The 72,089-nt window shown below is 40.9% G+C and overlaps 2 protein-coding genes across 2 annotated transcripts; both read left to right on the top strand.

Annotated features, from left to right (window-relative positions):
• Positions 1 to 35,229: 35,229 nt before the first annotated feature.
• On the top strand, positions 35,230 to 53,896 carry LOC148069309 (NACHT, LRR and PYD domains-containing protein 12-like). Its single transcript, XM_087803271.1, has 13 exons — positions 35,230 to 36,386; positions 36,448 to 36,621; positions 36,762 to 36,935; positions 37,608 to 37,781; positions 38,000 to 38,173; positions 38,254 to 38,427; positions 48,653 to 48,826; positions 49,414 to 49,587; positions 49,664 to 49,837; positions 50,381 to 50,427; positions 50,799 to 51,343; positions 52,796 to 52,865; positions 53,856 to 53,896. The coding sequence occupies exons 1-13, from the start codon at positions 35,311 to 35,313 to the stop codon at positions 53,894 to 53,896; spliced, it is 3,171 nt and encodes a 1,056-aa protein (XP_087659397.1). The 5' UTR covers positions 35,230 to 35,310.
• On the top strand, positions 41,258 to 48,308 carry LOC148069310 (protein NLRC3-like). The gene is made up of 8 exons (XM_087803233.1): positions 41,258 to 41,273; positions 41,705 to 41,918; positions 45,011 to 45,124; positions 45,201 to 45,264; positions 46,543 to 46,750; positions 46,880 to 47,205; positions 47,308 to 48,173; positions 48,233 to 48,308. Exons 1-8 carry the CDS (start codon positions 41,258 to 41,260, stop codon positions 48,306 to 48,308), a joined length of 1,884 nt encoding a protein of 627 aa, XP_087659359.1.
• Positions 53,897 to 72,089: the final 18,193 nt, after the last annotated feature.

Raw genomic sequence — 72,089 nt, 5'->3', positions numbered from 1 at the left:
TGGCAAAAAGCTGCTCATGATGCATAAATCACTTTCTCTGGGAAAAAATATTGCGACTGCTACTCAAACAATGTATTTGGGTCAGACGCAGCTTGCAGTTCTGGGGGAATCAGAGAAACACCATCCAGAGGCAGAAACGTTGAGCTTTGGTGACACATCAAATGCATATTTGAAAAGGTTAAACTTGTATTTATTTCAAATTAAATCACATATTTAAGAAAGAGGTGGGTTACAAGCAGCTACTTTTATTTGGGAAAATAAGGGTTACGTTACTGAACCACGGTTATGAAGGGATTCCACCTTGGAGAGTCTTCCTGTTTAGCCAGACTCCAGTCAGGGACTAGCATTAGCACTAGTGGAAGTCCTTTATGGGAGAATATATCATTAGTAAGGGATTGTTCGGGTAGATAATATCTGTAATACAGGATTATTGTTGTAATATTTGTAATAGCTATTTTCATCTGGCTTTACTAATAAATACGACTGGGTTTCATCAGCATAACAGTAAAACTGTGGTTTCTGATCAAATTTGAATTGAAACCATATAGATTGTCAATAGGATCAGGCCAAGAACAGAATTTTGCGGAACACCATGGCTAACCTTGCGTCAACAGGAGGTAATTAGCATATTTAAGTAAGTAAGTAATATTTATAGAGCGCTTTCTTAGACCAGGGTCACAAGCGCTTAAACAATCAATTCAATACCCAATAAAATATAAGCTTAAAAGGTCAATAAACTACCAAGACCAACACAGGAGTCTCAGAGAATAAAGGAAAAGCCTGCACGAATAATAGTGTTTTAAGATGTTTCTTGAAGGAGTCAGTAGATCATCAAACACAGAGAGAGGAAGATCCTTCCAAAGCTTAGGAGCAAAAGCCTGGAAGTATTTCTCTCCTCTGGTCCTGAACCACAGACCTCAGAGCCCGAGCTGGGGCTTTAAGGATCGGAGAAATGTGAGTTCTTCTACTAGAGCGGGTAATTTCTCTCTGACAGATAAAACTAAAACCCCCTTAAAACAGTTCCACTTATACATATTTGATTCTCTGGTCTCTGTGAGACCATACACTTAAAAAAGATGGGTGTTAACGTAATTGCCATCATGGGTCTAAATTAAGGAAACAATATTCAGATCTCATGAACCAAAACAAATGAAAACAAACCCACTGGACCATGAGTTCATCTTGTTTATGGTAAGCCAACATCATCCCAGTTGTCAACTCGTGACTAAAACAAGTATTTAGTTCTTCTTACAAAAACACATTTTTTGTTTTTATTGCTCATTATTGTCACTTTTTCTTCAAGAACCACTCCAGAAGTTATGGGGGTAGTGTCACTGTGTTAAACTTGTTCTCTCCTGTAACCAGAAAAACAACAACACACACTTCATTCATCTTTTAAAGTTATCACTTGATACAAAAAAAACTTTTTCGTCGAATTCTTAGCAAAGTTTACAAAACAAAAAACAAGAATAAAAATGCAAAAAAGTGACAAAACAATCCAATATTCAATTTAACTTAGCATTTTACCTTTAGAAAAGTCAACATGTCTTTTTTCTCAGGAAAGATTCCCCCTCTAGGCAGATGGTGTCTCAGCTGTGGAAACAAAATGTTCTGATTGTGCGGATGATGTACGAACACAAACATACCTGGTGGCTAAGTTTGATAACATCACACTGGCTCGCCGTTTGCCTTACATCAGGTTCAGAGTTCATGAAGAAGCGATAAACAGTAAACTTTATATTAGCTCTTTTAACTAGCCGACAAAATGAATGAAAAAAGTGTTTAACCGATTGATGCATGTATAAGGTTGAATTAAAATGAAGTACATTTACCTGTAGAAATACAGAAATAGCGCCATAGTTGGTGCTCTTAAAGAATGGGGAGTCAAGTGGTGGAAACTTTTAAAATGAGGCTCTTTAGTAACGTTCACAGGAGGACATGAAGGTTTTTGGCCGACCCCTCGTTTAGTCAACCCCTGAGAAACGTTCTGCTCTTAAATCGATTCCGTTCACGTTCAGGTGCATCAACAAATTACTCATGTTGCCAGTTTTAGCAACGCCCTGGTCCTCTGTGGCATTTTAAACCGTCTTGGAATTATAACACAGAAACTGAACATGGAGCAGATCTATAAATCATTCAATGATGCATGGCGAACGGCGCGGCCATCCTGTTAGCTCACGGTGCTAACGCTGTCTGGAGCCATATACGTGCCGAATACGCGAGCCCTTAGATGTACATAATCAGGGTGCGAAAACGCATTGATGCCTCCCGCTTTCTGATTGGTCTGGTCAGAGGAAATAAGAGGACGAGTATGACGGGTCATCATAACTAAAGAAAAAATCTCATTTTGCTATCATGGCAGTACACTCGCTCGTGGTTTACTTTCAACATCATATAAATGTCAGCTACCAGTGGTTCAAAACTCGAGCCACCACCAGGCCTAAAGGAAAGTATGACAAGCCCCAGAGTATAAAGCTTTCTGTCAATCAACTGGTCTATTTTCAGATGCATTAAGTGAAACAACAAACAAGTCAATTTTTTTTCCACCTTTACAGTAAACAGCAACTCGTGTGTCTTTTTGAGCGTGATTGTGGATTTCTATGCCCTCTGGTATTCGGCACGTATATAACTCCATACACCCCACTGGTATATAGATCAGTGCATGTGACCTGCACATCAACTTGCTCATGTTGATGTGTAGATTATAGCTTTAATCATCTTGGGGCTGCAACATTTGCTGCTGTCTGGTCTTGGCCTTTTAAAGTTTTTAAATTGTGAAAGGCTGTAGGCTTTATAGGCAGTTGATACGGAGACAAGACTAAGACTAATGGCTGTTGATACTAAAAAAAAAGGACCATCATTCCTCACCCCTGGTGCTCCCTCCTGCTTCTAATAGCCTACTTGTTATGTTTTCCCTTTTATATTGGTTTTATTTTGTTCCCTAACTTCCTGATTTCGTCCCCAGTAAAGTAATGGCACACAGCAGGACCTCACAAGTAATCAAGACCCCTACTTCAACCACCAGTTCAGACCCGTTTAAAGCCAGATTAAAGGTTTTTCTTGCACTTTTCCTGATTTTCTCATTCCCTCCTGCGGACTTTTCCTGTTGGACCCTTTTGCATTTTTTGCGTCTATGCCCCTGAGTGTTTTAGTTTGTTCATTATAATTGAGTGTTTTGACCTTATTTTTATTTTCTGTTTCCACGTTCCCTGTTGTTTCCCTTTTTATTCTTCAGTGGACGTTTATGGTTTTTGGACTTTTGGTCATTTGGAGATTTTGACCGACTAGTACCATCCTACCTCTAACACCATTACCAAGCATACAATGACGGCTGTGTAACATTTCTTTTGCTGTTGTAGAAAGAGAATGACAGATAACTAATGTTAAAATAAATGATGACCTATCCTGGCTAATTCCTAATGTCAGAGCCTAACAAGACGAGCCAAAAATCCACAGACGGCCTATGTCAACGACTATACAATTTATGGGTCCCGTCCTAATTAGATTTCTCGTGCCTGATGCCAAACGCACGTGGACCAGGCAGCTGGACTGAGAGATAGTCAGAGCCTGACAGATGTATTGGCTTTGAGTAGGTGTTTTGATATGATGAACGGGCTCTGACAGCAGAATTACACCCAGTGACTCACTAATACCGTCTACCTCCCCCTCGAGGTGGGTGATGTTGTTTCAGCTATCCATGATTTCAAGAGTCATGCTTGGTGAGCGGGAATGGAAGTCCTTGCTTAAGACCAAACCCTGCAGAACTGAGGGAGGGCGCCCTACATTTTTTTTTAGTTACCATTTTGCTGATGGATGGATGGATGGAGGGGGGGGGGGTAGTGGGGCAGGCCAGTCTGCCACTCAGTTAGCACATAAATGATTTTCCATTCCCCTGATCCCTTCAGCTCCACAGAGAACGTCATATTGAAAAGTGGAATCCTCTCCACTCGCTGGATTTAGTTCTTCATTGTGTGTTTGATCCAGAAGAAGAAAAAAAAAGGCGTCTGAGTGTGTGTCCTCAATCCCAGCCTCGCCAGGACAATGTCCCTCTCTCTGACACTTTGTGTGGAGCTTACAACTGGCTTTAAGGAAAAGACCTCCCCGGCCGACGAGGAAGACAACGACTCTTTGTCTGCCCGGACTCCCTCAGCCTTCACATATTGTTTTCTGTGTTGCAGAGAATGGGCTCTGCTGTGCTGCTGGCTCTCTGACCGAGCGTGTGTTGACTGCACAGCCACCACGCAGAACTATCTCCAAACGAGCGAGGTGTCTGGACTCATTCGGATGATTTCTGAACGTGCTTTATTTTCTTAGACTATTTAAGGAAACTGAAATTTAGTCTAGAGTGGGGTGACGCTTCGATTCATGGAACTGATCCTTGGTGTGTGAAGCTCAGAAATGGCTTTCTTGTTATGCACGATCTGTAATGGGTCCACCTCTGCTCCAGGGCCAAGAACAAGTGTGCATTAAGTGCATTTATATCACACCGTTCGCACAGGCTTTTAAAACTTCCATCTGCATGCATTTAATAGACGAGACGACTGCATTGAAAAGCCTCATCCTGTGAGATGTTGTACTTTCTCTTCATCTCAAAATGTCTCCACACGATTTGATCACCTTGTAAGCAGTTGCTTTAAACTTTGATCTTCAAATTTTCCTCTCAGCTTTCAACACTTTGATGGATATCATCAGATGAATATAATAGTCTGGTCCCATGAGGTCGCTCTTTTATGCAGCCTTCTGAAGCTCTTGTTCACGTCGATGATCCACTTTCTTACTCAGCTTCTGCATTCTGGCCTCTTCAAAGGCGTCGGTTAAACTCGTTGGGTTTGTGAGAGTGGATCTGAAGATACAGAAAGAGGTCAGAGGTTTCTCATCCGTTATATGTTTGAACTGAGATGTTATCAAATTCTTTTAATACATTTTTATTCGAAATGTGATGAATAGAAAGTTGTTTGTTCATTCCTTGCTATTTGATGTAATAATTAACTATATCAGAAGTAAGAAGAAAATCCACGATAATCCAAGTTCAGGCTAAAGTTTTCTTTTTGACTTTTTGGATTGTTTATGCAAAAAGCTCAGTTTTATTCAGTTTTCTTTAGAACGCAGTTTAGGACAAATATGGCAATATGATAACTGATGAGGAAGGGAATCGGAAGAGATGGATTTCGAAGGTGTCATGAACAGAGATATTCCTGAAAATCCAGTGTAAAGGGAAAACGAAGAGTTCCCAGAATTTTAAACCATAAATACAAGCAATGTGAGCAATAAAGAAATTAAACATGCAATTAAAAAGCTGATAAATGGATTTAAGTGAACCATGTTTTTTTTGTTGTAAAAAAAATGCAAATTGTTATTTTATTTGGGCATGTGTCGTTTGTCTGCAGTTTTTTCCTCTTGCATATTTTATATCGGTTAATGTGACGCTAAATTGAAGTGAAGGTAAGAAGACATGTGAGATGTTAAACATTTAGTTGAATAAAAGTGTAATGAAAATGTGTTTATTTTATTGTCTTTATTGCGAGCCTGGTTCATGCAACGGATAATAAAGACTTTGAACCATAATCATCCGCCATCAGTCATTCAAGAAGTTTGAATAATCATAATTAACAGATTGAAGACTGGGATTGATGACAAACTTGATGAAATCCAAGATTTTAGGAAGTGAAAAGCACAACAGAACAGATCTTTACACTGAGAAATATTATTGAGCAAACCATAGAATGTCAATCTTCTTTATACATAAACTTAATTGCCTTTGTTTCGATACACCGTGACAGTTTATGGGAGATCATGAGGCAATATGGCATTCCAAATAAAATTATCATTATGATCAAATTACTATACACTGTGTATGTGCAGTACTAGATGATGGAAAAGAATCAAATCGGTTCCAAGTGAAGACAGGGGTGAAACAAGGACGTGTTATGTTTGACTTCCTATTCCTTCTGGTGATTGACTGGGTTACGAAGGAAACAACAAAAGATGACAACACAGGGATCAGATGGCAGATGATGTCTCAGCTTGAAGATCTTGACTTTTCAAACAAACAGCCTGACAAGCCGTGCAAAACAAATAGGGCTTAAAATCAACAGTAAGAAGATACAGATCATGAGAATGAACAGTAGAAGAGGTTATACTGTAAAACTTGTATGTAAGGAGGTTGGTGGAGGGAGAGAGATGAATAGCAGGCAAAGCAAGGCCATAGTCGCTTTCACAAAGTTAAATAATGTGTGGCGTTTCAAATAATATGAACGTAAGACAAAAATAAAATGATACAAATCATTGGTAAGACCTTTATTACTTTATGAATGCAAAACGTGGAAGAAAAACAAGAGTGATGAAAATAGACTTGAATGCTTAAACAAAACACTTTTGGCCAAACATCATCTTAAGACGTGTTTAACTATCCATCTATCCATCTTGATGAATGAACTCATGCCGAAATTGCAAGAATAAGCCTTGAAGTCATACGGATAAGATGGAATTGGATAGGACATGTCTTGAGAAAGCCGAGAAGTCACCATTGTATGATTGCCCTGACATGGCAACCAGATGGGAAAAGGAAATTTAGAAGGGCCTTCCAACTTTCCTTAAAATGACCTGGAGGGAGAACAGTCTAAAGAGAAAGAAATAACGGTGGCTGGAAGACTTGGAATGAGGCCCGGGGAATGTTGCAAAACAGGCAGAAATGGCAGACGAGCGTTACGTCCTTGGTAAGAGGATAGGTAAAGTAAGGTCATGTGTTTTATTCAATTTTTTTGTATGTATTTTTCAGCCGCCCACTTCTGCGGTTTCATGTTTCTACTTTCATTTTTATCAAGTTTTTATCATTTTTATCTTTCTGTATCTTTATAATGGAAATCAAAAAGATAGCACTGGCAAATTAACCCGTTGATGTCAAACATAACACCCAGATTATCTAATAAAATCCATGTTTCTATGAATGGTGCGATATTCTACTGTGCGAGTCAAATTTGTTTAAAATTTAACCAATCATTACAGTACATATAATAAAAACAATCACTGCACCTTTAACTTTAGGTGATTCCTTGTCAACCCTCCTAAACCCAGATAACACCACAATTGAGTAGACCACAAAATATACAACACCAATTTAATTTAGTTCATCAAACATTGTTTGGTAAATGATTGATGATTTTGGTAGATTTCTTGTCAAAAAGTTAAACAATTACTTCTTATCATCAAGGCAAACTTGGTGCAGCTGCCAGCTGTGAGCGGTTGATAATCAACATGATTTAAGAATTTTTAGGTTGTTGTTTCGCCTGCTTTTGTTCGTGCACATGTCATGGTCAACCCACCTTAACTCTGTTTCTGACTGCTTGAGTCAAAAAATGCTAACTTTGGTTGCACTTAACTTATGTCCAGCTTTCATTATTTGTTGACTTTGGACTTGCATAGTCAGCTCTTAAAAACCTTAGTCCCATCTTCATTTTATTCATTTATTTTTTGCTCATTCTTTATTTTTTTTATTATTCAAACAACAATTTAACAAAGATTATTCGGCCAGGGAAACAACAAGTACAAGGGGTATTGATAAAATAAATGTATAGACAGATACAGTGTATATACTTTAAAAATGCATTAAATAAGGCTCTTTCTAAAAACAAAAAAAAGATAACTTGAGCGTCTGGTCCATTTCGTGAGCTCTTTGTTATTTAAAAATGTAGAAACCAAAAATTGTCAACTGAAGTGTTCACACTTTTTTATAAATAATTAATAATGAATCTACACTTTTTTCGGTCAGTTTATTAACAAGAACACATAATGAAGAACTTTACATGATTCATCTAAATATTCATGTGTTCAATTTAAAATCAAAATGATGTACTTAATACTATATTGGTTTTTATACCTTATCTTGTATGAAATTATCATTTATGTCTATCACTCATTTCATGCAATAAAGATGCATCATTCATTTGAAAATATGTATGTAAATAAATGTGATTACACAAAAGGTAAAACGGCATTTTTTTGTACAATTGTATAAAACAATATGTATATTTGGACCCTTCTGCAAGTACCAGAAGTGTTCCCGGGGAGATGGAGGATATCAACGACTGAAGGAATAATCCGACCTGACCTCATCAGCACGGCATGTCCTCAACACACTGATTTCCATCATTGTCTAATTAAACGCCTTCTTTTCTGCTGCTCGACAAGACCGAATAGTTAAACCGGTTCCCTTGTATAAGTGAAATACTTCAGCGACAGTAATGATGTTGCACTTGTACGAGTGCGCTGCCAAAATTAATCCCTGCTCTCGTAGGACCACAAATGCAGAGTCAGATTAAGGCCGGTCAAGTTTTGAGCAGATGGGGTGGTGTAAATTGACTCAGCTCTGTTACAATAAAGTCTGCGGCAGTAAGTAGCTCATGGGAGTACATCCAATTTGCCGTAACTTGTGGGATATTGCCGCGTGCACTTGAGAGGAAGCCGTTTTCTGGGCAACAAATAATGGAACATTACTTATTTTGATTAATGCGGCATGGATTATAGTTCACCGCGCCAGTACGATCTGCGCTTCGGAAAAACGGGAACAGTTTGCCGCACATGTGTGACTTATGCAATTCGATGAACGAGCCAAATCTAAACATCAGCAGTATGTCCGGTGAAGGGTAATTAATCATGCCGTCATTTAGATCCATGTCGGCGGATGCATATTGATAAGGTGCGTACAAAAATAAAATGTTTTCAAGATTGAGCTGCACAGACTCTAAGAAGCAGAAGAAAAGCTACAAAACATCAGGGCTCAGCAGAACTTTCAAATAGGGATTTGATAACTACGTGTCTAAACATCAGGGTCATAGAGTGCAGATCCATTTTTTCCCATATCTCTGCCTCTCCACTCCGGGATATCTTTCTCAGTCGGTCCATCTACTTTTCTTCAATACAATAATACTCGTAACTAAAATAGCAAAGCAATGTAGGCTCCTGTGATGTATAGCCCTCAAAACATTCACGTCATTATTGAGTAGAGCTTGAGGAATTGAGAATTATCTTGAGGGGTCGGTCTGGTAGTGATGAAGCTTCATGAAGCAGTGTCATGTCATTTAGAGGTCAGTAGGTGGCGCCATCAGTTTAAAAATGATGCGATGTGTCATTAGAACAGTTGTTCAAAACAAAGTAAAATAATGCAGAAACCGCCATCTAGTGGACTCTGAAAATAATGACACTGTTTCATGAAGCTTCATCAGACCATCACTAGTTCTCGCCCCGGCTGCTACCTTGTTGCATGGTCTGCTCTCTGTCCTGCTGGCCCATCTTTGCATGGTAGTCTGTGGCAGGTGGGTTGGGGGTCTGGTGGCTGGAGGGACTGCAGGCCATGGGCTGACGTAGATGCTCTGTCATCTGAGTGGACCCTGGTGCCTGAAGTTCTCAGCGTCTTGCTGGTCTTCTGGCCTCGCCTTTTGGGGTTTGCTTGCTTGGGCCTCGAGGTTTGGGGTTTTGGCTTATCTGCCTGCCTTTTCCTGGAGGCTATGTCGGTTGCTGGGGCCTTCGCGACTGGGTCCTGCCATGCTTGGTTTTCGTCCCTTTGCTGTGGTCCGCAAGGTCAAGCTTCTCAGTGTCGCTGAGTCTAGGATTTTGGCCGCAACCCGACCCTTGGAGGTTCTCTCTTGCCCTTAGTGCAGATGGTTTCCGGGTCGGTATGCCAATACATACTCACTATTACAGACGTATGCAGAACTTACCCTTTTGAGTCCTCTTCACTGTGTGTTCATAGGCATTTGCAAATTGCCTGATCATTTAGGAAGGAGCCTCCTCCTTTCCAGGACCTCACCTCATGCTTTGAGACTCGAAGAGACTATATGTCACCGGCTATATAAATAAAGTTGTTGAATCCAAGCACTTGCACGAATGGATCGTTGATTTCCCAGATCGTGGTCTACACTATATTTTTGTCCCAATCTAGTTGCCGTAAAAACATGGAGGATCCAAATACATCACTGCGCATGCGTTCCCGGATTCTTGCAGATTTCCCAGATTGTGTACTAAAAGGATGCTGCTAAAGCTAACTTATAGATGCTCGGGTAAATGCCATAAAGATATACCAAACTAACCTAAGTAGTAAATGAATCATCTTTAACTTGAGATCCTTGTTTGGGTGTTTGATGATAAAACGAGCCCAGTTCAAGAAAGCTGGTGCAGTAAAAGAAAATCATTATAATAGGTAAGACCAAAAGGTTTCTTAACTGCTGAAATCTACTTTAGAAGATACGGAAGGGAAAATCTATTGTAATAAAGATAAAATGGCTGGGGAGAGGAATGCTAACAGTTTGGTAATGATCTACAAACGAAAACATGGTCCATCCAGATCCTCTCCTCATGCTTCCATTTGTCAACCCCTAGGTTCTCTTTGCCACTCAGTCCATTTCTTTTTCAAAAAAGTAAAGAATAAAACAAACACTACTCTTGCTCTCACAGTTTAGAGAAGGCTGAAGACAAATAATGCTGTGTTTATTTTTGTGGGGAGTCTTTTTTTTTATCTCTGCCTTTTCCTAAAAACAAAACAATAAAATGTTGAATAATAACAACTGGATCAACAAAAAACCATTCCACGAATAATATATTTGTGGAACTGCGTTTAAATGACAATCCACAAATAATGATTTTGTGGAAAGGCTTGCGGAGACGAGAGGTCACTACAAACGACACCAGCTTCATGTGGATTTCGGTGCTAACATTGCTTGGGCTGCTGCAGACGCATGACCGTGTAGCACCGTGTTGTGGTAGAAATCCCTCTTCCCTCTGCGGGATGAACGTCCTTCTCTAGCTAATCAGATGGCGGGCTGATAGTTAGCCGCGGACACTCTGTCAACAAGAGCAGGTAATGTCTTTCAAGACAAACTGCTGTGATTGTTGTGCTCGTAGTTGCAATCGGAGCCTCATGGATGAAATTAAATTATGGCATGTATTCGACAAGAACTTGACTTCTCTGATGATATTCTATAAGCTTTATCAACATTATTATAACATTGCAAAAAAAATGTTGTCAATATTTCCTCCATTTCCGGCCTTAATTTTCACATTGTAATATCAGATGAGATTTGTCCATGCCAGAGATTTTCGCTAAAGTTGTTATTTACAAGATTCATTGAAGTTAAATCCCACCTTAAGACCTCTGCTGGCTTCTCACCCGAGACAGGAGTTTCTCTTTGTGATGGTAGTTGCCAATGGTGGCAATTATCCTTCCTACATAATGGACGTTGGAGACGTAAAAATTCACGACGCCGTGTTTGTGACTGCGTGTAAATGTGTTTATTCCTCGATTCTTGCTATAATATCCACAACAGACTCATTTCGAATGTTAATCCTAATCCCCATGTTCAGGTTCATGTTTAATTTTCTGGCTAACTACCCACAGGATGAAGATAAATATGTTTAAGGATTCAATAAACTTTGTTTGCTTTCAACTCACAATAAAGGATTTTCAAACCTTGTGACTTAATCTGGCTTGTTGTAATGTCATTTCATCTGTTTGAGCATCACAACTGCTTAAATTGTTACAATGAAGAGATAAAATTAGCACCTCACCATGGTGGCGTTATGAAAACCTGTCGAATAAAAGTTAACACATGCTTTTGTGATGGGTTTTCTTTTATCTTTGAATTCTGAAATTAGACACAGGTATCTACTCTTACTATACCTATATACCATGTCAAATGTCAAATATGCAAAGCCCCTGTGAAATATGGCTTTTAGTTTGGGACATTTTTTAATGGATTCCAGTGTGTTATCTCAAACCAGTTTGAGGATTTTAAACATCCAAGACGTTGTTATTTTCTAGAAATGATCAGTCGTACTGTACACGCCTTGAGGCACTGACCAGTTCAAAGAGTTCCATTAAGGATTTGCCGTCAGACCAGCAGAGTTCAGATTGGATCTAACTCTTCTCAACCCTTGCATGCCAGTAATGAGCGAGTGAATAAACTCATGGTACATGTTAGTTAAACAAGATATCAGATACTCGGACCTCATGTACAAAAAAGATCGTGGAACTTCTACTAAATATTGTCGGACACTCGAATCCAGAAAATGGTGCACGTACAAAAATATAAAATAATATTCACACAAATAAAAGCACTTTTCCTTTGTATCCCAATCAACGTAGAATTAATCACAACCTTGTTTGTGTCTTTCCACGCCCCTCATTTACATATTTAAATCATATTTAAATGAACCAGAACTCTGGATTAACAGTTTATATTCATTAATTTAAACATTTCTGACATGGATCACATACTTACATTTAAATAAGTGCAGACGGGCTTCCGTGTAATTGTTTATATTTAACACACAGGGTTATTAAACGCAAATACTTCATTTTCAGAGACGATCAGGAGCTCATATTTCCTTTAAATTTTTTCTGAATTCTGTGAAATATCAGATTAAAATATTCAGTATAGAAACAATGAATGTTGTATTAATAAATACAGATCATCAGTTTGGTGACTGAGAACATATTTATACCTTTTTATGAATTATTTATTATCCAATCGTGTAACTACAAAAACTTGTGTGGGTGTTAATTTTTGATCAATATTGATCGTTAATATAACTCTGATGTGAACATCACAATGTGACTAGTGAGGCTGACATCGTAAATAAGGACGTACGCCACCTACAAAACGTGTCGAGAAGTCCGACCTTTTGAACACTCATTTCCTTATTGATAAATATGAACTTTGACATGGAAAAGTATGGTTTTTTTTGCGCGTACGACCCCTTAGTACATGAGGCCCCTGGTTCCTGGTGAAAACTTGTTGCAACCATGAAGTCTCCAAATTTAGCATAGTTCTAAGATTCAGTACGCAAAGTACATCATCTTTGTAGGATGTGAGATGTTGATGGTAAATTATGCTGGATGTTACGCCAACGTAAAGGTGCTTGTACGTCCCACAAAAAGAGACGCTACAATATTGGAGCCCGAGATGAGGAAGCGTTATTGTGTTTCTAGTTACACATTACAGGTGACACCTGTAGCATCAAACACCCAAATCCCAGAATTTAGAGTGACAAATGCAGGAGGAAAATTAAGCTGTAACAAGAATGAAATAGGAAACATTTAAAATATCTAATGGTTTTTTTGCTTCCCTTCTTTCAAACTCCCACTTTAGATAAAGAGCTACTTTTATGCCTCTTAATTGCCATTTTGACTTTCCAATAACTTAAGACCTGTGTCCTGCGTATTGACCTTATTTTTTAATGTGACTTATCCGACAAAAAGGTCTTACCATAAACCAACCAAATGTACCTTTAAACATTTGTAATGAAAAGGTTAATTGCACTGTAGAAAAATACCTTTTTTTTCATTTTACTGCATGTTACATTTCATTTTGTTCAACGATGAAACATGAACAGAATTGTGGAGAACGTGTTCTGTTTGAAGACCGCTTAAAGGAAAAGGTTAGCTCTTTGTTTTGAATTTGACATTTAGCCAAAATTAAAAGAATAGATTTGTCCTTCAGACGTTGAAGCATTATTTTTTTAAATTAGCCTTTGAATAAAGTGTCATCAGGAGCAGCTCTGGCTTGTCAGAAACTGTATTTATAACAGATTCCTTTCATGGACTGTCTTGGAGTTTGAAGGGATTTCATGTATTAATAGTTGCTGCTTTATTTTTAAGTGTGTCTTTTTATAAGCTTTTCACCCCTCGAGCTGCTGATCAATGATGCCATCAGCTGCTCAACATCTCTCTGCTTCCACATCTGGAGAATTCACTAGAAGTTTCAGAACCATCTTTTTTGCATGTTTTTTCGGCCATTAATGGAAGCAAGAATGATGAATATTAAAATAAGATGTTTAATTTCAAACGTAAACACATCATGTTTACGTCGCCAGATGTGTCCCGGCCTCTCGCTCTTTGTTTCCGCGGTCAATATCTTCATTATCGCACTAAAGATAGGACGTCCCTCCTGGGGGGTGTGGAGGTCAGGATCAATGAGTTCTATATTATTCAGATTACATTAGGAAGTCTTGGCAAGTTCAAACCGCCACCACAACAAGGATGCCATGAATATGTATCTTTATTTATAAGGGAGATGCATATGAATGCAATTAGCATTTCTGGTAATTTGGGTTGACCTCATTTCATCAGCGCGGTAACAGAGGTTGATTTTTCAAGAGTATCCGTCCGCAAAAGGCGGCGGCGCCATGGAATATAAATGAAGGCTCGGAGAGCGAGAAGTTGTTGAAGCCTCGAAATGGAGATGATGAAGTGCACGTCTCTCTTCTCTTTTTCTTTGAGCACCACCCATCAGGGGTTGCCACATCACGTTCTCCAGCCTAACCTTTGCTGAGACCGAAAGGAAGACGGACGTTTTGCTCTCTAGCACAGCTTCCTTCTATAACACTGTCTCTTCTTCTTCAACATGTCCCCATTGAGGACCTGAGGACCTTCATCTAGGGATGTTTTGATGAAGCTTCATGAAGCAGTGTCATTACTTTCAGAGTCCACTAGATAGCAGTATCTGCAATATTTACCTTTGTTTTGAACAACTGTTCTAATGAAACATCACATACGTTTTAATGATGGCGCCACCTACTGAGCTCCAAACAACATGCTTCATGAAGCTTCATCAGACCATCACTACCTTCATCTCTGACTCTTATAACTGTCTGATTGTCAGGAGACTGGGCCGGCAGCCGGGGTCGTCTCTAGCTTAGAACTGTTTTCTTTTAAGTATATTGTTACGTGGATTATTTTCTGTTCTTAAAGCACCAATACTTGAACTTTGACATCTTTTTTTTGCGTAATAATTGGTTTCATTTTGTATAATCTGTACTTTTTTAGTAGTTTTTTTTTGGAGTAACTTAGATAAAACAAGAAACTGGTTCAAGAAACTTTCCTATTTCGTCAATGGTGAATGAAGAACTATTCAGAAACTAGAAAAATTATTTTGTGAACAACATATAGGGCCTTTCCCAAACATCTGGCGTTGTACAAAAAAGTAATCTCTTGCTCAGGCTTCACTAAATTTCAAAGTCAAGGTTCTTTATTTGCCATTTGTGCTCAAGCATAGACAGTTTAGACACATTGGAAATCTCTCACTTTGTAGTCAAACATTCAAAAATGTTAAAATACACATACAGTGGGGCAAAAAAGTATTTAGTCAGCCACCAATTGTGCAAGTTCTCCCACTTAAAATAATGACAGAGGTCTGTAATTTTCATCATAGGTACACTTCAACTGTGAGAGACAGAATGTGAAAAAATCCAGGAATTCACATTGTAGGATTTTTAAAGAATTTATTAATTTATTATTTATTATTAATTATTAATTAATTAATTAATTTTTGTAAATTATGGTGGAAAATATGTATTTGGTCAATAACAAAAATTCAACTCAATACTTTGTAATATAACCTTTGTTGGCAATAACAGAGGTCAAACGATTACTATAGGTCTTTACCAGGTTTGCACACACAGTAGCTGGTATTTTGGCCCATTCCTCCATGCAGATCTTCTCGAGAGCAGTGATGTTTTGGGGCTGTCGCCGAGCAACACGGACTTTCAACTCCCTCCACAGATTTTCTATGGGGTTGAGGTCTGGAGACTGGCTAGGCCACTCCAGGACTTTCAAATGCTTCTTACGGAGCCACTCCTTCGTTGCCCGCGCGGTGTGTTTGGGATCATTGTCATGCTGGAAGACCCAGCCACGTTTCATCTTCAAAGCTCTCACTGATGGAAGGAGGTTTTGGCTCAAAATCTCACGATACATGGCCCCATTCATTCTTTCCTTAACACGGATCTGTCGTCCTTTCCCCTTAGCAGAAAAACAGCCCCAAAGCATGATGTTTCCACCCCCATGCTTCACAGTAGGTATGGTGTTCTTGGGATGCAACTCAGTATTCTTCATCCTCCAAACACGACGAGTTGAGTTTATACCAAAAAGTTCTACTTTGGTTTCATCTGACCACATGACATTCTCCCAATCCTCTGCTGTAGCATCCATGTGCCCTCTGGCAAACTTCAGACGGGCCTGGACATGCACTGGCTTAAGCAGGGGGACACGTCTGGCACTGCAGGATTTGATTCCCTGTCATTGTAGTGTTACTGATGGTAACCTTTGTTACTTTGGTCCCAGCTCTCTGCAGGTCATTCACCAGGTCCCCCTCTGTGTGGGATTTTTGCTCACCGTTCTCATGATCATTTTGACCCCACGGGATGAGATCTTGCCTGGAGCCCCAGATCGAGGGAGATTATCAGTGGTCTTGTATGTCTTCCATTTTCTGATAATTGCTCCCACAGTTGATTTTTTTCACACAAAGCTGCTTGCCTATTGTAGATTCACTCTTCCCAGTCTGGGGCAGGTCTACAATTCTTTTCCTGGTGTCCTTCGACAGCTCTTTGGTCTTGGCCATAGTGGAGTTTGGAGTCTGACTGTTTGAGGCTGTGGACAGGTGTCTTTTATACAGATAACGACTTCAAACAGGTGCCATTAATACAGGTAAGGAGTGGAGGACAGAAGAACTTCTTAAAGAAGAAGTTACAGGTATGTGAGAGCCAGAGATCTTCCTTGTTTGAAGTGACCAAATACTCATTTTCCACCATAATTTACAAATAAATTCTTTAAAAATCATACAATGTGGATTGACCTCTGTCATCATTTTAAGTGGGAGAACTTGCACAATTGGTGGCTGACTAAATACTTTTTTGCCCCACTGTATGTACAGCTTATATATGAAATAAATAGAGAGAGAGAGAGAGAGAGAGAGAGAAAGTATTGCACTGGGGGTTAAAGTGAGCTAGTGATTGTTCAGCAGAGTTCTAAGGGTTCGCCAACATTCTTACAGTTGCTGGGAAAAAAACTGTTGAACATAAAATCGAGGGCCACGGAAGATAATCTCACAGGCTGTGAAATGGTCCATGGGCCACACAGTTGAAACTTCTCATATCAACTCTCGAGTCTATACTTTTAAACCTTTCACTCTAATTGTTCCTCCCGCGTCCGTTATTTACACCTGTCCACCCCACCGGCTGCACTCTCTTCTTCGTCTCTGCCCCCTTACTTTACGACTCCTGGTGTTCCCACACTTGTATATTTTCCCTCCTCCTACTGACTTTCAATCTTCGGCGTGTACTCCACCTCTTCTGCTCCTCCTCACAATTTTGCAAAGTGAAGTGATTGTTATTCATAAACACTCGACTTTAATAATGTCTTCACGCCTTGTCACGGTAGCAGCGGGGTTGTGTGTGTGTTTTTTTATTTTTATTACTTGACTTTCGCACAAGGTGATTTTTCTGACTTGTTCATTATGATTCAGCAGCGTGCGACCTTGACGGCATTCTTTACTGTCATTAGTCTTTAATGTGTTGCTGCCCGGAGAGGAAAGTTGTTGACAGGAAAGCTGTTCAAGAATTGTTTATTCTGTATGTCCTTTCATTCCATGTGTGGAAGTCAAAACATCAGTGTCGGTGCACATCATTAGATTTTTATTTTACTTTATTTTACATTTTTGAAAATCTATTTAAAGGCCAACATTGTTATATTATAAAGGAAATATATACAGTATATATATATATTTTTAATTGTATATATTGTCAGTATATTTCAGTTCAAAGCTTACTTTTAAATGATGAATGGATGCATAAGACTATTGAAGCTAATGACAGATAATGCTGCTGAATAAACCCAGTCGAAGGAATATGTGTGATACGTGAGGTGTTCTCAGACTGTCAAGAGGGGGAAGAAGAAGCTGATCCTGGCAGGGATTTTCTAGAGGTACATGAAATATTTCAGCACAATTTGAAAAACTGGATTTCATCTGTTGAAGCGGTGTTGGACAGAAAAGCTCTCTGAAATAGAATGTCGAGTCATTCGTGCCTTTGGTGTCAAACTGAGGGAGAAGAATATAAAAGTCTGTGAAATCTCATTTTCCCAACAGGATATCAGAGGGACGTGAACTACTTCTCTGCTCATATTCCACACAACAAAGGACTGAGAGCGGAAGTCTCTTTAACAGTTGAATATACAAGTCAAGTCAAGTCAAGTTCTTTTATTGTCAAATATGCATGTATTGAGACATACAGCATGAATGAAACTGTGGTCCTCTCTGACCCACGATGCAAAACATTAAAGACATTAAACACTTAAAACCGTTAAAGACTAAACAGTTAAAGACTTAAACAGACATTAATTAAGACAATCAAGAAAATAAATAAAAATAAATAACCAACAAAATGAAATAAATAATCAACAACTTAAATAATCAACTAAAAGACAGAATATATACATAAACAAAAAGAAGTACTGTAAACACAATGATAGGGATCTGGAAACATGTTTGTAGTCAACAAGATTCAGTGACACAATTTTATAACTTTGGTGTTTTAACTCAAACTTGAATTCTTCTCTTCAGTAAAGCAAAGAGTGTTTTAAGAAAGCAGAGGTCATTTCTATTCACCATTTCACTGCAGGGATTGAGGGATCCTGTGTTGGTTTGACCTCCCAACTCCTGAAAATCCCTGCAACAAAGTTTTTCCACTTTAACTCTACATCTGCTGTGCGTTACATACAAATGAACTGATTGACTTTTCCTCCAATTCCTCCAATTATTCAAAAGCATCTGTCATGTTTTGGTGCTTTCCTGTTTTATTTTGTAGTCGGTTTCCTGTTTTGGTTCGTGTCTTTGTTTTTGTCTTGACAGACGCTGGCAGGTGCGCGGCTGGGGGTGATTGAATGGCGGGTTCTTCCCACAGAAAAGGAGCGTCGCGGACCTGAAGAACTCGCCAGAGAATTGAGTTTCCAGACTAGGTTGGCATTGGTAGATTCTCTTTGCTCATGTTCCCTATGAACTTTTTCCTGAAGACCCCTGACGTTGTCAGCGCCTTGTTTTGCTCACGTGAGTCTTTTTCCTCTTTTGTTTTAGTTCCGGATCTGAGATCCCGATCTCCAGCCGAGTCCTGCCTTCGTCCCGAGTTCCTGATTTGTTTTTTGTATCGGTCCCTTCCGACCGCTTGGAATATTAAAAGACTTTTGCTTGAACATTTGCTCCGAGGATATTTGTCCACTTCCGCTTCTGGGTCTCCTGCCGAGTTCCACCCGTGACAGAATTCTCTGGCCTCCAAATGGACCCAGCGGAAGTGAAGGAGCTCCGCCGAGCCCTCGGTTCTCAAGGAACCAGACTTTGTTCGCTCGAGGAGATGACACGGGAGAGTCACGCAGCCCTGGTCCAGCTGTCAGCCGCCGTGGGTGAGTTGACTCTCCGTGTGGCCCCTCCCGCACCTGTTGCAGCCGCTGCAGCCGCTGTACGCACGCCGACTGTCTCTGCTCCTGCTCAACCTGAGAGACTGCCGGTTCTACGCGAACCCACGATACCCACGCCGGGATATTATAGTGGAGAAGTGGGTGGTTGTTCACGTTTTTTGCTCCAAGTTCAGTTAGTTTTTAGCCAGCAGCCCTCCTCGTTTTCTGCGGGTCGCACTCAGATCGCTTATCTAATAAACCTCCTCCGGGGTAGAGCAGCGGACTGGGCTACTTCCCTGTGGGAGTCTAACTCCCCGGCTCTAGCTAATTTTGATTGTTTCTCTGACGAGATGCGCCGGGTTTTTGACCTACCACATCGCTCTCCCGCGGTGTCCTCTCGCAAACTACTCAGGTTACGACAGGGCGAGGAGTCTGTGGGGCATTACTCGGTAGATTTCTGAATTTTAGCTGCTGAGAGTGGTTGGAATGAACCCGCACTGATCACCGCGTTTACCCAGGGGTTAGGTAGCGCAGTCAGGGATCAACTCTCCACACGGGAGGAACCAGAGGGGTTGGAGGCTCTTATCAGCCTAGCCATCAGGATTGATAATAGGTTGAGGGAGCGCCGCAGGGAACGTGGCAGGGACGTTTTCTCTCCTTCTTTTCCTCTTTTTGACCAACCAGCTCCTCTGTTGACTCCTGAGACTCCTACGCCGCCACCCGATAAGCCGATGCAGCTGGGTCGGACACGTTTGTCTCCGGAACAGCGCTCCCACAGGCTCACGAAGGGACTGTGTCTGTACTGCGGCGAGCCTGGTCATCGACTACGTGTCTGCCCCAATCGGCCTAAGGTTAGTGCTCGGGTGGGACACACTCGTTCGTCGCATGACCCGACTCACCGGATCACCCTACCTGGTCTTTTGACGGTTGACTTGACTTCGACGGCAGAAACTGTACTAATCGACTCTGGCGCTGACGACAATTTTATTGACCGAGACTTCGCCCTTTCCCTCAACCTTCCCCTGGTTAAACTAGACGTTCCCCGCCCGGTCTGCGCCATAGATGGCCGACCACTACTCGACGTTACTCACCAGACTACTCCCCTTTCCCTCACGATTTCGGGTAACCACTCTGAGTTAATTTGTTTTCTTCTGATTTCTTCTCCCTCTTCTCCTATTGTTCTCGGTCTCCCCTGGCTTCGTATCCATAACCCTCACTTTGATTGGGTGAACTCCACGGTACTTGGTTGGAGCCCGCATTGTCATTCACAGTGTCTCCGTTCTGCACCTACTTCCTCTCGTCCTCCACTTCCCATCTCTCCCCCTCCTGACCTTTCCTCCGTTCCTCCGGAGTATCACAGTTTGTGGTGAGGTTTTTAGCAAAGAGAGGGCGCTATCCCTACCACCGCACCGTCCCTATGACTGCGCCATCGACCTACTTCCTGGTTCTCCTCTTCCCTGTAGTCGACTGTATAAGGTTTCTCGCCCGGAGCGCCAGGCCCTCGACACTTGTATCGGGGAGTCACTGACCGCCGGTTTAATTCGCCCCTCTTCTTCGCCTCTTGGTGCAGGGTTCTTTTTTGTTAGTAAGGACGACAAGTCCCTGAGACCTTGTATAGACTACCGGGGATTAAACAGCATAACCGTTAAGAATCGGTATCCCCTCCCACTCATAGACCCGTCGTTTGATCCTCTGAACAAGGCCATGATATTCACTAAACTGGACCTTAGAAGTGCTTATCACTTGGTCCGTGTTAGAGAGGGAGATGAGTGGAAGACGGCTTTTAAGACCCCCTTAGGTCACTTCGAGTACCTGGTCATGCCGTTTTGCCTGACCAATGCGCCAGCGGTGTTCCAGAGACTTATCAATGAGGTCTTAGGGGACTTTTTGAGTGATTTTGTGTACGTTTATCTTGACGACATTCTGATCTTTTCCAGTTCTCCTGAGGAACACGTCAGCCACGTCCGCCGCGTACTCCAACGATTATTAGAGAACAGACTGTTTGTCAAGGCAGAGAAGTGCGAGTTCGGAGTCCCCACAGTGAGTTTTTTGGGTTTTATTCTAGGGCAGGGTCAGCTGCGGCCAGATCCCATGAAGGTGGAGGCAGTTGCTCAATGGCCGGTGCCTGTTAGCCGAAAGGAATTGCAGCGATTCTTGGGTTTCGCTAATTTTTATCGCAGGTTCATCCGGGGTTATAGCCAGGTTGCCGCTCCATTAACCCAGCTTACCTCCACCAAGAGTGCTGTCACCTGGTCCTCCAAGGCGGACGACTCCTTCAACCGGCTGCGCTCGCTGTTCTCCTCCGCGCCTATCCTACGACACCCCGACCCAGCCCGTCAGTTCATCGTGGAGGTGGACGCTTCGGACACCGGCATAGGGGCAGTGCTGTCCCAGAGGTGCGCCAGGGACAATAAGGTGCATCCCTGTGCTTTCTATTCCCGGAAGCTGTCCCCAGCGGAGCAGAATTATGACATTGGCAACCGGGAGCTCCTGGCGGTGGTGGCGGCACTTCAGGAGTGGAGGCATTGGCTGGAAGGCTCAGAGGTACCCTTTCTGGTTTTAACGGATCATCGGAACTTACTCTACCTACAGGAGGCCAGGCGCCTGAACTCCCGCCAGGCCCGTTGGGCCCTGTTTTTGGGTCGTTTCGACTTTTCCCTGACGTACCGCCCGGGAGGTAAGAATGTTAAGCCTGATGCCTTATCCCGTCAGTTTGCTCCTTCCCAGGAGGGTCTGGCAGAGGAGACCATCCTTCCAAAGCGGTGTTTTATCAGGGCGGCCAGCTGGGATACAGAGAGGGTTGTTCAGGAGGCCCAGGAGAGTGACCCAGGACCTAGCTCTGGACCGCCTGATAGACTGTTTGTTCCGCAGCCAGCTCGTGCCCAGGTTCTTCAGTGGGGGCACACCCACAAGGTAGCGTGTCACCCGGGCGTTTCAAGGACACTCTCTTTTCTCAGGCAGAGATTCTGGTTGCCGGAGATGGCACGCGACGTCCTGGAGTTTGTGGCTGCATGTACCACGTGTGCTCGCGGGAAGTCCTCCCGTCGCCCCCCCACTGGACTCCTTCGACCCTTACCTGTGCCGAGTCGCCCCTGGTCGCACATCTCTGTGGATTTCGTCACCAGTCTCCCTCCTTCCATGGGCAGGACAATTATCCTGACAGTAGTGGACCGCTTTTCCAAGATGGTTCACTTTATCCCCCTGATAAAGTTACCGTCAGCCTTGGAGACAGCGGACCTGCTGGTCCTACATGTTTTTCGACTCCATGGTATCCCGGTAGACATTGTCTCGGATCGGGGACCCCAGTTCTCCTCGCAGGTATGGAGAGCTTTCTGTAGATCCCTGGGGGCTAAGGCTAGCCTTTCGTCGGGGTACCATCCGCAGAGCAACGGCCAGACGGAACGGGCCAACCAGGACCTGGAATAAGCTCTACGCTGCGTGTCGGCTTGTCACCCGGCCTCCTGGTGTCAGCACATCCCCTGGGTGGAGTATTCTCACAACTCCCTAACTTCATCTGCCACTGGGAGGTCACCATTCATGGCAGCGTATGGTTATCAACCACCTCTCTTCCCCTCTCAGGAGAGGGAGGCAGCGGTTCCCTCAGTTCGGGCCCACCTACGACGTTGTCGATCTGTCTGGTACCAGACCAGGGCGGCCTTATCCCGCACCGCTACAAGAAATCAACGCCTCGCTGACAAGCACCGTGTGCCAGCCCCGAGGTACTCACCTGGCCAGAAGGTTTGGCTATCCACCCGGGACCTTCCCCTTCCAGTGGAATCACGCAAGCTGGCTCCTAGGTTCGTGGGGCCGTTCGAGATCGAAAGGATCATTAATCCCACTGCCATGCGCCTCAAGCTCCCTCCGTCGCTCAAGGTCCATCCCACCTTCCACGTCTCTCTCCTGAAGCCCGTCTCAACCAGTCCTCTCAGTGCGCCAGCCGAGCCTCCACCTCCTCCGCTCATCATTGACAATCACCCTGCGTACAAGGTCAACAAGATCCTGGAGGTTCGCCGCAGAGGTCGGGGCTTCCAGTACCTAGTGGACTGGGAGAGCTACGGTCCAGAGGAGCGCTCCTGGATCTCCCGCTCACTCATCCTGGACCTCTCCCTCCTCCGAGACTTTTACCGGGAGCACCCGGAAAGACCTGGTAGAACGCCTGGAGGCGCTACCTAGAGGGGGGGGTACTGTCATGTTTTGGTGCTTTCCTGTTTTATTTTGTAGTCGGTTTCCTGTTTTGGTTCGTGTCTTTGTTTTTGTCTTGACAGACGCTGGCAGGTGCGCGGCTGGGGGTGATTGAATGGCGGGTTCTTCCCACAGAAAAGGAGCGTCGCGGACCTGAAGAACTCGCCAGAGAATTGAGTTTCCAGACTAGGTTGGCATTGGTAGATTCTCTTTGCTCGTGTTCCCTATGAACTTTTTCCTGAAGACCCCTGACGTTGTCAGCGCCTTGTTTCGCTCACGTGAGTCTTTTTCCTCTTTTGTTTTAGTTCCAGATCGGAGATCCCGATCTCCAGCCGCGTCCTGCCTTCGTCCCGAGTTCCTGATTTGTTTTTTGTTTCGGTCCCTTCCGACCGCTTGGAATATTAAAAGACTTTTGCTTGAACATTTGCTCCGAGGATATTTGTCCACTTCCGCTTCTGGGTCTCCTGCCGAGTTCCACCCGTGACAGCATCTTGGTTATAAAACGTTACCAGATTGTCATGTCTAGCAGCCAATGAGATGGTTTCATCTTGGACTCCTGGAATTTACTTTTTTACATGGAAGTCTTTGAATTATTGACTAAGCTTTGTTAAATCACATTTATTTTTTAAGTACTCTGCACATTTGACTAGTTGTTTTCAGACTCTTTTCTGCTTCTTGTTTTTTTTTCTCCAGGTCTTGAACATTACAGAGAAAAACAATGTTTTTATCCATTTAAAAAAATGAAATCTTTCAATATAAAATTCTTGTCTGGAAATACCAACAAATTTAGAAACCCTAACGGTTAAAACTCTTGGGAATATTTTCACAGTGTTGTCCTCTCTTTTGAGGCCATGCCAGAGATTCCTCCCCGGAATCAAGAATTTATCATTTCAAATATTCTCTTGCCCTTTTCAGTCGATAAGAGATTGAAATGTAAAATGAATAAATGTTTTAAATGTTTTAAAGTTGAGGAAATTATTGAATGAGTTCACTTAAAGGGACCGTCTGTCTATCCATCCATCCATCCATTCATCCATCAATCCATCCATCCATCTATCTATCTATAATTATTTTTATATGACGTATTATTCAATTTTAAACTGTTACTCTGCAAATGGCTAAAGTATAGACAAGATCTTTAAAAAATAAAACTAAAATTTTAATTAAAAAGAATCTTAATTGGACCAGTTTTGAGTTGCCAGACCTAGCTTATTAGTTAAGGTAATTATTTAAGGTAAGTTATCTTGACACACTAACAGATAACTTCACCAAGATTAAGCACTGTGCTGCATGTTGTAAGGGTTGACTATTTGCAGAGTGTATTTTTTTCTCTCTCTCTCTCTCTGTCGAATGCCTTCAAATCTTTATGACAAATGGATCCTTTTTTCATGTCTCATTTTGTGGCTTTAAAAGCATTTTCTCACTCATAACAATCAAAATCGATATTGATTATAAAGCCTGACAAGCTGAGAACAAAGACTTTGCACATCCTGTATTACAGCTCCGGTGCCAGCCACCTCTCGGACGGTGGCATTTGAAGGAATACGCAGTTGATTATCACTTGTGAAAAGTCTTTTCTTTCAACATTCTTATCAGTTTGACCTTCAGTGTTGTGTGCAGGGTGTGGGGGGGGGGGGGGGAGAGCCATCAGAATAAATTACAGGCTGCCACCTTGTCGAAGAAGTCCTGCTGGTGGACTTGACAGCAGAGTGGGTTTGTTTCTGGATCAGACGACAACAGACGTGTGCGATCAGATTCATATTGAGGTGTAGAAATGCATAGCAAACATTTATTATTCATGAAAATCCCATTAAATCTAAGCTCTGATTTTTTTTTCCCCATCAAAGGTTGATGACATAAACGGGAAAAAAAACAACTCGCAAATGGCTCCACAGCCCACGCTGTCCCCCTGACACGCCAGGTTGCAGTCTATTATCAAGCCATCCCACGACCTGCCTGTTGTTTGCTTTATAATTCACCCTCATCCACCTTGCTGTCTGTCACCTGCAGATCTCAAGCACAATGATGGACACTTCCCTTCCGTCTCTCCCTCACGCCGCTCCTCATCCGAGGGCCAACATTTAAAAGGAAACTTTTTTTTTCTGTTCTCCGAGCGGCGATGACAACCATCCATCTACACCGAGGCTGACGGTGTAGTTGATCAACACCAGTGACTCGGAGATCACCTTGACACATCCTGACATTTCTCACGTCCTCAACGTTCCGCTACATTAAGGAACCTTAATCTCATTACTAAGTTGTTTTCATCGCAGCACTGTGAGGAGCGACTAGCAGGACATCTCAGTAACCACCGTGTTGATTCTGCTTCTGCCTCTGATTTATACTGTAGAAGGTGGGTCTACAGCAGGGGGGCCACACTTCTTTGGTTCGCGAGCTACTTTTAAAATGATAAAGACCAAAAGATCTACCTTCATCAGATTGTCTCAACATAAGCAAGTACATACTTTACTCAGATGACTTGCACTCAATGGACTGATAATCAGTCATGATGGAAGGATGTGTGGATTTAATAATCTTCATTAAAATACTGACTTGCCGTATTTTCTGCACCATAAGGCGCACTTAAAAGCCTTTAATTTTCTCAAAAAACGACAGTGTGCCTTATAATCTTGAGCGCCTTATATATGAACATTACCTGGTGGGTTACTTGTTTGCGTCATCACAGGGTGGGATTTACAACGCACGTCACATCATGGCGGACGTCTACGGAGTAAGATTACTGCCATCGTTTTGAGCGAGTGTGTCTTGGTTGTTGTACACTCGAAATCACTCTGCTGCGCGTTCAATCATGTCATACATGCGCTCTAGCTGTCATACACGCGCTCAATTTCTCTGCTGCTCACTCAACATTTGTTTGCTCACAACACCAGTCTCACGCGCTACTGCTTGAAGCCTTTTAAACATCATTTGAACATCGTAACCATGGGAGTGAACATGGTTGACAGAACACTTAATAAAGTTTGACTTTATCTGACTGTTTTGTTGACATTCCCTTTAGCACAGCTTTATCTAGTGAATGCATAAGGCAACCCCAGTCAAACGTTTGACTGTATCTTTTATTCTATGCGCCTTATACTCCAGTGCGCCCTATTTATGAAAACAGTTCTATAATAGGCCATTCATTGAAGGTGCGCCTTATAATCCGGTGTGCCTAATAGTGCCGAAAATACGGTACATAAATAAGTAGAGTCGGACATTGTAGTAGCCTTTTTCTTCATATTTGGATATTTTTCCTCTATGGGTAACCTCCAAAAATGGCTTTGAGCTCAGTGTCAGCCTGTAGTTGGAAAATTTCATTCTCCACTACAGAAAAGTTCAGGAGCCCCATGTACTTGATTTCCTACTAAAAACACTCAGAAAATGATGAACAAAAATATTCAGATGTTTGAATCTGTCACGACTTCCAAGCACTTTTCCTTAGTTCATCCAAATTCAGACGGTTTCATCCATTTCCATGCCCCTATTTAAATATATATCAATCATATTTAAATAAACCACAAGACCAGAGATTCTACTTTTTCCATGATCAGGGAAAAAACTATTGATAACCTGAATCTAAAACTGGAACAACAGTTTGTATTTGATCATTTTAAACATTTCTGACGTTGATCAGACTTGTAAATAAGTTCAGACGCGCTTCAGTGTAAATGTAACATGCAACACTGTTATTCACAAGAAAACTGTATTTACAGAGGAAACCAGTGGATTATTTCGAACATCTTCACATGAAGTTTAACGAGAATAAAACTGTCAATCAGAAACTTGCACACTGAACAGACATATCACACAAATCAATCCTGTTTATGACCGGACTACACAATTATTTAACATAACAATTTTCTGTGTTCTATTCCGAACCCTCAAGCTGCCTGAAGCCCAGGCAAAAATGATTTAGTCAAGTCATTTTCAGGTATGCAAAGGTTGAACAAAACATTTATTTAGGACGTTTGGTCATTGTTGTACCTTTTAAACCCTTGTGTCCTCTCAGGGTCAAGGTGACCTGAAGGCCTGAAAACAAATGTGTTTGTGGTATCCCCAGTGGGTCAAGGTGAACGATCTCCCTGGCTTTGAGAAACACATATGCACCGGTAGGGGTCACTCACATTTGTTTTCAGGCCTCCGGGTCACCTTGACCCTTAGATAATACAAGGGTTAAGAGAAGGACCTTCTCTGCTTTCTTTGAGATGAGTGGAAGTAGCAGCTGAAGGTTTATTCTGCAGCTTCACCTTCAAGAAATAAAGATATGTAATACTGATGCTCAAAGATGATGATTGACGGGGCGGGGAGTACCAAGAGAGGAACCTAAAAAATCTTCTTATTTCTCACTTAAATACAGTCACATACACACTCACACATAGAGACGTTTGAAGCTGGTCAGAACCAGCTGTCCTGGTTCGTGGCAAGAATCAGGGTTACTGCTCCAAGTGGCTGTTGACATAATTCCAAGACACTAAACTAAAGTCCACCAGAGGTTTACTTTATATCGCAATCCAAATTAATCTTTATGTGTATCTATGGACTTTGCTCTGATAAGAAAATAATTATTGATGATAGATCTGGTTAGAAATAGAAATAGAAAAGCTTTATTCATCCCCAGAGGGGAAACACACTCTGAACTGGTAAATTGATATAGAACTGGAACTTTACATGTATACCTGGAAAAGGTATCTGTATTACTTATGAGGTGGTATTTTGGAACAGTGAAATTAAAGTCTATCGCAATCGTCATGGACAATAGAAATAAAAATATGTTTGATCCTGATTATTGTGTAGATGCCGTTTTGTCAGTAGAACTATCTTTTAAAATTAGGTGTATTATGTAATTTTCTTTACTAACATTTGAAAAGAGTGAGTAATATAAATGAGTTGAGAAACAAATGCTAAATGTTTTGACCTGGTAGTTTGAGTAACAAGTCACACTGATACATTTATTTGAAATACAATTGGGAGCAGATCAAATTCCAATTTGAACTTTAGGGGAACTCCAGACGTGTTATTATTCTTTAACTGATATTCAAACTCCCAGGGTATTTACAGTATATTTGATCTCAAGACATTGTATTGAACATAACAACTGCACATCAACTAGGCTTTGTATGTATTGTAAAAGTGTGTGTGCGCACACAAAACACACCCACAGAGATCCAGACTTTGATACACTGGCTCAGACTGATCAACACGTAGTACTTCTTTACCAGGGAACGTGACAGAAGATGGAGTCTGACGATCCACCACCAGATTTAAAGAAACCTTGGGATTTAAAGAAACCTTGGGAAGATCCAAAACCACAACAAGGTGAGTTTCCTCAGAATCATGCGGTCGATCTGAGTGCAATCCAGATATCTCGACTTACAGTTTTTGTGTAAGAGACTAGAAGTCTTGTATTTATCAGGACTTGAGATAGGTGCAGTGGAAACAAACCCTTTGGCTTCGCCTGTTAGTAAAATACAATAGCATTTTAAACTGTATAACATTACTGTGGTGCATGTTTAAAGCAAAATATTTTATAACGTAAACGTGTCACAGTGCGTCCTTAAAACAATGTTCATTAATAAACTGGTCTGTGTACCTTCTGTTTATTATATATTCAACTTTAAAACACAATTCGGAAAAACAATTTTCGATTTTCATTTTTGAAAAAATGATTGTAAATCCAATTTAACAACATCATTTAAAAACTCAATACATTCTGGGAAAGACCTCAAATTTCTATATTTCTATTTTAAATGTTGAGATCTTCAGTCTGCACGGATTGATTCATGTAGCAGGAAGTTGGTGGTGAGGTTCCAGGCTGGTAAGAACTGACTCCGGCGAATATATATTCATAATTGTAGGGACTTTACAGCACATCTTATTTATTGAGTCTATGACTTTGTATCCAACAGCATGCAACTGGTAATACTTTATATGAACATCCTTCTTCATATCAGCGAAGCAGCATCACAAAGCAGTGTCATTATTTTCAGAGTCCACTAGATGGAGGTCTCTGCATTATTTCCCTATGTTTTGAAAAGCTGTTCCAATGAAACACCACATCATTTTTAAACTGATAGCGCCACCTACTGTCCACTAAACAACATGACACTGTTTCACGTAGCTTCATCAGACCATCACTAGTGATATTCTTGGGAACAACGACACACAAGCGTCATACAAAGACACTTTGTATTGGATCCGTCAGATATGATTTGCAGTTCTCTGGTGCCATGATCGCAAGTACTTAAACCAGAATGACCTGCCTCTACTATTAATATTATACACGCATAAATAATATCAGAAGTATTATGTCATCAACACATGCAGGTTTATTAAAGTTAATCACTGTTTTTTTAAATGTGTTAACGATGAACAGGTTGACAACTGAGAATGATCCTGGGGACGTACATCTGTATTTTGGTCTTTAATGATGATGACAGATTTCCGTTTCAAAATTAAAAATGGAATTAACAAAAACTACAGACCTAAACTATCCTTAAAGTGGCCAACTCCAGAATGTTATTACAAAATAAACAAATAGCAGACAAAAACGATTGAGCAATATAAGCTGAGGAAAGAAAGCACACAGTAAACAGGAGAACAAGACAAAAAATATAGAGCAATTTTAACCACAACATTTGCATGAGGGACACTTTTCTGTGTTGTCGTTAATGCCTTTTATTTTTGTTAATTTGCCCGAATCTTAAACAGATCGAAACCATTACTATGTATATATGTCAGGTACAAGTATATAAATGTTGTTTACATAGATTACTTTTTATTTACTTCACTTCCGTTCTTCTGATATGTTGTACTTTTTTATTCCTCATTTTTTTTACAAGGCCATTGTATGAAATAATACTCTTTCCATAACAAATCACAACTAATGTAACTGTATTGTATCAGATGTGGACTGTGGATTCAGCGGACAGTCCATGAACACTCAAAGTTTGCCTTTTGGAGTCTCATCAGTAGTCAAAGAACCCAGGTCAGTATCAGTGTAACAACATCTAGATTTGATCTAGTAAAAAACAGAAACTCCAGGAAGTGATAAAGGATTTTTCTGTCTACCAGACTCTCTCAAGGAGGCATGAAAGATTCTGCATTCAGTGGGGGGTCTCTGAGTGGACAGTCCATGAACACTCCGTTAATGTTCAATCCTGGACCCCAGGCTTGGGATGACAGTTTGCCTTTTGGAGTCTCATCAGTAGTCAAAGGACCCAGGTCAGTATCAGTGTAACAACATCTAGATTTGATCTAGTAAAAAACAGAAACTCCAGGAAGTGATAAAGGATTTTTCTGTCTACCAGACTCTCTCAAGGAGGCATGAAAGATTCTGCATTCAGTGGGGGGTCTCTGAGTGGACAGTCCATGAACACTCCTATAATGTTCAATCCTGGACCCCAGGCTTGGGATGACAGTTTGCCTTTTGGAGTCTCATCAGTAGTGAAAGGACCCAGGTCAGTATCAGTGTAACAACATCTAGATTTGATCTAGTAAAAAACAGAAACTCCAGGAAGTGATAAAGGATTTTTCTGTCTACCAGACTCTCTCAAGGAGGCATGAAAGATTCTGCATTCAGTGGGGGGTCTCTGAGTGGACAGTCCATGGACACTCCGTTAATGTTCAATCCTGGACCCCAGGCTTGGGATGACAGTTTGCCTTTTGGAGTCTCATCAGTAGTCAAAGGACCCAGGTCAGTATCAGTGTAACAACATCTAGATTTGATCTAGTAAAAAACAGAAACTCCAGGAAGTGATAAAGGATTTTTCTGTCTACCAGACTCTCTCAAGGAGGCATGAAAGATTCTGCATTCAGTGGGGGGTCTCTGAGTGGACAGTCCATGGACACTCCGTTAATGTTCAATCCTGGACCCCAGGCTTGGGATGACAGTTTGCCTTTTGGAGTCTCATCAGTAGTCAAAGGACCCAGGTCAGTATCAGTGTAACAACATCTAGATTTGATCTAGTAAAAAACAGAAACTCCAGGAAGTGATAAAGGATTTTTCTGTCTACCAGACTCTCTCAAGGAGGCATGAAAGATTCTGCATTCAGTGGGGGGTCTCTGAGTGGACAGTCCATGGACACTCCGTTAATGTTCAATCCTGGACCCCAGGCTTGGGATGCCAGTTTGCCCTTTGGACCCAGGTAATTATCAGTGTCTAGTAACACAACATCTGTGATCTGGTAAAAAAAAAAAAAATCTTCCAGGAGGTGGTGAAGGCATTAGTGTCCATCAGACTCTCTCAAGCGATGCCATAGGTCTGGATTCAGTGGTGTTTCACTGATGAACAGTCCATGAGTTATAATATTATAATAAACATTTATAAATAAATGTTTTGGTTCACACTGCACAAGTACAAGTTGCATTAAATAGGACTCAGATTTAGGTCACTTTTGTAATGTGAGCACATTATTAACAGCCAGGTAGCATTTATTGCAACCTTGACGTCATTCTGACCAGCGCAACACTGTTTTGTAAATGACTAACCAATAAGTTTGATTAGGAATAATAATTGTGCAACAGGCGGCATCAAGGAACAGAATCAAAAGAACATAGATAACGGAAATAAGGTCAGCAGCCTGTGAACAGGTTTAACTCCAGAACGTAGTCGATAATCCAAAGAAAGAAACAAAACAGGAACCAAGGAGGGTCCAGGCTGCAGACAGTCACTGGCACTGAAGACGGGCGAGAGAAAAAAAAAATCCAAACCTAGAATTACCAACAGAAAGCGCTGACAATGTCAGGAAAATAGTCCAGGTAGCACTAAGAAGTATTCCAAATCGATTGAAAGAGCGTGAGGTCGTTACCAGGTCATTTGACGTGATCCGCTGGCGATGCCTTCAGGAAACCCTCGTTCTTTTCGGCTCTGTGATTGCCAGATTGTCCGCAGCTGCTGCAACCCCTCATCTGTCAACGGAAAATAGAAACCATCCCCGGAAAATAACCCTCAAAATAAGACAACAAATTAGAACAGAACTATGTCAACAATCTCATCTTAAATGATCTTTTTTTGATGGCATTTTGAGGGAAATTTCGACACTGCATACAAATATTCATCTATTTGGATGTTGCAGCTATTGGTCCAGACAGAGCGATATTTAAAATATGAATTTATTTCCTCTTCCTCCTTCATGATATCAACCACTCTCAACAGTGCTGGCGTCGCACACTGTCTTTAGAATTAAAGGGCAACTGATTTAAAACTCCAACATGTTTCAAATATTGAAGTCTTCCTCTCCAAGATACAGTAAGTCCCTCATCATGACAATGTTTTGAACTTATTACTTTATAAAGTTCTCCTCCGTCTGAAATCTCAACGAACAAAAGGCTTCTACAGCGGAGTCGATTATGAAGTAATAATGGCTTCACTCCTCCTCCAGCCACAGCAGAGTGGGTGTGGTTATGGTAAACAAGAGTTAATCTCTGAAATATTAGGTGTTTTCAGTGGGCGGGCATAAGTACAGTTTCGTTTGGTTGTCCTCCGCTTATACGGGTTCGGGTCGCAGATAAGCAGAGGCTTCAGTGGGCGGGGCTAATGTACATTTTATAATGTTAGTATTTAAATGAAAAGAGAGTTTTGTACAAACAGACACATACTGATGAGTAAGCGCGACCGCCTCACTGTAAGAAGGTTGCTGGTTTCCTTCCAGGCCGAGCCAACTAGTGACCTTTCTGTGGTTTCATCACACATTCCAAAAAAATACAGGTTGATTGAGAACTTGTATGAGTGTTTTTGAATTTCTGTCTGTCCTTGTACCTCTCGCCCTATAATACTGGGATTGGCTCCAGTCTCCCCATGACCTGGGTAAGGGATCAAGCAGTAGAAAATGAATGAAAGTTAAAACATTAGTTGACATCTAATCCAGACAGTCCTACATTAATGGTTGCTGTGGCCATGGAAACTTTGATAAATATAGTGTAAATATGCACACGTAACAATTTCTGTTTTATTCACAGAGATGCTACCAAAGGATCAGATCTTCAAGGAGACCAGTCTTTAGAGTCCACACTAAAGGCATGTACAGATGTGTATTACTTTATGAATTTGTTTTGCTTGTGATATGTTTACAAATGGGAACGGATTCAACAACAACAAAAAGCAGCTTACTGCAATTGTATAGAAGAGAAAGTAGGTTCTACATCATAGTGCTCTGCCCTTTAACCATAAGTGAAAATTGGTTATCCTCGAGGTACAGCCTCGTAAATACTTTATAAACTAGCCATTTAGCTGGGTTCAGCGCACCCTGTCCCATAAAGGGTATCTGCCAGACTTTTTTCCTCTCAGCCAGAATGCTTCTGACATGGTGGTGAGAGAAAGAAGATCAGGTATGGCAAATACTAAAAATAATGGACAAAGTACAACATGATATGTAATGTATAGATATGCAAGATAGCACTAAATTGCATCTGATTACCCTTTTTTGAAGAACTATAAAGATCTTAAAGAGGGTGAGGGGCCCTGACAAATACTACAGTGTATAGCCTTGTCTCAGTGTCCTAGGAAGACAGGTGGTTATATTATTACTCAGACACTATCAAGTGGAAGCAACTCTGAAAACTGCAGTGTTGGTTTCCGACAGCAGCAAAGGGTAAAATCTCGGACCACACATTCATATCCCTTACAGTATATTCCATATTGTCGTAAGGTTATCAAGGCTGAAAACCAAAACATTAAGATTACCTGTTCTTCACGTGTTTTTGTTTCCAAACTTTTACCTAACTTATAATACAGGCCTGTGACTGACCTGTTGAAAATTGTAATTATTCTCAGGTGTATTGGAACACTTTCCATCGCATACACGCATACTGTGCTGGCCACAGCTTTACGGACACATATATATTACATTTGGAGTATTTCACATAATCAAGACCTTTGGTTCTGTTGCAGCTGGTCTGGGATAAATTAAACTACTTCATGAAGAAGGAGTGAATGAGACTCCATGGAATTCTTAATCTTGATGACCAGCTAAAAAGGGAGGAGGAAGAGGAGGAGTCAATGAGAGGCACCAGAGAACCTTTCCTGAAGATCATTGAGAAAATCCTCCAGAGCATGGACCAGAGGAAGCTGGCCCAACGTCTGTGGGGAAGTAAGATGATTTAAACCAGTTAGGATCAGATAACGTTATTTTCAAGCTGAAAAACCATAATGAGTTGGATGGATGGATGGATGGATGTAGGAGATGACCACAAGTCACCAACACCTAATATATACTTTCCAATTTCTTCTCTCAGAAAGAAATTCTTTAACGAATGATGTCAAGAAGAGTCTACAGATGAGGTGCCGAAAAGTGAATGAGGGGATTGCTCAAGAAGGAGAAAAGACCCGTCTGAATGATATCTACACCGAACTGGTTATCGTTGAGGGAGTCCCAGGCCACATTAATGAGGAGCATGAGGTCCGACAGGTAGAATCAGCAAACCGCAAAAACCCTGTGCATGAAAAAAGAATCAGACGAGAGGATCTCCTAGAGCACTGCCAATTTAAAAGAAACATGCTGACTATGGGTGTGGCCGGCATAGGGAAAACAGTCCTGACACAGAAGGTGACCCTGGACTGGGCTGAAGACAGGGCTTACCAGAACTTTGACTTCATTTTTCCATTCACCTTCAGAGAGCTGAACTTGGTGAAAGAAGAGATGAGTTTGGTGGAACTTGTTCATTATTTCTTTCCTGAAACTAAAAAATTAAAACCCAGCAACTTTGAAGAAGTCAAGGTTCTCTTCATCTTTGACGGTCTGGACGAGAGTAAAGTCTTCCTGAACAAGAGCAACAAGGTCCTGACAAAAGTGACACAACCTGCCACAGTAGAGGTTCTGTTGACAAACCTTGTGAGAGGGAATGTGCTTCCCAATGCTCACCTCTGGATAACCACACGACCTGCAGGAGCCAATAGTATCCCTTCTGAATGTGTGGACATGGTGACAGAGGTCAGGGGGTTCACTGACACCGAGAAAAAGGAGTACTTCAAGATAAGATTCAGAAACAATGAGCAGAACACCAAAGACATTATAGCTAAACTTGAAACCACACCAAGCCTGTACATCATGTGCCACATCCCAATTTTCTGCTGGATCACTGCCACCGTTATGGAGGATGTTTTGAAGAACGAAGAGAAAGAAGAGCTTCCCAAGACCCTGACTCTTATGTACATCCACTTTGTGGTGGTGCAACTCAAAAGAAAGAATATAAGGACAGGAGGATCAGGGACAGACTCAACCTGGTCTAATGAAAACAAGAACATTATCAAGGCTTTGGGAAAACTTGCTTTTCAGCATCTCCTGGAAAAAAAAATAATCTTCTATGAGTCAGACCTGAAAAAGTCTGAGATCGAAGTGAAAGATGCACGTAAATACTCAGGAGTGTTGACACAGATCTTCAGAGAGGAGAAAACACTATACAAGGACACCATATTCTGTTTCGTCCATTTGAGTCTTCAGGAGTTCTTGGCTGCTCTTTATGTTCACAGGAAATTTTGTAAATATGGAGTCAAACTTCTGCAAAAAGAACAACCAGCAATAGCCTCTGGACTGCATCTTAAACATGAGGAGTTCTACCAAAGTGCCCTGAATGAAGCTATGGAGAGTGAAGATGGACACCTGGACTTGTTCTTGCGATTTCTTATGGGTCTCTCAGTAAACTCAAACCAGCGTCTCCTGGGAGGTTTACCTGTGGACACAGGAAGTTCATGGACCAACCTGGACACTTCTGGGCTTGTCAAAAAGCAAATAGAAACATCTAAGTCTCATGACAGAATAATGAACCTGTGTCACTGTTTGAAGGAACTGCAGGACAAATCTCTAGAAGAGGAGGTCCAAAAGATGCTGGCATCAGGACATTTCTCTAAAGAGCCACTGTCTTCCCATCACTGGTCTACTCTGACCTTCTTATTACTGACCTCACAATTAGAGACGTTTGACATAAACAAATATGGTGCTTCTGAGGAGACTTTTCTGAAGCTGCTGCCTGTCATCAAAGCTTCACGCAAAGTTCTGTAGGTGATCAAAGTTTTCCTGGAATACACAAACATGACTGATCTGTTTTTTTCTCCTCAGACTGAGAGGTTGTGGTCTCTCAATGAACAGTTGTGAAGTTGTTTCTAAGATGTTCAGCTCGCCATCCTCTAATCTGATAGAAGTGGACCTGAGTCACAACACCCTGAAGGACTCTGCGGTGAGCCTACTGTGTGAAGGCCTGAAGGATCCTGCCTGTCACATAGAGACCTTTAGGCAAGTACTTGCAGTACAGGGATTCAACCCTTATAAATGCAGTTTCACCGACAACATTTATTTACAAGATCATAACATAGAAAACAGAAAACCTTTCCTTCATGACTCAAACATGACTGACATGTGTTTATTCTCATCAGGCTGAAAGGCTGTGGTCTCTCAACGAACAGTTGTGAAGTCATCTCTACAATATTCAGATCATCATTCTCGAAACTGATAGAAGTGGACCTGAGTAGCAACGACCTGAAAGATTCTGGGGTAAAGCTGCTGTGTGAAGGCCTGAAGGATCCTAACTGTCGCATAGAGACCTTCAGGCAAGTACCTACAGTACAGAGAGGAAGAGGAAACAGAGATTGACCAACCAATAATGGGAAATATTGAAAAAGATACAAGTAAAGCTTGTTTAGATGATCTTATGCCCAATGATAAACAGAATGTGTAGGGTTTTGTTTTGTTTTTTGTGTGTGTCGATGATCTCTCAATGAACTACAGTAAAATTCATCTCCTCCACATAGACTGTTACAAACATAAATTGAGATGGCTATGATTCATTGTTTCCATTCTCTAAGATGGTAAAACGAAATGAAAGAGAAGGAAGACTTGAAAATCTGAAGCTATTAACTGATCAACAATTAGGATACGAGAGAAATATCAACCTTAATAGCATAAGAGACACTGTATTATTGTTGACGACATGTCTTTCATCAATGTCTTTATGTCATTGAGCAGCAGAAGTCAGATCAGTAAAGAGAAGAAACACAACAGAAGATCAATAGCCCATTGACATAATCTTAAACATTAGAGCTCTACCAAGGTGCCTTAAATGAAGCTGTGGAGAGTGCAGTTGCACACCTTTACTTTTTCCTGTGATTTTGTTCTGGCTCTTTCAGTATAGCCAAACCAGAATCACCTTATAGGGCTATCTGTAGGTGATCAGACAAGTTTTCCCGGATGACTCAAAAATGACTTTCGCTTATTCTCATCAGACTGAAAGGCTGTGGTCTCTCAATGAACAGTTGTGAAGTCATCTCTACGACATTCAGCTCTTCATCATCTAATCTGATAGAAGTGGAGCTGAGTAACAATGACCTGAAGGATGATGGGGTGATGCTTCTGTGTGAAGGCCTGAAGGATCCTGCCTGTCAAATACAGACCTTTAGGTAAGTGCCTATAGTACAGAGACTTATAAACACAACAGAAAAAGAAAAAGAATCACAGTGACTTGGTCTGAAGAAGATCAAAGAAAAATGTGCAAGTAGAGTGTAAGTTAATTTGTTTAGAAGTAGACACAGGTGTGCATTGCAGTGATAAGGTCATGACAAAATTATGGTTTGACCCATTAACCACAGCAGTGTTTTACCACACTTATCTCTTGAAGGTTGAGACTCTGTGGGCTGTCGATGGTTAGTTGTGGACACTTCTCTTCAGTCCTCTGCTCTCCTTTTTCCCGCCTGAGGAACCTGGACCTGAGTGCCAACAACCTGATGGACACAGGGCTGAAGCTTCTGTCTGATGGACCTGAGAATTCACAAAGTCAGCTGGAAACTCTTCGGTCAGAACCTTCGACTGTTGATCCTCTGGATCATTTGCTTCATTCGGGGATAAGTTTACTCACTAGTGTTCTCTTAACAGTCTCTCGGGCTGTTTGATCACTGAAGTTGGCTGTGGCTATTTGGAATCTGCACTTAAATCCAACCTGTGCCATCTGAGAGAGCTCGACGTGAGTTCGAATAATTTAGTAGGACATGGACTGGACCTCCTTAATGCTGCACTGAAGAGTCCAGACCTGAGGCTGGAAACTCTCACGTAAGAAGTTTGAAGCATTTCACACATAGGTCTTCAGTGGCGCTTGTTTGAATGAATCCACCTCTCAACAACTACTGTAAGGTTATTTATAAGGCACATAGATCTGACTGTAGTGTTATAGGTCAATAAGACGTTTAGAGCATTATGAAATGAGCACAACATCAGTGCATCACTGAAAATATCATTCCGACCCTCGAATCTGTGTGGTTTCCATGGCAACAATACACTCTTCCTGCATCGAAAGTTAGTACAGACAATGCGAAAAACAAAACACGGAGGAACAACCACAGCCAGCATTCAATCAGCAGCTACGTCACATTGAGAGTCACGATTATATCAATGATGTACACACAATTATGCAGCAAGGTCAACTAGCCTTAAGCGTTAGCAGCCTCTTTGACTCCCAGTAATTGAGAACCATGTGGAGTCAATCATTCCTCCAGAATTACATATTGACGATTTTAAAGAAACCATTATGAAGATTATGCGATGTCCAGCTTTTCTTGAAAAGTCCTTGAAAATGACTTTGATAGGAAAACGAGTTACTTGCGCTGCAATAAGGAACCCTCTGTCCTGCAGCGGATGCTTTCCAATCTCTGTCCAGAGAAAACACAACACACAAAATGAGCGGAATAAAAATTACAAAAATTAAACACCAAGAACAGAACTATGACAACAATGCACAAACCTACAGTATTGCCAACACGCTAAGGTCCTGTTGTAAGCTCATTTGGCATGAGGTTACAGTTCAACTTCTCAATGACTGATAATACGCATTTTTCTAAACAATGGTGTGTAATTTTTTTATTTCTCCTCCAGGACAAAATACAGTGAGGAATGGGGATCTACTCAGCAATTGAGGCACTGTGAGTATGGTTTGACAAAATTCGAAAACCACATCGGTGCTTGTATTTTCCCACTGATGTGCATCTTTTCCTATTGGCTCTTTCTCCAGATAAAATCTGTAATATAATATAATAATGTTAAACTGGTGTTTTTCATAATCAGCTCAAGTTGTGGATCAGTACACAGAACTACTAATTTGTCTCACACTGGGACACAATTAAAAAAAAATAAATGCTGTTTCTGTGTCATCATTTAATTCAAGCCTATGTATTATTGACTGATTGAAAATAACAAGTTTGTTGTATAATTAATTATTGGTAACTTCCATGTTCCTTGTCCAAAACAGCCTTCCATCAGAAAACTCCAAAACAAGACACTGCACACCAGCACCTCCAACGGACCAACAACGACAGGACGGTGGATCTTATGACGGAGGATCAGAACCATCCATACACACCAGACAGGTTAATTTCTCTCACTCAGCTAATGAACAGTCTAGCTGGTCAACACTGCTGGGAGGTGGATGTTCAAGGAGATGTTCTTATAGCAGTGACTTACGGACACAAGAGAGAGCAACAGTGGAACTTTTGTTTTGACAGAACAGTTGGTCGAGCAGTTTGAGATGTTTGGATGGTGTCAGCTATGAGATCTGTCATAATGACAATAACAATGTGTTGCATCCTCGTCTGTTTGTGATAGAGTTGGTGTGTATGTGGATTGAACTCTTTGTTATCTGGATGAATATTCTCTATAATGAGTAATTAAGTTAAATCAATGGTATAATCCTTCTTAATTAATTTTCTTAGTTAAAGGTATTCATAAGATATTGGAGACAATTCTTAAGTTGATGGGCACCCAGTGCGGTAAGGTTAAAATGAGGTTCCATGCCTTTAAGTCACCTTTAATTTTAAATCCAGTCAAACACCTACACTATTACCATCAAGCTACACATGTAATCACAACCCCTTCCTGCCTACAGAAGTAATTTAAAATTTAAGATTTTTGGAAGTCCTGTTGTGAGCTCATTTGGCATGGCAACATAACAGAAAACAAAACAAGTCCCTGCAATGTTCTGTAATCAACTTCTCAATGACTTATTATAGGAATGTTTGACTCTGAAAAATAGTGTGTAATTGTGTTTATTTCTTCTCCAGGACAATATACAGTGAGGAATGGGGATCTACTCAGCAATTGAGGCACTGTGAGTATGGTTTGACAAAACTCGAAAACCACATCAGTGCTTGTATTTTCCCACTGATGTGCATCTTTTCCTATTGGCTCTTTCTCCAGATAAAATCTGTAACATAATATAATAATGTTAAACTGGTGTTTTTCATAATCAGCTCAAGCTGTGGATCAGTACACAGAACTATTCTTTAGAATTTGTCTCACACTGGGACACAATTTAAAAAAAAAAAAATGCTGTTTCTGTGTCATCATTTAATTCAAGCCTATGTATTATTGACTGATTGAAAATAACAAAGGTTTGTTGTATAATTAATTATTGGTAACTTCCATGTTCCTTGTCCAAAACAGCCTTCCATCAGAAAACTCCAAAACAAGACACTGCACACCAGCACCTCCAAAGGACCAACAACAACAGGACGGTGGATCTTATGACGGAGGATCAGAACCATCCATACACACCAGACAGGTTCATTTCTCTCACTCAGCTAATGAACAGTCTAGATGGTCAACATTGCTGGGAGGTGGATGTTCAACTTTTGTTTTGACAGAACAGTTGGTCAAGCAGTTTGAGATGTTTGGATGGTGTCAGCTATGAGATCTGTCATAATGACAATAACAATGTGTTGCATCCTCGTCTGTTTGTGATAGAGTTGGTGTGTATGTGGATTGAACTCTTTGTTATCTGGATGAATATTCTCTATAATGAGTAATTAAGTTAAATCAATGGTATAATCCTTCTTAATTAATTTTCTTAGTTAAAGGTATTCATAAGATATTGGAGACAATACTTAAGTTGATGGGCACCCAGTGCGGTAAGGTTAAAATGAGGTTCCATGCCTTTAAGTCACCTTTAATTTTAAATCCAGTCAAACACCAACAGTATTATTATCAAGCTACACATGTAATCACAACCCCTTCCTGCCTACAGAAGTAATTTAAAATTTAAGTTTTTGGAAGTCCTGTTGTGAGCTCATTTGGCATGGCAACATAATAGAAAACAAAACAAGTATTTGCAATGTTCTGTAATCAACTTCTCAATGACTTAATAACCTTTATTTTACTTACTTTACTAGGTTCCCACTGATGTGCATCTTTTCCTATCCGCTCTTTCTCCTGATAAAATGTGTAATACAAATATTAAACCGGCGATTCAAGCCGATGTTGTATTGACTGATTGAAAATATTAATGTTTTTTGTTGTATAACTAAATATTGATAACTTACATGTTCCTTGTCCACCACAGACTTCTGCCAGATCACTCTGAACCCAGACACTGCACACCAGCGCCTCCAACTGACCAACAACAACAAGACGGTGGCTCTTATGATGGAGGATCAGAACCATCCGTTCAGTCCAGACAGGTTCATTTCACTCACTCAGTTGATGTGTGAGAACTCTCTGGCTGGTCAACACTACTGGGAGGTGGATCTTCAAGGAGATGTTCTGATCGCAGTGACGTACAGACAACACAGAGCAACAGAGGAACTTGAGTTTGGACAGAACAGTTGCTCGTGGAGTCTGAGGTGTTTGGATGGTTTTAGCTACGAGATCTCTCACAATAAGCTGAAACAATCGATTACGTCTGTTTGTGACAGAGTGGGTGTGTATGTGGATTGGAGTTCAGGAACATTGTCCTTCTACAGAGTGACCAATGACACCCTGAGCCACATCCACACCTTCAACACCACCTTCTCACAACCCCTTTATCCTGCATTTGGACTCCTCGGTTCTGGTTCTTCAGTAACTCTTTGTGATCTGGATGAATCTTATCTATAATAAATGATTGAGTTCAATAATTTGTACATATATAGATATATATACACGGTATAAATATATCCTTGTATCAATCGCCTCATTTAAAGCATTTAATTGTATTTTTTATATTTTTCATACAACTTTTAACTTCTGTCAATAAGGTTATGTAATACTATGTTTGTTGATATGATACTCAATCTGTGAGTAAAGTTTGCAGCACATTAGGTCAACAAAAGTTGTATTTGGTCAACAATTTAATGCCCACAAATTTTCCAATTTGACTGTCTCTTTTGAGTAAAAGATTCACTAACTTTCTACTTTCCTTTCAACCATGTGTGTCAAATGATCTTTAAATGTTTCTTCCATGGGTTCCTATTGAGGTCATTTAAATCTGACTATATGTCATTATTTTATAAATCTCTAACTAAAAAAGGTATTCGACTATATCCATGAAAATCCCAACATGGACTAAAGTGAGCTCAGTAAGTTGGAGATTGCATTGAAATGTTAAACCAGTTTTTTGTTGTTTTTGTTGTCAAGCAAGATACTGTTGTGAACCTAAAGCACTGTTTAAATTGTATGTTGTGATGAACTGATACAAACTTTAATAAACAAATAAACCATCCAAACACGGTTTTTCATGTCAAGTGGAAATAATGACACAGACCATGTTAGGCATGATCACCTGATCACCAAACCCAACCTGTTAGAGTTTCTCTTTCATACATTGAATCACCAATGTCGCTCACCATGGGCCTGTTAAAATAAAATTCATAATAACATCTTATTTTGTTTGGTTTTGTGTTTCCCTTTCTTGTTGCCCCATTCGTAATTGTTGAAGCATCAATATTAGAAGAAAGTCATTTATCATCCTTAATAATAATAATATTTCAGAAGCGTGAACCAAACTGATGGTAAAGCTAGCAGTTGCCAGAAAGTTGGTTACTCCTAGGCCACATGGTGTTTAATGCACTGGAAAAATCAAGGAACAGGATCCTCACTGAGTTCTTCTCATATAGAGGATGGCATCCTCCACGCCAACCACTGCCCTAGATGTTCAATTCGATTTCATTTAAATTCTCTTATCATAACAAAGTTATCTCAAGACACTTTACAGTTGAAGTAAGACTATAGTGGAGAAAGAAAAAACAGATCCCAGAAATTCAACAGATGTGTTATTCTCCAGATTTCCTTAGTGTCCAAGAATCGCTGAGCAAAGTTCTGAAATATTGTTAAACTTTATGAAGTTGCTGTTGTTAAACAGGTGTCATAAATTTACATCTGATAGCACTAAATGGACTTTGCCCTGATAAGATAAGTCTAATTCCCATAACTTGATATGAAACAATCTCAATGATATACAATTATAAAAAGCAAACGGAAGCAAAAACATTACACCTTGTTTTAACATGAATAACAAGCTGTTTGGAAACTTGGAAAATGTATAACAATAAAACTACATTTTCAATCACTTCCAGTTTATTGAGATTTGATCTCAGGGCAATGAACTCAATAATCGCTGCTTCAGTTTTTTCATGTATCCATTATGACTGTAGGGAAGAGGTGTGTCCATGGGTTGCGTATCACAGTGACTGTGTGTGGATCAGAGTGAGTGGTATCTTTATTGTGGACGGACCAGACTGGTCCAAAATGGAAAAATCACAGCCAAATATTACGGAACTTCTCCAGTTTTGGAAGGATCGAGCAACGCAACAAGGTGAGCTTTGTCTGTTTCTAACCCCGACTCTCACCAAAAGTTGTCACAGTGTTATTTTGGAAAATAGAACTAATGCAAATCCCTACAAAAATGTCCACTATATGTGCTGCTATAATTCCTTTATTCATTATTTAATTCTACAATCCTATTCTAGTTGTTTTATAGAAAGCTGTTTTATCCAATTAAATATGATTAAAAAACTCCATGGGCAAAACTTATGGCATGTAAAGCAGCCCATTTCCTTTTTTTTTACTACTAGAGAGCATGTCAAATAAGATAGACCTTTACAAACAATGCTTCCATGACAATGTAGTGTCAATAATATAATAATTGTGCTTTTAAAGTGTAGATTAATAATGTAGATTATTGTGCTGTTTTACATGACTGTACTGCAATACAAGAGCAAAGGGGTTAAAGGTAGGAATGTCCTACACCTTTAACACAGTGATAACACTATGTATCACACATGTCATAACACATAAGTCTAAGGTACCAGATTGCTCTGTTTTACAACAAAAAAAAAGCCAAAGCCAAAATCTTGGCTTTCTCCTTGGTTGGCCTTTGAAAGAGCATAAGTGTATAATATTTTAAAGTTTTGTGCTCAGAACCCTCAACCAGGTAAACCTTTTAACTATTAGATCGTACAGTTGGGTCACATGTGGACCAACTAATTGTTTTGTTGTGTTGCTTGAAGGTGGAACAAAAAAGCTTCCTGAGTCTGTGCATAGTGGTAGTCACGAGAGACATGAGAGGTAAGTTTTGTTTCTCTCGTCAAAATTTGGATAATATGGTTTCATACTGACACTTGTGTTTCTAAGAAAAAAACAGCAACTACCGGACACTCTTAGACAAAGACCAGGACCACAGTGCACACAGAGCCGTGTTTCTTTGAAGAGGGAACAGCCATTGAAGCCTAGAACATCTGGAGTCTTCAGTGGGTCGGATGAAAGTGGGTCTCTAGTCCCCTCAAAAATCTTAGAGAACAGTACAAAGTGAGTGTCACTACAACGACATCTAATGCTTATCTGGTTAGAAAACAAGTTCTTGGAAGTCATAGAAGTTGTTCTTGTCATTCAGAATCTCCCAGGAAAAAAAAGAAGAATCAGGACTTGGAGATCTTTCTCTGAAGAGTGACCAGGTCATCAATCCGCATGCTAGACTCAAGACCGGATACCAGGCTTCAGATGAGATGTGAGTTCAACTGTGAATATAGTATATCTTATGCAAAAACAGTCATGACTGAGCTTTGTGAATTTCTCTCTCGCAGAGATGCTCAAGTAGGACCAGGTCTTCACAAGGACCAACAACCTCAGTCTAACTTCACCCTTGAGGTCCGTAGAGATGTGTGTCTCAATTTAGTTTTGTGAAACTCAGCCAGGTTAGCGCTGAACTGGGACAGAACCCTCTGAATGCTAGCAGTATAATTAAGAAGAGGGAAGTAGTGCAACAAAGTATGCAGCAGCTTTTTTCTCACAACATGGTGAAACATTACAATCCCAGCAGGGATCAACCTGTTGTGTGGGTAAGTAAGGACTATGGTGATGGCTATGGGTGTGGTTGAAATTTGGTTTGAGTTAATTGGGAGAAATTGCAATCTACAAGGACCTCCTGTGGCAAGCCTGGATTAAGATGTATAAGTAGTAACAGCTTAGATCAACTGATGTCATCTCGTCATGTTACTGGCCAAAGGCATGTCATAAGCTAATTCAGCTAAGGGAAATGTGTACTCATTAAGAGTCTGATCTTTATAACCAGAGAAAACCTTCTCGAAATGTCCTTATCGACTATCAGCTTAATTTAATGTATTGCCAAAAGACTGAAGTCACAGTCTGTCCTGGGTATTCAGGCCACACATGTGTCATAGAAATACAGGAAGTTAGAAACTGGAAAGAATTGTGATAGTTTCAGCTTTCTCAAAGGCTATGTTCAATTTTGCCTGAACACGCAGCAACGTCAGCTGACCAAGGTATATTAAATATGTTTAAAAGATCAGTAGTCATGAAGGTACAAAACCAGGTTATTTTACTTGAAAGTAAATGTATCAGTTGTGCTACCAGGGTTGATCATTTGATATGGAAAAACAGAATAACAGTGTTTTTGTTTTGCATACTAGCATTGACAAGAAAACTGATGTGCTTCTGATATGGGGGCTGATGGATATTGAAATTGATGACTCATCTTTCTAGTTCAAGGACAGTATGATGGCTTGGTGTTAGCAGTGATCATTTTATAGTTAGTAGAACGATTGATCTGTGAAATGGTGTAAATCCAGCTGTTGGTTTTGTGTGGGAAGCAAGTGCAAGGACTTATCCCCCTGTGCTTTAGGTTAGATGACCATCTTAATCTTGATAAGAAAATTCATCATGGTCCTGATGATCAAGATACATGGTTTGGTGTTGTAGTGAATAACTTTTATTTGGATGTACTGTATGGTAAAAACCTTCAACTGTAGACTCTACATGACTCCAGATGGAATAAGAACTAAAACACATATAGTTCACAAAAGTGTCTCTCCTCAAGTTTGTAAGATTGTTAGAGGACAGAGCATCGTGATATACGATTACTATAACATCTTCCTCAAAAGATTGAGTTCTGTGGTTCTGTTGTAGATACTCAGGAGCAAACTCTTCAGCTATTTGGAGAAGGAGTGGCTGAGACTTCAGAGAATTCTGAAGCCTCTTGGCTGGCAAAGTCCACAGGATGAGGAGGAGGATGAAGAGGAGGCAATGAAGGGCAGCAGAGAAGCGTTCCTGAAGATCATTGAGAAACTCCTGCTGAGCATGAATCAGGACACACTGGCAGAGAGTATCTGGAAAAGTAAGAATATTTTAATCATCAATTTGGATCAGTTAATGAAACTCTTCTGCACTGAAACATCCAGTAATGACCTCCTGCAGCTTCTAGAGTCCACTAACTGATGAAATCTCCCTTATTTTCTTCTATCAGAAAGACATTCTGCGACCACTGATGTTCAGAGGAGCCTACAGAGGAAGTTCCGCTACGTGATCGATAAAGAACAAAAAACAACCCATCCGTTTGACATTTACTCAGAACTCCTTATGACTGAGCGAAGCACAGACCAAATTAATGAGGATCATGAGGTCCGACAGGTTGAGGTAGCAGCTGGAAAACTTACTGGACAAGAAAAAAGCATTCATGACCTCTTAAAGAATCAAAGAAGCCTACTGACTTTGGGCGTGGCCGGCATTGGGAAAACGGTCCTGACACAGAAGGTGACCCTGGACTGGGCCGAAGACAAGGCCCATCAGAACTTCGACTTCATATTTCTTTTTACCTTTAGAGAGCTGAACTTGCTGAAACAGAAAGAGTTGAGTTTGTTGCAACTTATCCATCACTACTTTCCTGAGACAAAGAAAATAAAAGCAACCAGCCTAGAAGAATTCAAGATTCTGTTCATCTTTGACGGTCTGGACGAGAGTCTACTCCCCATGAACTTCAACAACACTCAGGTCCTGATGAAAGTGACAGAGCCCGCATCATTAGATGTCCTGTTGACCAACCTCATCAGGCATAAACTGCTTCCCAAAGCTCGTCTTTGGATAACCACTCGTCCTGTGGCAGCTAACCAAATACCTTGTGTGAACATGGTGACAGAGATTAGGGGGTTCAATGACATCCAGATGAAGGACTACTTGAGAAAGCTATCCAGAGATGAGAAGCAGACAAGCACAATCATCTCTCACATCAAGGCTTCACCAAGACTGAACATGCTGTGTCACATCCCAATCGTATGCTCGATCACAGCCACAGTTCTGGAGGACATGGTGAAGGGAAAGGAGACAGGACAGCTGCCCAAGACCCTGACTGAGATGTTCATCCACTACCTGGTTGGTGATAGAGGAGCTAGGAAAGATCCCCACTGGACACATGTTAACAAGAAGATGATTAAATCTTTGGGAAAACTGGCTTTTCACCAGCGGCAGAAAAAAAAGTTCTACGACATCTATGAATCCGACCTGACCGAGTGTGGCATCAAAGTCACAGAAGCTGAACAATACTCAAGAGTGTTCAGCAATATCTTCAAAAAGGGGGCAAGGTATTCCCAGGACACAGTATTCTGTTTCGTCCATCTGAGTCTTCGAGATTTCTTGGCTGCGCTCTATGTTCACATGAAATTTAGTAAATATGGAGTGAATCTCATGCAAGAAGGAAAACCAGCCGCAGCCTATGGATATATCCTTAAACATGAGGAGTTCTACCAAAGTGCCTTAAATGAACCGTGGATGAGTCAGAATAGACATCCGGACATGTTCCTGCAATCTATTCTGGGTCTCTCAGTAAAATCAAACCAGTGTCTCCTAAAAGGTTTGTCTGTGGACACAGGAAGTTCATGGACCAGCCAGAAGGGTGCTGATCTTGTCAAGGAGAAAATTAAAACGGCTGCATCTCTTGAAAGAATGATCAACCTGTTTTACTGTTTGAATGAACTGCAGGAAAACTCTCTAGTTGAGGAGGTCCAACAGATGCTGGGATCAGGAAATTTCTCCACAATAACACTGACTTCCTCTCACTGGTCTGCTCTGACCTTCATGTTACTGACCTCAGAAGAAACACAATTTGACCTTTATAAATATGGCGCTTCTGAAAAGGCTTTTTTGAAGCTGCTGCCTGTCATCCAAGCCTCAAATAAAGTTCTGTAGGTGATCAAACTATTTTTCCTAGAAGACACAAACATGGCTGACATTTTATTCTCTTCAGGTTGAGATGCTGTGGTCTGTCAACAAACAGCTGTCAAGCCCTGTCATTGGTGTTCAGAACCCCTCCCTCTAATCTGACTGAACTAGACCTGAGTAACAATGACCTGAAGGATTGTGGAGTGAAACTGTTGGGTGAAGGACTGAAGAGTCCAGGCTGTGACCTAAAGACCCTCAGGTAAAAACTTCATCTAACTATGCACATAACCAAACATGGGTCAACATGGATGCACACTGAAAGTGATAGTTCACCCAAATCTGAAATCTTACCCTCATGTCAACCCACCCAGTGAACAAACTTCCTCCTAAAAGACACTTAAAACATCTATATACCTACCTACTTCTCATCTATAATGTCCATCTTATATTAATGCCTTGAAGAGAATAATTGTTTGGTAAAAAATAAATAAGTCTATGAATAATAGCGATACAAACAGGAAATACTCTGTGTTGAAATTGTGAGGCTTGTAATGTAGAGAGTTGACTGTATGCACTCTGGACGCATTCGTGATATTTACCCTGAGTTACTTCGTAGTACTTCCGGTTTTATTCTTTACATTTCTGCCACAAAAAAGAGTAATTTGACCGTAAGCCTCTTTTGGCGTAAAAGATAACTGCAGGTCTGGGAAAACAGCAAGAAGGGATGCAAATCTTGGTTGCATAACAAGCCCCCCATACTTCTTGCAGTACTGCCTTTGTCAGGGAAACAACTCAGTAATTGCACACAAACCTCTGTGTGGATCATGATTTCCGTTTCTGTTCCAGACTTGGACTCTGTGGGCTGTCAAAAGAAAGTTGCGCACACTTGTCTTCAGTCCTCAGCTCTCCGTCCTCCCATCTGAAGAACCTGGACCTGAGTGACAATGACCTGAAAGACGCAGGGGTGAAGATTCTCTCTGCTGGACTCAAGAGTCTACACTGTCACCTGGAGACTCTCAGGTTGGAATCTTTGACTCTTGGTGGTTTATCCGGATCTTCACTTCAGTTCAAGGAATCACTATTTTTATTTTTCAAGTCTGTCAGGGTGCCTAGTCACTGAGCTGGGATGTGCTTCTCTGGCGTCTTCTCTGGCATCGAACCCATTCCATCTGAGAGAGCTAGACCTGAGCTGGAACCATCCAGAAGGATCAGGACTAGATCTGTTGTCTCAAGGTCTGGAGAATCCAGACTGGAAGCTGAACACTCTTAGGTAAGAAGAACTAATAACCAAAATCTAGTATGTTGAAGGTGACGTCTTATCTTGTGGTAGATAGGCATTGATAATACATGAACAATTGATTATATTAGCAAACACTAGCCAGCTCCAGATGTTGAAATTGGTTCCTGTTAAGAGTACTAGCAGTATGTATAAAAATAGCTAAAAAAAAACTACTTGTTTTTGGCGCCTCATTTTTATGAATCATCTGCCTTGCCTCTTCCACCATTTTGGAATTTTCCGATATTTCAACACATCTTGCACATTTATTTGGTTGGGATGGCAAGCAGCACAAAGACCGCATGAAATTATAATTAACAGATTCACTGGTAAAACAGTGTCATGAAGAAATCAGGCCAAGTCGTAACGAAATGTCGCACAGTCTGGTTTTGGTTTCATTCTTGGGACTATTGCAAAGGTGTAGCCCTGGTGCAAATACCTGGATGAACTATTTATACAGCACAAAACAAGGGCTTACTTTTTTGTAATAAACCATTTCTAGGCCAGAAATAATTCATTCTCCGTTTATTCCACTAGGACGATGCAGGGTGACGAGCAGAGACTGACCCCAGGCCTACGGAAATGCAAGTATAATCCGAGTTTCCTTTGGGAAAAAATACCTTTATTTTTCTAACATACTGTAAGCCCCCTTTACACATGGCCTTAATATATGTATTGCATGTTTATACATTGTGTACGCTCTCAGTGTCTTTCAGCATAACATTGAGTTGACCTTTTGTGTCTCAGGATCAAACAGAAAGAATGGTCTGGATTTTAAAAGGTAGATGTACCGTTGATGCCACTTCAGGGAGATTGTTGTGTAGTCAGGTTCAGTCAACACAGATTTCAGCCATTTGATTTAAGTTATTTATATTTGTATTTATTACTCACAACCCCCATAAAATGTAGTTACTTAACCACTTGATCTAAAATAAGTTTTCATTGTCCACCACAGACTTCTGTCAGTTCACTCTCAATCCAGTCACCGCACACCAGCGCCTCCGACTGACCAACAATAACAAGACGGTGGATCTTATGACGGAGGATCAGAACCATCCGTTCAGTCCAGACCGGTTCAAGTCGCTCACTCAGCTGATGTGTGAGAAGAGTCTGGCTGGTCAACACTACTGGGAGGTGGATCTTCAAGGAGATGTTCTGATTGCAATGACTTACAGACAACACAGAGCAACAGAGGAACTTGAGTTTGGACAGAACAGTTGGTCGTGGAGTCTGAGGTGTTTGGATGGTGTCAGCTATGAGATCCGTCATAAAGAGATGAAACAATTGATAGCGTTTCGCTCGGTTTGTGACAGAGTGGGTGTGTATCTGGATTGGAGTTCAGGAATGTTGTCCTTCTACAGAGTGACCAATGGCACCCTGATCCACATCCACACCATCTATACCACCTTCTCTCAACCCATTTACCCTGCATTTGGACTCAAGCACCATCCAGGTTCTGGTTCTTCTATGACTCTTTCTGGTCTGGATGAATATTCTCTGGTATGAATATTGGATTTTTTTTGTTTTCCTCCTAAAGCATCTTGCCAAGGTAGGCAAGATGTTTGACTGTATGCAGCCATCATGAGTTCAGAAGAAAGAGATATTTTTTTGTATTTATTTGTATTATACATAACCTGTTCCTCTTTAAATGTAACTTGCTTTCTTTTGTCTATTACTAATAATGTTCAAAATGTTTCAAAGTAATATTGAAAATATATTTTTGATAGCATGTTTTCTTTATAAAATGAATAAAATATAAAGATTATTTAAAAGAGCCATGTCTTTTTTGGCACTTTTTCTTCCTATCTTTTCACAGTTTGACAATCATAATATTGCTCTTTTTCTTCTTGTTGTATTGCAAATATTGCACAATTCCCTCTCTTTGTGTGCTTTTCTTCTCTGCAATATTGGTTTAACATTTCTTCATGATATACTACAACAACATACATCATTTCTGAGAAATTGTGACAAACCATTTCGTCAGACATCCATCGATGTCTCCTTTACAAAGCAATGATGTATTAGACGGAGCAACGGAATTCTGTTCTCAAGAGCGTTCTCTGTGCACATTCATCACCAGCCCGCTGAAAGATGTCAAGCTTGATTGATAAATTTTCATAAAAAAGAGGGTCCAAAAGAGGCACGTACGTCGGTAATCGAGGGAGTCCTGAAAGGCACATATCTGATGATTAGAATAAAAAGGACAAGCGGCGCAACAGCGTGGGGGCAGATCGAGCCGCAGATACTACGGCGTTATTGATGCGCTGCCATAAAGCAGCAGGACGCCTGTTAATTCACACTTTAGAGCCCATCTCTGTCTCACAAGGACTATAGATCACAGCCACATTTATAGACAATTAACAACGATAGCGGAGCGCACAAAGTGTCCCGAATACTGAGCTGGTTGCCATTTTATGTGTGAAGGTGCAGACAGCTCAGCTCATCGGGGCTGATGGACTTCCTTCTCAAGTCATGTTTAAAAAAATTACTTTAAGTTTGGATGTCAACGATAATTTGTGATGCTGGGTTTTGACCAAAATTTCCAGTTTTAAAAAAGTTCTGGACTCCCAGGTATCCCAGATGTTTGATTGAATCATCACAAAAATATCTTGCAAAGTAGGTGCCCGTAAAGTCTTTTAGTTTTTTCTGAGAAGTTTTAAAGATTACATTTTGTTGTTGTCATTCCTGTCCAGGAACCGGCACCAACTGGACCCGAGCTTCAGTGCGCTGTGAATAATTATTGCTGACTAGAGGAAAAAAAGACAGTTCCACTCTAAACCTCAAGTACTCTAGCCTGGGTGCCATCCTATTTCTTCCGGGACTCCTACTCTCGCTACCCTAAAAAAAACAGTCTGGGATCGCTTGACCAGCTTCCGTTTGGAATTCGAAAATTCGTCCCAACTCTGGACCAAACGCGCTGATTGGTCCCTGCTATCTCCGCCCCATCGTCAGGGCTTCACGTCATCATCAACATGGCCGACACAGAAGCAGACGCAAGAGACGGGCGAGAACGTCTTTCCAGGTAAGAAAAGCTTTCAGTGCCTCATGTTGCTGAGTTACTAAGAAGTGTTACTATGATGAGTTTGCGATGATCTGGCGGGAACCAGCTCGTAAACAACATTACTTCCTACAATAAATGCCTGTACTGGAGTACATGTGTGAATTTTGGGCAGATTTCTAAGCCCAACACAACAACACGGTCGCGTGAATAATAAGGCGATCTGATTGGATCGCGGTATGGAAGGGTCATCCAATTGGACGTCCACCTCTAATTGACAATTAATGTGGTTCAAATGTTTACTTTATCCTCCCACAGAGAGTTTTTTTTACACAGTAATGAGTTGAATCCAAACTTTTTTTGCACAAGACAAGAATCGTCAAATCCATCACTCTCAAACTTTTTAAAGCACAATAGGACACACAAGGACATTTCAATGCTGAGTAGTTTCAAGACTCCGCTGTGCTCCTCCTGAGAGCCGAGGCAAACAGCAACATTTCAAGCATCGTTCTCGCTCCACTACTTCCTGACAGAACGTTTTTCGAGGACATGGATATCGGATGCTATGAGGCAAAAATGCTCTCGTTTACTTACTGAAGCGTCGGATTATCCTGAGACGTATATTATTCCATTTGCTGTTAGAGGACATCACTCATCAGCAAATAAATATGGAACTAAAGTTGGACAACTTTTACATTATGACCACCTTGGTGAACGCACAGCCTGAGCCGTGGTACATCTGCAGTAATGAGTAACGCTAATAGGCAAAGCTCTCAAAGTCCATCTCCATTCAACGTTCCCATTAAGCAGATCGGGAAATTTCTAGCCGCGCAAAAAAAAAGAATGATCCATATTTGTTCGTTGACACAGCGACATCTGTGTATGGCTGTGTTAGACGCAGATGACATTTGTGAGCAGGCGGTAGCCGAAGACCAGCGCGTGTCGTTCCAATGATGTTTGACTGCAAATAGGTGTGTGCCTGTGCTTGTTCGTGATTGGGTCCTGTGGTTCCAGGCTCCTCCCAACACCGGTCCACCTGCCTGCCTGCACAGTGATTGGTGGGTTCCGGTCAATCGTCACCTGCACCAATCCTGGATCACCTTACCTGTCACACACCTGTTAAAAAAGAGTTGCTAATGGTGATCTGGTTCGCTGATTTTCGGTGTGAGCAGCTGACCCCCTTGGTATCCTTGCTCGCTACTTGGATTATTCCGTCTGTCTGTGAGTTAACTGTAGTTCTTTCATTTGTATTTTCTAAAACGTAAACTTGTTTGTTGCAAGATTGCCAACAGTTTGCGTGGCCTGCGGGCCCTTTATTAGCATTTTCAACTTCATCAGAAAGTTGCGAAACTACCATGTGTCACACTTTGAGTGTGACCGCCACACAATTTGACCCAGTCTCACACCACACTTGGCATTTCTCACGCCTATAATTTCCCATACTTACTCTGATTTTTTTGTTTCTATGATAATAAACGTTGGCCCTTGGTGTGTAAATATAATCAATCAGGGAAGGCAACAAACATAAAGACGTGAATAAGTCACTGTCAAGAATGACAGGTTTATGATGCTATAAATCAATATTGATCCCAAGTTGATATCCATTACTGCCTCAGATCTCTCCTAGATGATGTGGACTAGTATCCCACAACATATAGTAAGTAAGTAATATGTATAGAGTGCCTTTCTAGACCAGGGTCACAAAGTGCTTAAACAATAAAAATTAAAAAAAATTGGCAAAAAATTAAAATAAAATATAAACTCAAAAGATCAAGATAGCACAGGATTCCCTGAAAATCAGGGAAAAGCCTGCACGAATAAAAAAGTACAACATTATATATAACATTTTAATCTAAATTTCTAGCTTAATTCATTATTTAAAACGTATTTTAGCCGTGATGCCTATTCGACACTGTCAAAGATGACAGGTTTATAATATTATAGCATGTTGACACTGAAATCCCACTCTTGTTATTTCATGAAACTCTGCAGCACTGTGTGAAGTGTTTTGTTTCAAGCTGAGCGGATGATTGTGTGGTAGACAGTGGGAACCGTTAAATGTATTAGCGAAATTAATTTATTTTTTTAAAAGTATGTAACAGAAATGTAAATGCTGCAATTTTCGATTATTTTAATGAACTGTGTCATTTGAATGGATGTGGTTCAGGTGTTGCTCACATTGGTACAAGAGGCCACTCAGAAAGAAGGTGTTTGCTCTGACGAATGTAAAATTAGATGGAAAATGCTTCCATATCTGCAGATAAGAAAGAACTACTTATCTCCCTCCGGTCGTGATTTTATTTATTTTTTTACCTCTATTTGGGGGTTAACTCATTTTTAACTATTTAAACCTGAGTTGAATTAGATGCATATTTTTGACGATATAAACACTTGAAGACAAGTTATTATCCAAAAATGTACTTAAATACAAAATAACAAAAATAACTCTCAAACAGAAACCTTCACTGCCTAACTTCAAGCTGTATGAATAAATATAAAACAAACATTATTTCTTGTAACTTATGAACAGCCCAATGCAATTTTATGGGGAGACAGGCTATTTTTTATTATTATTTATGTTTCCTCTGAGCTCTTGCTGCTGTGAGGAGCGCTTTGTCTTTGACTGCTACAGAGTAAAACTCTGACCAAGACAAGTCATAGTTTGAGGCTCACAATGAGATCAACTTTTATCAGTTCAGCGGAACATTTATTCCGCACATCTGTCCACTTACTCTTCTTGAACGAGAAAATCCTCTCCACAAACCCAGTGGAAGTGGGGATGCTTTTATTTTTATTTTATTCAGAGTACTTATGCTGCCAGTCGCATTGCTGCTCGAAGCTGTGTCTCTGTCGTCCATGATGCTTTGTTGTGCTACAAACATTTACTTGGCAATAATTCTGTACTTAAAACAACAAATATGCTCAAATGTTTTAGCTGCAAATATAGCGATCTAAATACATACCCATGCGGCATTTGATCATCTATGTTTTAGGTTGAACCTACTTACATTGACGATCAACGTCCTGAAAAGATCGACATCATCATTCATGTTCACATAGCTAGCATACTAGATAAAATGCTAGCAGACATTTAAATCAAAAATAACTACGTAGCATAATGAAGTCAGATTCTTACTATAGTTCATCACCATAGTAATACATTAAAACGGACTCACCGATCGGATTTAAAATCTTAATTGGGTCATCAACACACACCAACTCCTCCATCATGTTGTCAAGGTCTGAGACTTCCTGAGGGTGTTTTGTTTGTCCGTAGAGACTTCAGGATCTCATTTAGTTGCTTTCAAGTGAACATTATGCAACAAGATATGAAGATGTGATTTGATGTGAAAATGCCGGGACCGCTGACCAGAATTAGAGTTGGTTCTGTTTCTTTCACATGTATAATATATAAAGAAATGTAATGAACGAGTTATAGATTGGTTAACATTTTGGTTCGCAGCAGGAATTTCATGGATTTAGGATGTGTTTCATTTGTGTTTTAATGTGTTTCAAAGTGTGTTAAGGAAAAACAAAGACACAGTTCATATTAATAATAATAATAAGGGGCGACATAGCTCAGATGGTAGAGTGGTTGCCTGCAGTCCAAAAGGTTGCAGGTTCAATCCCAGCTCCAGACAAGCTTGTGTTGTTGTGTCCCTGAGCAAGACACTTCACCCTGATTGCTCCTGATGGTGAACTTGGCGCAAGTGTGCAGCCTACTCCCATCAGTATGTGTGAATGGTTGAATTTCCCCTCGCGGGACTAATAAGGGATTCTAAAAAAAAATAAAATAAAATAAACTCCCTGTTCATGTACTTTTCAGGTCAATCAAAATAATTTGCTGCAAAACTCTCACAGGCTACATTAAAGTGATACTTCAAACTTCACTCATTTTCTACTCACCCTCATGTCGACTTAGTTCCAGGATTATTTTCAGAGAAATGCGTTTCTTTTTATTTCCATTTTAAAGTAGCGACTGGAGCTTCATCTTCATCCAAAAAGAAACACTTAAAGACATATAAATACCTCCATACTGCTTGTCTGTAACGTCCACCTTGTATTGAAGCCGGAATTTTTTCGTAAAAATGTACACAAGTCTATATTTGAAGCCCGTTTCTACCACAAGTTTAAACAATAACATATCAGTCCGCCTTCAGCTCGCCACCACCACACTCCTCCATGACTGGGAAATCCACTCTTACGCTTCCTCCTCTTCCAGCATGTTCCAAAAGCATGTTAGGTTAGGTAGAACTTTATTGATCCCTCAGGAGTTCTCCTTCAGGAATTTTCTTTTTTCCAATTAGCCACAGCAATACAGCAATTATGTTGTCAGGTTGGTCTGTCTAAAGAGAATCCTATGACAAAAGTGGGTCCACTTGGTCATGTTAACCCTCACTTTAATGGATACAAATGTTGGTAAATCAATTTTAAACGCATCTCAACCCCATGTAAAAAATCAACTTGCACTTTCAACATTCATGTAACACATTCTTTTTGGTGAATCAAATTTACCAACATAGAACCTTCAGCGTTTGTGTCGCCCACGACAAACTACTTTCCAGTAAAATAACACACCCCTGTGTCAAAGCCTGGAGAACAACCTGATTGTGCTCAGTTTTATCTCCCTTTGTCGTTTATTTCATTCATTTCTGCAGCGGTTTATCAGAGGACAGCAGCACTTGGGGGGCTGTTCTTCAGATTCCAGAGATTTTTCAGAGCAGGAGGTGAAATCATCTTGTGATTATGAATGTAACAGAGATCATTTCTTTATGTGGTTATTTCAATACCCCTTTTTTTAAGAAAAAGGTCCCAAAGAGCTTAAAAGAGAAAGTTCAAGAAGAGTTCATTGTGAAGTAAAGTAGTTGAAAAGAGGCAGTTGAGATGATGAAACCATGTGCAGCAGAAGGACACACTGAGTGAACCGTCATCAGGGCTTTACTACGTCAATAACTTCACACAACACTGAGGGTTGGAATGAAAAAGCTTGTGAAAAAGCTGGACTCTTGACCGACTTAGAGGAGACGTGACATTGTGTTAAAAGTATATTGTGGAGCATGAATCTCACAAGTGGCGTTTAACTTTTTATGTGGTTACCACACAATTGGTTCAACTCCTGGAGGTAACTGGAGAAAACCCCTAAAAGCACAAAGTTCACTTTCACATCTCTTTTCTTCAGCACCTTTCCTGCGCTTTTATCCTCGACAAATCACCGTGTCATCAGCGAACATCATCGTCCATGGAGACTGTCAGAGCTTATAGCGAAAATCCTTTCACGACCTTGATGTTCACGACTTAGATAAAGCCAACGAGACGTGGTGTATAAGGAGGGGAGCAGCTATAGAATGGAGTGTTGAGTCTTGCATCGCAAGTGCAATTGTGCGAACCCGTCGGTTTCATGGGGGCAGGTTATTCACCGACCCCCCTCCCCCCCCCCGCCCTCAGGCAAGGGGCTTCTCAGCAGCGTCGTGACGGCGTGAACCTCACACAAAAAACATCGCAAGCTGGGAGATGAAGCTCTACCGTGAAAAATCAATGATGGAGGTTACTGCTACAGCTGTTCTCACCGCTGGAAGTGTGAAAACTTAATCCCTGCCGTGATACGGTTTCTTCATTATTTCCATGTAAAAGAACTCATTGGTAAACATGAGCTGGGTTGGGGGGGGCAGAATTAAAGAGGTCGTGTAGACAAATCAGGTAAAGACAAGTTTCAATCCAATCAATCTCTTTTCCTTGGAGATTCTAATCCTCAACGGTAATGTGGAAGTAATTACAAACCCTATTTGTTCATCTTGGAAATGTGTGTTGATGAAGCTGGAGACCCGCTTCGATCGCGACAAAACGTCAAGCTAGTATGAACGTTTCTGTTTTGCATTCCTCAGTCTCGCCCGGGCACTGATCCGGACAAAGGCTTTCTGCAAGCACACAACTTTTCCGTGAAAGATTTTACACAACGCTGACTCCCAGACAGGTTGTGCGTTTCGTCGTGTGGAAGTTTTAATCACACCGGCCGTGAAGATGTCTCCCGCTGATGTATAAATAAGCGTTCCGTCCGAGGAAAAGATGTATGATGTTCGGTTGGTTTCCATATGGCTGCAATGCTGGATAATTACTCAGTAATTACCTTGAATGTTTGCACTCTGGACCATTTGCCTTGCCAGCTGTCATGGCGAAGGCATCTGCTGGATATCGCCGCACGGAGGGGCTCGCACCTTACCCCCCCCCAATGACCACCCGGCTGCACTGGCTCATTAACTAAAACATAAAATTATACTTCTGCCTCTCCTTCTTGTTTATGTGCAGCGCTACCCGGTGGTCTCCATAAATGCCATGTCATCGTGACTCACTGGGGTTTTTAGTGTGAAACTCTGTTATTACCAGTAAACGTATCATCCACTGGCTTGGATAAAGAATTATTTCTCTTGAGTTCTCTTTAAATAAAGTAAAGTAATAAGTTGTTTGTCGTTAATTAGTTTTTCAATATATTTCAATATATGCTGTATCAAGGACAGATGTGGGTGCCATCGAAAAAAATGTTAAAGCTAGATTACCTTAAAAAAAACTGTACCTTTTAAAGGCTTTCGTAGTGCAGGCGTGTGTGAAAGTCTCTTTCGTTCCAACTAAAACTGAAATGAATCAAAACACTTATACAATGTACTTTAATACCGTTAAGTAAACCATCTTGAGTTCATGAAGAATCAGAAGTGTCCTTGATTTTACACAAAACAGATCGACATGATAATCGGTGAGGAAGTTTTTAAGAATGAATTTGGGGAAAAATTAGAACATGGAACTGTTTTAGGCTATATGCTAGAGATGTTCTGATGAAGCTTCATGAAGCAGTGTCAATATTTTCAGAGTCCACTAGATGGCGGGCTCCACACTGTTTTCCTTTGTTTTGAACAACTGTTCTAATGAAACATCACATCATTTTTAAACTGATGGCGCCACCTACTGACCTCTTAACTACATGACACTGCTTCATGAAGCTTCATCAGACCATCACTACTAAATCATCAAAAATGAATATTCACTTTAGAAATTAATTAAAAATTAAGATTAATATTTTCCTTGATACAAGTAGTGATGGTCTGATGAAGCTTCATGAAGCAGTGTCATTATTTTCAGAGTCCACTAGATGGCGGTCTCTGCACTGTTTTCCTTAGTTTTGAAGAACTGTTCTAATGAAACATCAACTCATTTTTAAACTGATGGCGCCACCTACTGACCTCTTAACTACATGACACTGACTCATGAAGCTTCATCAGGCCATCACCACTATATACCAGGTTGTTGACGTATATTTTAAGGGAAAATAAATAAGAAATGATTTCATACATGCGGGCTATTACCAATTTATAAGCGGCAGTTTTCTGCCGCTTATTCCCTTATGGGCATTGCGGGCGTAACCTTCGGGCGAGAGGCGGAGGACACCCTGAACAGGACACCAGTCTGTCACAGGACACACAAAGACGAAGAACCATTCACACACTCTCATAGCTACAGACATTTTCCCCCAATCAACCTCTGTATGTTTTTAGACAGTGGGTGGAAACTGGAGTGCCCGGAGTAAACCCACGTAACACAGGGAGAACCTACAAACTCCACACAGAAAGGCCGCAATGGTCCATTATTAACTGTTCAGTGTCAAGTACTATCATGAGAGTCTGTTGCACCTCCTTCCATCTTACTTAACTTTAATTAACTGACCACCTGTAATGTTTCTTATTGTATTTTTTTTGCTTTAGACTTCAACTTAGTTTGGTTATGTTGTAAATTCCTTGTTTAGTACTGATATTAGGAACATCCTTCTTCAAATAAAACCCATTTATTCTCTGCGAGGTTATTTGATCGGGTTGTGTTTTTGTCCGTTTAAAAAAAAAGAAAACTATTCTTCAGATATTTTAAAAATGGGACAAATAATGGACGATTTCATTTTCTGTGAACCAAAGTACAATGATTACATAACACAAGTGAATTATAAAGATAAAATGGAGGAAGGACAATAATAACGGGTAGAGAAAAATCAAATGTGTGTGGTAAGTAGCAGCTTGATATGGTTTAATTAAAGTAAATATTTTAAGAATTAATAAAAAGGTAAGGAATGATGGAATCATCTTGTTAAACGGAGGGTGAATGGCTGAGTTTCTTGTATAGCCGAGGCTGTGTAGTGAGAGAAATGGTTAGTAAAGGTTATACAAAAGTTAAAAGATTAATCGAATTAACTCCTTAATGTTATAATCTCGAGTTACTTTGTGTCAGCAGGCTTCACTGTTCAGCAGGCAGCGCTATCAGAGAAAATTAATATAATAATATTTTCCCAAATTAAATTCAGGACGTTGTTGTGCTGCCTTCAGAAAAGCATGTGCACGTTGAATAATGCATCCGACACAACGGCAACTGCATACTAAGCAAATCTTCCCTTAGTGGTTATCAAAGGAAATTAAGGGCCTTTTAACCTTGAGGTGTTTTTTTCCACGTTTCCCTTCTTCCGCCTCAACACTCGTCCCTCAGCAACGACGCGACAGTCTCTTACGACTGCTGGAAAATATCATCAATAACGACGTGGCAGACACTAAAGTGACCTTAATAATATTTCTGTGGATAAATCATCCGCCCGTGTTAGTGCTTTGATCCCAGGAATATTTTTGTTAGCAGCTAAAAGAGTTTGAGGAATCACAGTGATCTATTCTTTGGGACAGGGTCGCACAAAGACGTTCAGCACGCTATTGCTTTATAACTTCACGCAGTCACCGGGTAATGGAAGTTGAAGTGTTGTGATGTCTTAAAATATATACAGCTGTCTCTGCGAGGGGGAGCGTACGACGCCTCAGTGACTCATATTGTCAAGTGATGATTTTGAGGAATAGATTGCAGGAGTGCAGGGGAAATAGTACAGATGGATCAAAATGAAGCGTCATTCACAGACAATGTATTTCTGTTTTAATGCTGTATAACTTGAGGGGGTAAAAAACTTTCAACTGATACCTTCAGGAAAGTTGGAGTTACTGACAAGATTTATGTAGCACTACAAATATTAATAGTGAGTTGTTGTGGGACTAGAAACTAGGTTCGTAGGAAGAGCAGTAAATTGGCTAAAATAATGATTGACAAGAGAAAACACCACAGACCAAAAGTTTAGTTTAGTTTATCTAATGAGAATGAAAATAGTAGTTAGAAAATGGATCCTTTAGACAATTACAGACATGACATACATACAAGATAGGAAAACAAACATTCGCATAAATGCAAAATGAATTCGAAAGAACCTGAGTTTTACTCAGTTACCTTTTAGATTAAGAAACCTTTTTGAATCCTTCAGTCTCTAGTTAACTTAACCTTAGTTAGTTTCAGTAGTCTAGTTATTATTTCAGAGCTCTTTTGTATTCTAGTTTGAATTGTTATCCAGTAAGTTTGAAGTTATTTTGACATAACTAGTTTCTTTCAAGTATTACAACCATGAACCACAGGGCATCTCACAAAACCCACATGAGAAAATGCAGTTGCAATCAACATTTCAGTTCAAAACATTCAAAATATGCACCATAGTATGAAACATAAAATAATAAACTGTTCAAGTGTCTATTCAATCAGTTTTTAGTGCTAAACAGTCCGTTAGCAGGTAAAAGGGAAACCGTTACCCTTCCACTCAACAGCGCGAAGCAGTCCACGCACTGTTCACGTAATCCAGAGGGGAAAATGCGGTTTAAACCGAAACAGTCTTACCGCGGTCCTGGAGAGTATTCCTCGGCAGGGAAAGGGGGGAAAAACTTAAACAACGGGAACGCGATGTCCACTCTCCCAAAACACGAGAGAAATGTGTCTCTTCCAACGTCAAAAACACACAGTTCAGTCGTAGCTCCTAGTTGGGTTAGCTCGCCATCCACTGTTCATGAGCACGCGCTGGGTGCGTGATCTTCAAAAGAAAAACTTTTCCTCCGCGAATTTGGTCAATGACTCAAAACTAAAACGGTAAACAAAACCACAGTCTATCGACATAGACAGAAAGGTAAATAAAACACTTGCAATAGGAAAATAAATCGTCAAAACACGTCTCTGCTCTTTTCTTAACGGTTTCTTCTCCGGAGTTCTACACGAGCGAGTGCACCTGCTCTCACTTTCTGGATTCGATTCCGCATCACCAACAATCAGCGCTGTGATTCGCTAATGGATATCAACCTCTTAACCAATGAAAAACAACAAAATACCACGCCATGAAATAATGTTTTAAATCGTATTTATCTATTTTAGATGTTTTAATGTCAGTAATGTAACTTATTTAAATGATGAATTTCGTGTATTTATTTATTCTAATTTATTAACTATTTATTAACCTAAGGCTAATTTCACCTGGGTTACACCCTCCCCTCTTAAATCTATGCAAGTCCCTTTGCATAATGTAAAAGGTTACACTACTTCTGGCTCAGGTAGTAGGCTTAACTTGGGTTCTACCAGGGAATTTGTAATGGCTGAACTCAAAGACTGGAATAAGTTTTGGACAATAGCCACTAAGGGATTCCCTAGCTCAGGATAGGTAAGTTGTCTGGGGGGTTCTCTTTGTCTTGTAGATCTTCGCAGTTCACTCTGGTTTTCATCTTTGTCTTGAGTATTTTGTACTTCATCAGTCTCTGTTTCATTCTGATTCTCAGGTAAGTTTCCAGCATCAGCTGTAACCGTTTCCGGTTCAGTTTCTTCAAAAGGTTGGTCTGCTGATGGTTCAGGTAAGTTCTCTCTTTCAGGTTGGTCATTTATAATCGCAGTTTTCACTTCAGGGGTGTGTTGTGTCTCCAATGAGGTTAAGTTTTCAGATGAGGCTTGATCCGGTTCTTCTGGAGTGCTGCAGGAAACTGTAGGATTCTTCCTTGCAAGCTGGTAACTCTCCTGAAGGTGGTCTTTCAGGGTTTGTACGTACTGGGAGTGACACTTCTGCTCCTTGTTGTTCAATGGAACATTAAAGGCAAGATCAATGGGAAACCGGGGATGTCGCCCAAACATCAGTTCATAGGGCGTGAACCCGGTTGTGTCATGTTTAGTGCAATTGTATGCGTGCACTAGGGGCTTTACAAAGTCTCGCCAGTGGGTCTTGTCTTCAGCTTTGAGTGTACCAAGCATGCTTAACAGTGTACGATTGAATCTCTCCACAGGGTTACCCCTGGGATGGTAAGGTGTTGTTCTGACTTTGTGTATGCCGGCAAGATCACAGTTCGAGTTCTTGAATGGTCTTGGACTCGAAGTCTGGCCCTTGATCACTGTGCACCTTTTCAGGGAACCCATAATGGATAATGAAATTCTCCCAAAGACACTTGGCTACTGTTCGGGCTTTCTGGTTCGGAGTTGGTATTGCCACTGCGTATTTGGTGAAGCAATCTGTGATTACAATCCTTTGTGTTGCTCCGGTCTGGTTCGATTGAAAGAAAGTCCATACAGACTAGCTCCAGGGGTCTGGTAACTTGGATGTTGACCAACGGCGCTGCCTTCTCTGGGCAGGGTTTTACGACGAACACAGCGACTGCAACGCTTGATCTTCTTTTCAACGTCATTAGCCATTCTTGGCCAGAAGAATCTGGATCTGGTGAGGTCAATGGTTCGGTCAAAACCTAAATGACCCATGTCATCGTGAAGGCTTGTCAAGACCATGCCTCGGTACTTCTCAGGCAAGACTATTTGGTAGTGAGTTTCATCTGCAATCTGTCTTTTCCTGTAGAGGATGTCATCCCTTAACTCCAGCTTGTTCATCTCTCGCAGATAGATGGGAAGGTCAAGCAGCTCTTTCTTGACAGTTGGAGAAGGCATCTCCCCAGTGTCCATCAGATGGAGGATTTCGCAGATGGCAGGATCTGCTCGCTGTTGTTGTCGCAAATCTTCCTCTGATATGCTGGGAATGACAGGAAAACCCTCACAGCTCTCCAAGCTCTCGAGAATAGCTGTAGCCGTCATGGCAAGAGATAGGACAAGAGGGATGATGGGATTTCTCTCGCTGGTTCCTGCAGGTGGGCAGACAAGATGCTTCTCACATACTACAAGATGCTTCTCACATACTACAACAGTCCTGGTGGAGAGACGAGTGAACTCATCAGATTCAGGTAAGTGATGGTGAATGAACTGACGTATTCGCTCCTCTTCCTTCTGGGACACCAAGTCATTGACAGGTTCAGCTTGTGGACGTCGTGAGAGGCCATCGGCATCAAGATTGCGTTTCCCTGCTCGGTACTGAAGCTGGAATCTGAAGTTGGAGAGGGCAGACAGCCAGCGATAGCTCGTTGCATCCAACTTAGCTGTGGTGAGCAGGTAAGTTAATGGGTTGCTGTCTGTAACAACTGTAAAAGAGACGCCATACAGGTAATCTGCGAACTTCTCTGATACAGCCCATTTCAGCGCGAGGAACTCCAGTTTGTGAGCTGGGTAACGAGATTCGCTCTTCGACAGTCCACGGCTGGCGTATGCAATAACTCGCATGACTCCCTCCTGCTCCTGATAGAGCGCTGCCCCGAGCCCAGTTGTACTTGCATCAGTATGCAACACATACGGTAGCTTGGGGTTGGCGAATCCTAACACAGGGGCAGTAGTGAGCTTGTCAATGAGGGTCTCGAACGCAGTCTGGCAGGTATCCGTCCATCTTTGTCCAAACGGCTCTCTCAGCTTGAAGTATTCACCACTGTTCTCTTTCGGCTTGTCAGTCTTTCTGAGTGGTGGGTACCCAGCTGTGAGGTCGTTCAGTGGCTTTACGATCTTTGAGAAGTTCTGGATAAACCGCCGGTAATATCCAGCGAATCCCAAGAATGAGCATAGCTCTTTCAGGTTCGTTGGGCTAGGCCAGGTCTTCAAGGCCTCGATCTTCTCGGGGTCAGTTTCGACACCATCCTGGGACACAATATGTCTTAAGTACCGAACTGACGTTTGGAAAAATTTGCATTTCTCCAAGGAGAGTTTCAACCCGTAGTCCTTCAACCGGTTCAGGACATGAAGAAGGCGCTTCTCATGCTCTTCAATAGTGTCGGAGAACACTATCAGATCATCCAGGAATACGAGGACTTCTTTGAGGTTGATGTCTCCCATGCACCGCTCCATCAGCCTTTGAAAAGTACTGGGGGCATTAGTAACACCCTGGGGCATCCTATTAAACTCCCAGAACCCCAACGGACAGACAAAGGCTGTTTTGGGCTTGTCAGCCTCCTCCACCTCGATCTGATAATAACCAGACTTCAGGTCCAGTACGGAGAACCATTTAGAGCCTGTGAGCGCAGAAAAAGCTTCCTCCACGTTAGGTAGTGCGTATGCATCCTTGATGGTTTGGAGGTTTAGTTTACGGTAATCGATGCAGAGCCTTACATCTCCGTTCTTCTTCCTAACCACCACGATGGGCGAGGAGAAAGGCGACTCTGACGCACGGATTACTCCTGCCTCACTTAACTCCTGAAGGTGTCTCCGGACTGCGTCAAGATCTTGCGGACGCACTGGTCGAGGTCGGTGCTTGAAGGGAGTTTCATCACTCAGTTTGATCTGATGCTTGACTTTATCTGTTCGACCAAAGTCTGAATCATGTAGAGCGAACACTTCGGGCCTAGCACACAGCTTCTCCTTTATTCTCTCTCTCTCTCGCACTTCCTGCAGAGCATGAATTTCAGCAATGACACTCTTTGCTGGAATGATGATGTCATGCTTACTCTCATTGTGCAGTACAACGGGCAGTTTTCTTGGTGGGTCGTCAGGTAGGGTAAGTAGACAGCTTGTGGCCAGCAGGCCTCCAGGTAAGGATGATGAAGGGGGTTCAATCATGATCCACCGGTCTAGAGCTTGGCTGTTGACATGAGCCAGTCCCTCTATGATGCAACTTTCTCCAGCAGGAATGACTTTCGGTTCCTTTCCTGGTAGCCGTTCTAGTCCTAGGCTACTGTCTCTCTGCTTGCTTCTCTGCTGCATTACTTTCAGGACAACTCTGTACCCATATGGAAGTGCTTGAAGATCGGTGTTCACACTGCAGAAGTTCTCATACACCATGTCCAAGGTATTTGTACCTATTAAGAGTTTGGACTGTGTATTTGATCTTGTGTTCGGGACAACCAATGCAAGTGTGGACGCTAAGATTTCCGATCCAAAGCAGGACTTTGGGAATGTGATTTCTACTTCAATGAAGCCTGAATAGGGTACGGTCTGACCGTTTGCAGCCTCAACTTCCAGCAGTTCGTTCAAGGGGTGGATCTCCAAGTGAGTGAGGTTGCTTTCGTAGAATGACTGCAACACCGTAGTCACTTGGGATCCTGTGTCAAGTAGGCAGTTGCAGGACTGTCCATCAATGAGTACACAAGCAGTGTATTTCGCTCCGACCAATCCTTTTGGAATTTGTAGATCACCGGATCTTCTCTGTCTGTGTTCAGTGTTAGAGGTGGGACGGTCATTACTGGTTTCAGCTCTCATTTGCCCCCTTAAATGATGAGAAAAGGCAGAGTCATTCTTGCTATCCCAGAGAGACTGTTTCTCTTTCAGCTGCTGTTTCTTGGCGGCTACTAATGGTGGGTTTGGTTCATTTGGGCACACAGTAGCAATGTGGCCATCTTCCCCACACCTGGGTTACATTTAGGTTCATTATGGGGAGCTTTATTGAGATCTTTACAGTCACCTGTGAAGTATTTGCATTGTTTAAAATTAATTGAATATATAAAATGAACAACTGTTGGCAACTAAAAAAAACTTAAATTAAAAGTAAGCGACAATTAAGGCCCGTTTGGAGAAACTCTAGCCTTTCTTTCTTCTCAAAATGAAAAGCCAGCTTTTAGTATTTTTAATAATCAGTCACTTTTATTTCCATTGTTAATAATATACAAGTTTTATATTTCTTATTTTTGCAGTACAGAGGTGAACTTTCTGGAACTAGTGATGGTCTGAAGCATCATGAAGCAGTGTGATTATTTTAAGAGTCCACTAGATGGCGGTCTCTGCACTATTTTCCTTTTGTTTTGAACAACTGTTCTAATGAAACATCACATTTTTAAACTGATGGCGCCACCTACTGACTAACATGACAAAGATTTATGAAGCTTCACCAGCACATCACTAGTGTCAGCATGCTTTTCACGTCCGTCTCCTCAGACCCGAGTATATCTATCCAAAAATCCTTTGCGACTCCCTTGCGCTCTCAGATATATTATGGTTGGCAGACCCCCCATTGTTCCCAGTTTTCAGACAATGGCTCGCTCGAATCCTTAAAAAAGGTTTCCCTTACCTTTCCAGACTGATTGATTTCAATCACGTTGATCCTCTCTGTCCTTGGAGTTTGTTAGGATCACCAGGTGTTGTGTTCCTTTCTGAGTTCTTGTAGTTTACTTAATTTTCATGACAGTGTCAGATAGTAGTTTTTTTTCCTTTTAAAGATGAGAAATAGTTTTCCACAACATAGCGTAAGGAGCCTCAGGAGGGTTGGGGAAGAACCTCTGTAGACCTTAAACAAGTTGGGATTCAGATGGTTCTGGCCAATCAAGAGAGATGAAAGAGCAGACATTACTTAGTATGCAGATTCATCTCTTTCCTGATGGAACAATGCCAGTGGTGTCGTCTTAAAATAGTTGAAGGAACTTCTGCAACGCTTTCCTTGAAGCAACTTGAGAGGTGACAGGATGTGGTCCCGGAGCCAAATCTTACATCCACAAAGCTGACACCGTGTGTTTGAAAGCTGGTGATTCTGCCAAGCAGGTAGTAGCGAGCTGGCTTATAAAAAAAGATTTAGATCTGAAACCCTCTTTCTGAACTCTCAACAATAAGAAATCAGGAAGAAGAAGACAATTTTAGGCATGTTCTGGTTGTAAATCTTGCACAGGGACAATAATTTGCTTAAGTTGATCGATGACGCCTCATCTGGACTAGAGTTAACTAAATTGAGCTCATCGGATAAAGGTTTTAAAACGCATTAAAACAATAATTTCGCTATTATTACACATGATCACGCATCATAATTGTGTTTAGATTTTTAATTATTATATCTTTAGATAAGGCAGTGAAACCTTTTTTCAACCAGCTGTAATTATTCTTAAGACATGTAGTCCAGTTTCTTTAGCAGAGTTGACTGCAGCATGATTTGCCCTGAGGGCGAACCACAGGGGTTCAAAAGTGCAAGTTCCACAATTCATCATCATCATCATTGTCGGTGGTATCTTAATTCAAGATCAGACTCAGTTTGCACTTCATTATTCACAGCTTAAAAACCCAGCGTTATAGACAGAACATTTAAAGGTCCTTGTCATCATTTCCCCCTGAGAACATTACAGAGAACTATTACTTTTTGTGACTATTCAATGTTAACAACAAAAGTTTTTTTTTTTTAAACAAATAACATCAAGAAATAGATGATTGCATGTTTGGTTGTCTATTTGTGTCAAAGGATGCCCCTGTTTTTGAAGTAATAACAGAAAATAGTTTCAAGATCCTATTCAAAAACTACGATCCTTCTTATTGTAACCATGAAGTGATGTCAAACCCAAACTCTCTTGACTCACTACCATGTTTCAAATGTTGAAGTCTTCCTCTCCACGATGCAGTAAGTTCCTCATCATGACCATGTTTTGAACTTATTACTTTATAAAACTCTTCCCTGTCTGAAATCTGGGCGAACGAGAGGTTACGAGATCACAATACATTATGACGTAATAATGGTCTCCACTCCTCTTCCAGCCAGCTGTAATCACGCCCCGCTTTGTTTATACAACAGGTTCCTTGAAGGTGGAGACTTCCAAGATTGATCACACGCAGTGACAAATATTGATGTTTGGCCAATCACAGCAGAGTGGGCGTGGTTATGCCAGTTAGTGCGTTCAGTGGGCGGGGCTTAAGCACATTTTGTAATGTTAATATTTCAATGAAAACAGAGTTTTGTACAAACAGAAAGATACTGATGATACAATAGAGGTCCAAGATTAATTTAAGAATCACTTAAATCAACACATTAGTTGACCTTTAAGAACAGAAAAACACTTAAACAATAAAGGTTAACAGGTTTGAAAATATCTGTACTAATGGAAATATATCCAGAATTTGTTTCCTGTTTTGATTATTTAACAAATCACCCTAATCGTTGTAACCATCTGATGTGTACACGACTCGATCGCGGAATAAAAACAATGCTATTTACTCCTTAACTTGTGACTTGTTAACTGATGCTTGTCTGCTGGGTTGAGCTGTTCTTGTTGTGTCAGGAGAGAACTTGTCACCTTCAGGGCCAAAGCGACGCCTTCAGAGCTCGACTCACGTTCTTCAAGCACCCCCGACCGTGGAGAAACGACACAGTGGGACTCCTGTTGTGGAGAAGTTTCTTGTTTTATTTCGTAGACAAACTGACTTTACCCAAAAACACATCATCAGTTTGTTTTTGTCAGTTTTTTCTCTGTCGCCTGCATTTCTCTCAGCATAGCTGTGGACACTCGAGTAATAACATCTATTTGGTCCCTGTTATTTTGACATATTTTTTAGTTCTGTTTTTTTCTGTGAAATATATACATAGTGAATTTTTGGGAAATGAAAAACAGGGGCCACCCACAACCAGAGAGGTGGCACCGATGGACGTTCTACACAACAGGTAAAAAAAACAGGAATTGTATGTTTTGGAATATAGTGAAAGAGAATATGCATGAAATAAATATAAATAAAAATGAAATATGTGACTCTTCCATGACCGGGTTATGAATAATTCAGTTATTTAATTATATGCCTTTTTTCGTCTAATTTTAAACCGTAACAAACCAGTGAAATCAGGACAAATCCAACCTCATTGACCCTGTCATGAAACTTGTTTCAATTATTATACTTTGTCGATTGCGTCAACGAAATGCTAATGTAGCTGCCCTGTTGCTTCTCTTTGTTGTGCGCGACTGGTGGCTGGTGTTGGCAGGCTGGGTGTTTTTCCGCCATACTTAAAGACCTGTTTACAGTGTGTTTCAGCGGGTTACTGTCTGAGAGGCTCTGTAGAAAACTGGCAACCTGATGAAGCGTACAGAAGGCGAAATACACAACATTCTGTTAAGGTTTTGTTCGATGAATCAACCCCTCCCCGGCATCAATACGTGGTGGTGGTAAAGAAGGACACCGACACAGGAACGAGTTTAAGAGAAAATGCTTGTTTAGAGAAATATACAAAAGTCAGACACAAATTAGATGATCATCGGCCTTGGCAAGGCAGAGATCTATCGCAGAGACATCTTCGAGTGCCAAGCGCAAAGTTCTGACGCAATGGCTGATCTTTTATAGTATGAATATTCAGGTAAACGTTTGTAGTTATTTGTGTGTGTAGGATTGGTCAGATTCTCTAAACACTTGTCTTCCAAGATGGCTGTCTCACATGTTGGTTGTGGAATTTTACCGCAGTTGATGTCTTCTAGAGAGAATCTGTTTTATCAGTTGACTTACGCAGATGTCTGTCCTTGTCCTTGTTGGAAACAAAAATAAATGAACAAGTGCATTCTAAAGAGGGGCAATTATTATTTAACATGAAACAAGTTTCTTAAACTTGTCCAAAATATTCACTAAGCATCTTTCCACAGATATCAGTCCAGAAATGATGGACTAAGTCAACTAAGAATGCCCGATTCCCCAAGCATAGAGAGTTTAGAGATTATTGCCCCTGTGACTTAACTTTTGCCACTTCAGAAAAATTTGTCTAGAACTGCCATTGTGAAAGTAAAAAGTGGAGATTAAATCTTGTTTACCACAACCACACCCACTCTGCTGTGATTAGTCAAGCATTAAGGTTCGTCACTGTCCGTCATAAATCCTGGAAGTCCCCACCTCCAAGGGACTCGTTGTATTAAAAAAAAAGTAGGTCGTGATTACAGCTGACTCTCGTATCCTCTCTTTCGCTGGGATTTCAAACGGAGGAGAACTTTATAAAGAAATAAGTTCAAAACATGGTCATGATGAGGGACTTACTGCATCTTGGAGAGAAAGAATTTAACATTTAAAACATGTGAGTGAGTCCGGAGAGTTTAACATAGATTGCCCTTCAAAAATAATGAACATACAAAATGTAATCCACTTAAATAGTTATTTACATATTTAGTTTTCAAATGAACTCATTTTGTGGACGATATAAGAAACAGTTATACCCATTAATGATTTATAGTTCCAAAATTGTGTCCCAGACCCTTTAATTGATTCCTTTATAACAACCACGAGGAAAGAAAATGTAAATATTGCATTATTGTCAGGAAACTACGCCAGCGGATGTTTCTCTATGGGAAAAGGAGGTCGTTCAGGCACATAAAGCAA

The sequence above is a fragment of the Callionymus lyra genome, chromosome 11, assembly GCF_982586985.1.
Source record: "Callionymus lyra chromosome 11, fCalLyr1.hap1.1, whole genome shotgun sequence".
In the NCBI taxonomy this organism is placed as follows: Eukaryota; Metazoa; Chordata; class Actinopteri; order Syngnathiformes; family Callionymidae; genus Callionymus; species Callionymus lyra.
Note: the sequence above shows the minus strand (reverse complement) of the source record. Positions and strands in the feature narration are given on the sequence as shown.

Coding starts and splice junctions, on each gene's coding strand:
- LOC148069309 (XM_087803271.1), top strand. CDS start 35,311: ATGGTGACAGAGGTCAGGGGGTTCACTGACACCGAGAAAAAGGAGTAC. Junction 36,622..36,761: donor TGTCACATAGAGACCTTTAG/GCAAGTACTTGC, acceptor TATTCTCATCAG/GCTGAAAGGCTGTGGTCTCT. Junction 49,838..50,380: donor TGGAAGCTGAACACTCTTAG/GTAAGAAGAACT, acceptor TTATTCCACTAG/GACGATGCAGGGTGACGAGC.
- LOC148069310 (XM_087803233.1), top strand. Junction 47,206..47,307: donor AAGACAAGGCCCATCAGAAC/TTCGACTTCATA, acceptor CCTGAGACAAAG/AAAATAAAAGCAACCAGCCT. Junction 48,174..48,232: donor CAAAGTGCCTTAAATGAACC/GTGGATGAGTCA, acceptor TGGGTCTCTCAG/TAAAATCAAACCAGTGTCTC.